The 72,089-nt window shown below is 34.5% G+C and overlaps 3 protein-coding genes across 3 annotated transcripts; 2 read left to right on the top strand and 1 right to left on the bottom strand.

The window, feature by feature from the left end:
* The first annotated feature begins 9,869 nt into the window (after positions 1 to 9,869).
* Positions 9,870 to 11,381, top strand: LOC131618380 (transcription factor TCP9-like). Its single transcript, XM_058889615.1, has one exon. It carries the CDS (start codon positions 10,056 to 10,058, stop codon positions 11,082 to 11,084), a length of 1,029 nt encoding a protein of 342 aa, XP_058745598.1. The 5' UTR covers positions 9,870 to 10,055; the 3' UTR covers positions 11,085 to 11,381.
* A 6,254-nt stretch (positions 11,382 to 17,635) lies between these two features.
* Positions 17,636 to 24,344, bottom strand: LOC131616685 (phospholipase D gamma 1-like). Its single transcript, XM_058888090.1, has 10 exons — positions 22,447 to 24,344; positions 21,976 to 22,092; positions 21,634 to 21,828; positions 21,283 to 21,531; positions 21,106 to 21,174; positions 20,858 to 21,005; positions 20,588 to 20,736; positions 20,319 to 20,498; positions 20,022 to 20,219; positions 17,636 to 18,261 (listed from the first exon to the last, which is right to left on the bottom strand). The coding sequence occupies exons 1-10, from the start codon at positions 23,962 to 23,964 to the stop codon at positions 17,968 to 17,970; spliced, it is 3,117 nt and encodes a 1,038-aa protein (XP_058744073.1). The 5' UTR covers positions 23,965 to 24,344; the 3' UTR covers positions 17,636 to 17,967.
* A 25,422-nt stretch (positions 24,345 to 49,766) lies between these two features.
* Positions 49,767 to 61,831, top strand: LOC131620061 (subtilisin-like protease SBT4.14). Its single transcript, XM_058891086.1, has 12 exons — positions 49,767 to 49,856; positions 50,930 to 51,016; positions 51,152 to 51,243; positions 51,343 to 51,440; positions 51,535 to 51,678; positions 56,781 to 56,886; positions 57,034 to 57,547; positions 57,624 to 57,721; positions 57,797 to 57,998; positions 61,176 to 61,399; positions 61,493 to 61,582; positions 61,720 to 61,831. Exons 1-12 carry the CDS (start codon positions 49,767 to 49,769, stop codon positions 61,829 to 61,831), a joined length of 1,857 nt encoding a protein of 618 aa, XP_058747069.1.
* Positions 61,832 to 72,089: the final 10,258 nt, after the last annotated feature.

Below are 72,089 nucleotides of genomic sequence, written 5' to 3' on the forward strand. Positions count from 1 at the left end.
GTGAGACCATTTTAAAAGATAAAGGAGTTATTTGAACTTTTTAAAAATTGAGGGACCAAAATGGACCCCGAGTCAAAGTTAAGGGACGAAAAAGGGTATTTTGCCTATTTAGTTTTATGTTAGTTTTTTTTATTGATTCACAATTTTAATTTTGATCAACTTGAATTTTTTGTAGAAAAAAATAGATCAAGTACTATGAAAGACAAAGAACAAGCTTTATAAGGTCTTTGTCAATATCACTGTGCACAAAATTAAATCAATTGTTAGTTCTAGATATGAAACTAATGGTGGCTAACAAATCCACACAATCATTGGCTCCCCTAAAAATATGAGTGACCAAAAAATTCATGTTAAGAGTAATACATACATAATTCGACCATCTAGATCTTATTTTTCAATGAACAAGTTTACAGTTGGTGAAAGCTTTCACCACAATTGTGGAATCGAATTCAATCCAAAGATTATCTGACTTTCTCTCCCAAGCATGCTTCACTACTACCATGGCCGCAGTAAGTTCCGCAAATAATGCATTGCCAACACCTAAGAAGTTCGCAAAGCTTCCCATGAGATCAACTGCCTCTTTTCTGAAGATTCCCCGACAAGAACAAGAAGAAGAAACACCTATAACAAAGTCTTCAATGTTGCATTTGATCCAAACCCATATTAGAACACTCTAACATAATATGTCATTTTTTGTTAGTTCACCAAACCTTTAAGTTATATTTGTTTACTTTAATTTTTAAAAGTGGCGATAAAATATTCCTAGGCACATGTCAGCATGTGAGCCTAATAAATAGAACTATACCAATTCACATTTTATTACAACTTAATCATAAAAGAGTTCAATTTGAATCAATCCATTTAAATTCAATGGTCTGTAATATGATAATAGGTTTGATATTTTTTATTCAAAATCAACTTTTCACACTCTTATTGACTTGTGTCTTGAATTGTTAACCTTATGAGTCACTCCCCTTTCCACCACATCAAAAGCTCAAAACCACATCAATAGACTATGAATCCATTCTCTTCGACTAAGTCTAGTCCCTACATAAAACAAGAATATATAATAAAACACATATGGATTAAACTATCTTTAATTCAATTTTAAAAACAACAAAAATCAATAACATTGTACATGTAAGAATTGGCGGGAACCTAATTGAAGGCTTAGGCTGGTAACGTAGTTGGATTAGCTCGACGACTTTATCCTTATGCATTTCACCCCTCCAAACCTCATACTTGAGGGACTGTGAACATCTCAGAAATAGTGGTTAAGAGAAATTGTGGCGGGTCGGGTTAGCTCGAGTCGGGTATGACCCTCATCACCAGGGCTATAAGCGGCATAGGCCACCGTAATGTCGCGATATCCTAGACAAGTCTTGATCGTCATTTATTGTGTGATGTAAGCATGTCCAAACATGTTTCTTAAATGCAATAATGATCAAATGATTGGATATTATGGCTCTTCATGAAAATTAGACACAAAAACAGAAACTTTAATTAAAGAAGAGTTTATATAAAGTCGATGAATGAAAAGTGAAATATATGATCTGAAATGAGAATGTGAAGTAAATGACATTAAAATAAGAATGTTCCAGTTAAGGAAACATAAATACAATGAAATAAAGAGACACAAACTCATACATGTTTCTCACAAACTGTTTCGCTCTTTGACTCGGGTACTCCAATTCTATAAAGAGATGTATGAATTTTTGCGACCTTGAATACAATGTATGAATTTTCTATTGATATTACTCTAAAGATAATTTTTGTAACACCCCAATTTACCCCCATCGAATATAAATAAAATCAAAGTATAAAAATCTCATTCAAAACAATACATCAAAACCAAGATGTCACTTTTCTTCATAATACCGATACATGCTCATAATTTAATAACAGATACATAACACATTTAAGTCGGGTGAACCGATAAAAATAATATACTCTTCAAAATATGTTTTATTACGCAGCAGAAATCATCAAGAATTCAATTAAAAACCAACAACAACTTAGTTTGACAATAGTCAACATCGTTACTCATAAAACTTCAACAACCAAATTAAATCCAACAAATAAAGCAAATAGCGTTCACCCCCTCTAGTGTTACATATCAGAGTGACGACGCCAACTCGAACTACTTGAAGGTAACTATCCTTCATTCCTGATTACCTGCACGTTACCAACATAGGGGTAACATTCAAATAGAAGGGGTGAGATATCATAACAATCTAAATAAGTGTATGATAACAAGTATATGAGAACAAAGTCATACACAATTCACCACTCCACAATACGTCAACATCATTTATTAATAAGTAGTATACAATTATTCCATATTACACAACTCATCATCACATAATCAATTATACAAGAATTCATCACCAATCAGTTCATCGTCACTCATCATCATGAAAAATGCAACTAAACTAGTGACTATGCAAATGCATGTGGTACCAATAAGGTATACACCCCCATCATAATTACCAATAAATAGAGGCAGCAACAAGGCATAAGCCTTCATCTTAGTTTTCCAATACAGGCCATCTTAATTTGCCAATCCAAGCCATCATGAATGCAATGTATGCTACACAACATGCAATACAATGACACCAATCATGCAACCACAAGGCATAAGCCTTCAACATATGCAAATATAGGTCATCACTTCATCATCATAACAACATCAATTCATCATGTTATTCATACCTCATCACAAACTTCATATTACACACATCATCTTAATAATGTCAAACATCATAGTACACAAGTCAAGTAACGACATGACACGGTTAATTCAACCTTATAATAAAATCATACTTATTGTTAATTCATCGTGGGGAATCGTTACCTCATCATAAGGAAGATACATATCGTCATCCCAATAACTGTATCATCATAAGGAAAAACACAATTCAAGTTGCACTATGACATGGTTACGTTAATTCATAACAAAGGGCTTACTTCCTATGTTAACACCACATAGTTCATCACTTAATCCTAATGCAAGCACTAGAAAATTACATCCTATGAATCATTTTATTCTATCATGATATAGTTCATTTCATTATCTTTCTAACGCTTCGAACAACGTATAAATCAGAGTTACGGTTTAAAAGTTATGGCCTTAACAAAATCTGTCAAAAATTGGATGTCGTTCGAGTTCGCTCAGGTCGACGCATGAGTCAACTCATGCTGAATTTTTGGTATGTGATGCACCAACGCATAGCCTCCTTAGGTCGATGCATAGTTGATTCTGTCCCCCTCGGGTATGCTCAGGTCGACCCTCCGGTGGATTCATACTGGGTGTTTTTCCTGCATGCGTCGACGCAAGGATTCTTCGAGTCGACGCATAGCTGTATTATGCAGAATTTTTCTGTGATTTCTTGACTCCAAAATCCACTTTTTCCTTTAGTTTAGACAATTTTAAGCCTTCTAATACATGCTTAAATTATTGTTATCAACTACATCACCCTAACATACTTCTTATTAATTTATAGGATCAAAACCCAAATCATCCTTTGATTCTTTTCACATCAATTCATCACAAAATACTAAAATCTTCATGTAATCACACATCACAAGATCATCATCATACCAATACAAAATCAACAACAACATTCTTATGTGAATGCTCGGTTAAGGCTAGTGCTCATTTTCCAATTCCACTATGTAGAATGGGTTTCAACAACATATGTTTGATAATATAAAAATGCAAATAAACAAACACATATGTTGATTTAATATAATACTTCAGTTTCGTACAAGAGAAATAGAAACAAAGGCACAACTTCTCTATCAAGCTATACCTAGTTTATACATCGTTCAACACTCGATTGAGATAAATAGGGAACCATTGTCAGACCCGCACAAAATCCACTATGTGGACCTAGATCCTCGTGGGACCCCCTCAAAATATATCTTGGGCCCCATGGAAGGGCTAAAAACTATCCACACATGATTCGAGGAATACCAAACTACTCACTTTCAGATGGCCAGAAGGTTCAATATGCAGGCGAACCTGAATAAATGCTCATTCGAGGTACATGCCAAAAAATTTACAGGCTTCTTGCTAACTAGGCGAGTAGGCGGGGAATAAAGGTCAATCTAGACAAGTTTCAGACGATTATAAACATGAGAATCCATACCTCAATAAAGGAGGTTCAACAATTGACAGAAAGGATAACATCACTCTCTAGATTCTTATCTTGTGTGGGCGACAAGTCCATCCACTTCTTTGCTACACTGAAAAAGGCAAAAAGTATTTAATGGACAAAGGAATGAGAGAAGGATTTTTAAGATTTGAAAAACCTAATGTACGCTCCACCATTCCTTACCTAATCTAAGAAAGGGATGCTATTGATACTATAACTATCCATCACGTTGAAAGCTTTAAGCTTAGTTCTGGTCCAGGAAGGCAGAGAGGAGAAATGGCGATCTATTTCATTTGCAAAGTATTAAAGGGGGTTGAGTTGCACTATCAAAAGATAAAACAATTGCCTTTGGTAATCATGATTATAGAGAGGGAATTAAGGACATTAGATCATTGTTAAAACCAATTATCCGATCAAGTAGGTATTGAAAATCCAGACCCGACTAGCAGAATATTGGCATGGTCAGTAGAGCCATCAGAGTATGATATAAAATTCTTACCCATTAGCAACATCAAATATCAAGCTCTGGGATACTTCTAGGTCAAGTTCAGAACCCCCATTGAGGCACAATCCCCACGTATCTAGTTCTTATTAGTTGATGGGTCATCGAACCTAAAAGGGAGCAGAGCATGGATCGTATCGGAAGGATCTGAGGAGGCATTATTGGAACAATCTATGTGTTTTCAACTTCAAGGGCAGTATTAATCAAAATAAGTGTGAAGCTCTTTTAGCGAGAATGAAATTAGCCCATGGAGTAGAAGCTACTCACCTCCGAGCCAAAAGTGACTCTTAGTTGGTCACCAACCAGGTACGAGGAGATTATTAGACAAAGGAGCCATTTCTTTCCAAATAACTACAAGATATACTCAAGATGTCAAAGGACTTCAAGACCTTCGAGATAGTGCATGTTCCCCGTGAATAAAATGTTTAGGATGGCCTATTGGCAAAGCTCGTCAATACTAAAAAGTTGAGATTAAACATAACAGTAATACACGATACTCTCAACAATCTAAGTACCGAAGCATCAGGGATATTGATGATTGAGAGTGGATAAAGCTAGATGACTCCCATCATCGAATACTTAACCAAAAAGTCTTTACCAGAAGAAGTGATGGAGGCTAGGAAAATATGAAGGCTCGTTAGTAGATATGTCACAGTGGCAGGAAGACTTTACAAAATGGAAAAAGCAATGCGCATGCTAAGATGTATCCCTAAGGAGGAAGTTAATATGGTTTTTTATGAGGTATACAGAGGTATATGTGGAAACCACATCGAAGAGAGATCTTTAGCAAGCAAACTTCTAAGGCCGAATACTACTGGCAATAGATTCTTAGAGACAATGTCAGGTTTGTTAATCAGTGCAACAAGTTCCAAAGGTATGCACCATTCATTCATACCTCTCCCGAGTTGCGGCACCCAATTATCTTGCCATAACCATTTTAAAAATGAGGAATGGAAATATTGGGTCCGTTTCCATTACACCGGGTCAGCTAAAGTCCATATTGACTGGGGTTGATTATTTTACTAAATGGGTGGAAGCGGAGGCAGGGTTCAAATTAACGGCATAAAGGGTAAGACATTTTTATTGGAGGAACATCATCTATCGTTTTGGCCTGCCCAAAACCATTGTTTTCAAAAATGGGACGCAGTTCCCCTGCTCGACTGTGATGGAGTTCTGTGAAAACTAGGGAATCCACATGAAGTTCATATTAGTCAAACATCCCTAAGAAAATGGACAAGCTAAAGCTGTTAATAAAGTCGTACTGTTGGGAATGAAGAAGAAGTTAGACAAAGCCAAGGGTTTGTGGGTTGAACATCTCTACAAAGTGTTGTGGTCTTTCTAGACAATCCTACATTCATTAATTAAAGATACCTCATTCATGATGGTTTGTAAATCCTATGCCATGCTTTCAGTAGAAATCAACGACTATATATGGAGACGAGAACATTTTAATGATGAGAACAACTAGCTCTAGTTGGAAAGTGCAACAGACCTAATCAAAGAAGTCCGAGAAATTTCTCACATCCAGAAATACATAGTAAAGTAAAAGGAAGAAAGGAGGTACACCAGAAAGTAAAGCCAAGGGTGTTCTAGTGTTGAAACAAGTGGTAGATCTAGCGATAAGAGGCAAAAAACTTCCCAACTGGGAGGGACCACACATGCACTTCAGAAGCTGTCACACGAGGTGTAGAAGCTGGAGAGCCTAGAAAGAAAGGAATTTCTACAGTCTTGGAACGCAACAAGCTTAAGGCACTATTTTAGTTAAGAAGATTTTCAATTATCGAGAATAAATTGTAAAAATGTACTTTTAGAATATTTGATAAATAGCGTCTTGTGGTAACAATTTTTTCCCTATAAAGGAAGGGATTTTTAATGAGGCACCCTTGGCGTTTAAGTGATTTTTGTAGGTATTAGTGAGACATGGGCCAAAACGCAGAAAACTCTTAGAGTATTTTAACCTAAGACATCCGCATGGGCATTAAACGAAACCTATTGGGCTCTTTAAGTCGTCTAACACGAGACTTCCAAAAGGGACATTAAGCGGAACCCATTGGGCTCTCCGATTAGTTTAACCTAAGATGTCCACAAGGGGAATTGACCGGAAACCACTGGGCTTTCCGAGTCGTCTAACCCAAGACCTCCATATGAGGAATTGACTGGAACCCAATGAGCTCTCAAAGTCTTCTAACCCAAGACCTCCACATGGGGCATTGACCAAACTCCACTAGGCTATCCAAGTCATTTAACCCATGACCTCCACGGGGGCATTGACCGGAACCCACTAAGCTCTCTGAGTCGTATTAACCCAATACCTCCATGGAGGGCATTGACCGAAACCCATTAGGCTCCCCGAGCCGTTTAACCCAAGACTTCAGCGGAGCATTAATCAGCAAATCAAGAAAAGGAGTAAAAAGTAAACATTTCTCAAATCAAGTATCATGAAAACAAGTGTTTGACAAAATATAAATTGAAGAAACAAAAGAAAAATCATTCTACAAATACTTGATTAAAATAACAAGATAGTACCATTACATCAAGTCCTTTAAGGGACCGATAAATTCATTAAACAAGAAAAAAAAAATATTCCTCATAGGCTGACACCACCGTTTTCTCGCCTCACTTCCTCTACATTACTCTTCTTGGGTTCCTGATTCTCAGTGACAAGCTTGACTTCAACAGAGGCATCTGACTCATTAGTCGGCTCTGAATCGACCTCGTCTACCAGGCGACCATCAACCACCACCTTGAAATAATCCAACCCGGATAAATCAAAGTCGGGATAGAAGCAGAGAACTTGATCTTTGTCTTTACTAAAACCTAGATCTTTGGAAATGAGGTCGTTCACGCGCTCTCCATAAGGTCTGTCTTAAGTCCTTCGACAAAGGTCTGCTAGATGTAACGCTAAAAACCTATTAGTAAGGGGCAATAATAACAACCAGGGTGTTGCGAGTCCCAATAAAAGCAATCATGAGACTTTGAGGCAATTTTCAATGCACAAAAGTCGAAGGGTCCAACGACGGACACATATCTCATTAGAAGTAACACGTCTCCCACGAGAACCACATGTGCAGAAAGCTAAAACAAAGGTTTTTTTGACATGTGTCCATTTTGTACCTAAGGTGTTCTCGGTGGGAAGAGAAGGAGGATTATAGAACATATCTCGATAACCTCGTAGTCTGATACCCTTTAAGAACAGGTTGGAACTTTATGCTGAGAAGGTTAACAATATAGAACTTTGTGTAATAACATGACAAATAAGATAATCACGACGATTGTACCCGTAGTTGGACTAAAGTAATGCAAGCAGATTAGCCCAAACGACACCACCCTTAATTGAAAGATTAGGAGGCTAATATAGTTAGATCGGCCTAACAAGTTTATCCTTAAGCACTTCACCTTTTCACACCTTGTGTTTGGGGGACTATGTACATCTAGGAATTATGGGGAACCTAATTAGAGGCTTGGGCGACTAACAATGTTGGATAAATTTGACAATTTTATCCTTAAGCACTTCACCCTTCTGGCCTAATGCTTGGAGGGTCGTGTACATCTAAGAATTGACAAAAACCTAACTAGAGGCTTGGGCGACTAATGTAGTTGGATCAATCCTAAAACTTTATCCTTAAGCATTCTGCCCTCTTCATACCTCATGCTTGAGGAACTGTGTACATTCTAAAAATGCTGGTTAAGAGCAAGGATGGTGGGCTGAGTTTGGACTCAAGTCAGGTATGACCCCATCACCAAGGCGATACGCGGTATAGGTCACCGTAATTATACCTCTGTTTAAAGTCACTAATTTTCAAAAAATATACGTTTCTACCGAAAATTTCGAAAAAATACTGAATTTTAAAAAAATTTCGTGAGTTTTTATCGGAAATTTCAAAAAAATACCATAAATTTTGGAAAATTTACCGGATTTTTCGAAATTTCCGATATTTTGTAAAAAAAAAAATTGTGATACCATAAATTTGAATATGTATCGGAAATTTCAAATTAACTAAAATTTTCGATATTTTTTTTTAAAAAAAAACTAATACCATAAATTTTAAATTCCTAATATGTACCATAAATTTAAAATTTCCAATATATTAAAAATTCTTTGTATCTTAAAATTGGATTAAAAAAATATGGTGTGCAAGTAAAAAAAATATGGCGGTAACTTAAATACACATGTACGCAACAAACGCTCTAGTAGTATTGACTTTTCGATTTCAAGTATTAGTCATTGCTGTCCTTCTCATTATACTATGGTCCGTTCTCTTTATTTTGTTTGTTTTCTTCCACTGAAATTATGTTGTTGTTTCTCATTAAACTTTCTTAGTCTAAAAGTGTAACAATTTCCTTCTCAATGCTCATTTTTTCATGATGTCATTTCTTATCTTAATATCCCACGGCAAAGGGAATTTTCCACATTGTATCTCTAGCCCCATCTAATAATTTCTTCTTCTTTTTTTCTTTTCATTTTTCATCATGGTTTTTAGTTTCTCATATTTTATACTCTCCATGTTTTGACTAAATGTGTATTTTTTTTTTGCGTGCTTTAACATCTTCTAAAAGCACCCTCAATACTATATTTTGATATGATTTTAATATTTATGGAACTTTTTTCTTCTAATTAAATCAAAATTACAAATTTAAATAAATTTTGTACATGTGGACATTCAATGTCTTACTTATTTTGTTTTGTTAAAGTAACTATTCTTTACACATAATAACTTTTTAACTCCATTTTGTCACATAAAATCTATTCCATTTTTTATTTTCCCCACATAAAAAGATCATCAAATAGATAGTATGAGGTCACAAAAAGAAACATATTTATCCAAATGAAAAGAATAAGTTTCCTTATCCTTCAAATAGTTCATGCCATCATCAATTAATCATGCAAGAAAGAATCTTATCGAGTTCCATACTCTTTTTTCTTTCTTTTTCTTCTTTTTCACCCTCTTCCTCATCTTCACTCTCTTTTTAACCTATTTTTTGTGTTGTTTGCCAAACAAGTGAATAACATTGACCAACAAAACCTTCCTAACACTAACCCCATAAGATGGGACCCATCCCATGGACTAGTCCTTATCATAGTAGGTCCAATAACGATCACCGTAGATTTTTTTCCATGTAATTTCATATGAGACGGTATCCTAAGGGACCCATCCTCTATATCACTAGTTACTACCTCCCTCTCTCTCTATTCCTATATTAAAAATAACCCTCTCACTCTTCTATCTCATAACTCATTCTCTCTTCTCTTGTGCTATATATATACTCACACAAACCTTCACTCTCGCATTCTAAGTTAAACACTAATAACAAAACATCTTCATAGTCACTTTCCCCATAAGTTATTGTTGTTGTTTTGGTCTTTGTGATCACGTTTCATTTCTATTTCTTGATTCATGGCTGAAGAAGATTCTAGAAACATTGATCTTACTCTCGGAGAACCCAAAGAGGAACCGGAAACCGAAGATGGGTCGGCGATAAAGCCTATACCGAAGGCTATTCCGGTGCAGGCGGGGTTACCTATGTCCATGCACGTGAACAAGACGTTATTCCAAGCTCAAACTCAGGCTCAATACCAAACCCAGGCCCAAGCCCAAGCCCAACTACCGGTTCAAAAAAGAGCATCCACTAAGGACCGTCACACCAAAGTAGAAGGTCGTGGCCGGAGGATTCGAATGCCTGCCACGTGTGCGGCTAGGATCTTCCAACTGACCCGAGAACTCGGACATAAATCAGACGGCGAAACAATCCGGTGGCTTCTCGAGCACGCTGAGCCCGCCATCATTGCCGCCACCGGAACCGGCACCGTCCCCGCCATAGCCATGTCCGTCAACGGAACTCTCAAAATCCCAACCACTTTCCCCAACAAAAACTCCGACCAGGAACAACAACAACAACAACAATCCGATGACTCACCAGAAAAAAAGAAACGTAAACGACCAGCGAACAGTGCTTACGTGGACATAAACGAGAGCGCCGTTTCAGTTTCAGCAGGTTTAATAACAACCTCCAACGTAAACACAAACATGAACATGAACAATAACACCGCGATAATTTCGCAACAAACTGCAATTCCGTTACCGCAAAACATGGTCCCGGTGTGGGCCATACCATCAAACGCCGTCGTTCCAACCGGAAACGCGTTCTTTGTGGTCCCAGCAAATCAGCCTCAGTTTTTCACCTTAGCTAGACCAATCTCCGGTTTCGTTTCTTCCATGGTAACACCCGTGGTCCAACTCCAACAAGCCTCCACTTTATCCATCCCATGTTCAACTTCCCCGTCATCAAAATCCCCGGCGAGAGCCACCGTCATAGCACCTAGCACCGCCGCAACAACCACCCCTCAAACGCTGAGAGACTTTTCATTGGAGATTTTCGATAGACAAGAGCTTCAGCTATTGTCGCGTTCTTCTTCCAAGCATTGAGAACACGAAAAAGCGAAGAGAGCTACAAGTACGACGTCGTTTGAGATAGGAGAAGACCACGTGCGCACGTGAGTGGATAAAAAAGAGTGGGGACCACGTGCGTTAACACGAAGAGTGGGGGAGGGTGGGACCCACTATGGTGGTGCTGACTCCGTGAACCGTGCAGTGGGGTAGTACTAGTACTGTTATTATTCCAATCTTCGTTTACTTTTTAGAAATATAACAAGAAAATTAATTAAAATTTTATAATATGAATAACTGTTATTCATGAAGATTTTTATTCTTGATTTTAAGTTTTAGTATCCAATTTATATTGTATGAAATATGAATGTACTTGAAATCAATTACGAAAATCCTTTATTGATTATTAATCTTGTTTTTTATATTTTAATTTTGAAAATGGATGTGGGTCCAGTTCATATTGGTGACATGTGAGGGTGGGTACGGGCCCCAAGGGGGAAATGGCCGAATGGGGTGGCCCTAAAACGGGACCGTTTTGGAACAGTTCCCGAGGGATGGTTTTTTCAAGGTGGTCCCTACTTGGGACATGTGACACGTGTCGAGTGGTTAAATGTGGACAGGTGGGGTACCACTTTACAGTTCGACACGTGGGGTTTTTTTTTGTGTGGGGCCATGTTGTAGGTTAAGAACCTTTCTATTGGCTTTGGTTTGCCTGGCCTGAAGAAAAGGTGAAGGGAGAAGAGAGAATAAACGGTATCGGATGCTTGCCATGCTGGTTAGTTACTTTTGTGGAGCTTTCTAGTAGTTGTAAGAAAATGAACACTTTTGTTGTTGGTGCAACTTATTCTTTAGTGGAGTGTTGTTGGTAGATATGTTGTATTATCTAGATTGTTTATTTTTTTTTCTCAATCTAAATCATTTAACTAATTCTATTTAAAAGAGTAACTAAAAGTAGTAAAGTGATTCATGAAAAAACCGTAGAAAATCTGTAATAAACTACTAGTATAACATGGAAAAAGATCACCTGCTGCCATTACTCTTATGCCATCCCTCCTGCCCTTTATCCAATGGCTGAGAATTAATTAAAAATAAATAAAAGAAAAAAATTGATTTTGAAAAGAGATAAATATATAGATGAATGGTAAAGATGAGAATAGAAGGGACAACAGCTCCAAAAGGGCTGGAGAGAATTCAGATCCAGTATAACATAATGTAACTAAGTATGTTTACTCAACACAACTTAGTTAAACTAATGTAATTAACTTTTACATTTTATAATTATCAAAAATAACATTTTACAATGATCAATTAACAGAGATGCAAATTTTCTCAATTATTCGATTTTTCTATTTTTAATATGGTAGTACGAGTTTGAAATGATTTTCAATCATGTTTGATAGTACTTCAATGCAAACTACGTTCAATATTAATTTGTTGAAAATTTTTAAGATGTTTGCACATCACACACAAATTAGATGAAGATAATTTTCTGATCCTAGAAACAAAGGTATTGTATCCTCACATAAACTCCATCGTTACCTGGTAAATCCAATTATTCCTTCGTAAATTTTTAGTGAAGAATATCGGAATATGGACGTCAAAAACCATGTGTGTCTCACGTGGGAACAACAAGATTCACTTCTCCTTAGACCATTTACAATGGGGTGTTGAAAAAATTATTTAATAGTTGAATAGATGCAATGAGGTGTTGAATAAAGAGTTGAAAATGATGTGGATTAATATGTGTTGAAAACATTCAACATGTTGAATGAGAAAGTGTGGGCCCACATATATTACTTTGCAACATTTTATTGGTTGTTGTGATTGTTTAAAATGGTGGGATTGGGTGTTGAATTTTATTAAACAAAATCATTATAGTGAGTAAAAATTAAATGAGTGTTGAATTATTATGTGGAAGAAAGAGAAGATGATGTGGAGAATAAAAAGTGAAAAAAGAGGGTGTTGAATATGCAAACCATTGTACATAGACCATTTATAATGGGGGTGTTGAAAAAATTATTCAATAGTTAAATAGGTGCAATGGGGTGTTGAATAAAGAGTTGAAAATGATGTGGATTAATATGTGTTGAAAACATTCAACATGTTGAATGAGAAAGTATGGGCCCACATATATTACTTTGCAAAATTTTATTGGTTGTTGTGATTGTTTAAAATGGTGGGATTGGGTGTTGAATTTTATTAAACAAAACCATTGTACTAAGTAAAAATTAAATGAGTGTTGAATTATTATGTGGAAGAAAGAGAAGATGATGTGGAGAATAAAAAGTAAAAAAAAGGGTGTTGAATATGCAAACCATTGTACATAACCTTATGTGGCTTATCATGACATTGTCCATCAACTTACTTCTTCGCGTTGTTAGATGTGTTCATTCGCATCAGGTGAGAAGTAAAATTCACAAAATTTATCTTTACTCACATAAATGTTAAATCCATGAAACTTATATAAGAATTGAAGTTGACCTCCAAAGGTGGGAAAGCGATTTTGAAGTATCTTTCTTGAATTCAAAAAATTGTTGATATTTTAAATTCAATTGATGATCCTAGGTCACATCGTGATGGATTAGAAATTTTTTTAGATGGATTATAAGTAGGGGTGACAAAATGGGTTATCCGCCCTGCTTTATGTCCGCTAAAAAAGAGTGGGGAGGACAAGTCTGCCAAGTGAAAATGGGCATAAAAGTCTAGCACGCCTTGCCAAGGTGGCGAGTTGGCGGGCGGCGGGCTTGGCCGTCTATTTAAATATTTATTTATTTTTTTAATAGATTAATATGTTTTTTTTACCTTTCATTTAAATTTTTCACTTGCTTTTCAGAACAATTTTTTATAAAATATTTTTAAACAAATTTTACTTAAAGAAATATTGCATATATTCACAAATAAATGTATAAAATAAAGCTATCAAGAATTGAAATTACTAGAATTAACTAAAAAATGACAGACTTAAGGTGGGACGGGTTAAACGAATAGGTGAGGCGGGCTTTGGCGGGCGGCGATTTTTTGCGGGGCAGACTTTGGTCGGTGGTGGGGCAAAAATTTCCAACCCAACCCGCCATTTTTTGGCGGGTGCGCGGCCCGACCCAACGGGCCACGACCCATTTTGCCACCCATAATTACAAGATGATAATTCATTAGCATCTATTATTCAATATTCAATAAGTGATATTATATTTTCGATCATTGAAGTTGAGTCAATGTTGCTCTTAGATGAGCACAAACTTAACAAGATAAAGACAATTTGGTTAATTAAGATAATCATATTTTACTGCAGTCAAATGCGTTACGAGGTACCTCACTAGCACACCACATATGAATTTATGGTACTTTAAAGAGACAAATTCCACTTTGGTTGGATACTCTGATTCAAATTTTGCAAGGTGTAAAATGGATCAGAAAAATACTAGTGGAATGTGTCATTTGCTAGGAAATTCACTTGAAGCAAAATATTAGTGGAATTAGTTTGTAAAATGAATCAGAAAAAGCAGGTGTCATGTTATCCACAATTGAAGCGGAATATGCCGTTGTAGTTGGTTGTTGTGTACAAATAATCTGAATGAAACAATAGTTAAGTGATTATAGTATATAATCTTGAAATTGTCCTGATTAAAAAGCGACAACACTAGCGTCATGAATCTAAAAAAAAAAGATGCTTTACTTTCAGACCAAACACATTAAGATTAGACATCATTTTACTATGGATCATGTTGAAAAAGAGATTGTTAAATTGAGTTTGTGAATTCATATAATCAACTCGTAGATATTTTTACCAAATCTCTTTCTAAAGATATCTTGTTTTTACACTAATTGGATTAAGAATATTGAATAAGTCATGCATTGAATAAATTGTTATGTGCTTCTTTACCTTACTTCTTATTTTCTATTTTTTGATAATGTCAAAGGGAAAAGTATGCTCGCTATATTTTTTAGGGGGAGTCAAAACTCCAATTCTCCTCATCTTAACCTTTCTTTTAAACTATATCATTGAAAGATGTTTTGTTATCATCAAAAAGAGGAAGAGTGTGGTTCTATGTGTATACAAATTTTGATGATGACATAACAAAGAACAAACATCGTGAACATCATCAAAGAATAAAGATGTATCAAAAGAGAAAAGTAATCTTTCTGATGATGAAGCAACAAAAATCAAACATCATGAACTTTATCAAGAAATAAACCTGACTGTTGAAAGCACACAATCTGATCTGAAGCTAAAGTTTTAATATTTGGTTAGGATCAATATGTAAATTAGGTGTCTTACTTTTCAGATACTAAAATTATACCTGCGCTCAAAATATTTTTCAAAACTTCATCTATTTTCAAACAACTTATAAAAAACACTTTGGAAATAGTAAAAGTATCCTTATGAACTAATTATAATTGATTATGATAGGTTTGGAATCAATTATGAAGTGAAATTCAGCATATAATCGATTATTATGGTAATGTAATTGATTATTAGATGTGTCTTGCTTAGTAATCGATACAGATAGCTCATAACTGATTATGGCCCAGATCTAGCAAAACTTTTCTTTTTTGCCTGTGCATGATCAATTATTGTTGTAGGATATTCAATTATGGACCATATTGAAATTTATTGGAGTTTTCTTTTTTTTCTTAAATTTTCTACTATAAAAGTATGCCTTGTGCTCATTCGAAAACACATAAGTATTTTGAAAAAGCCTTTTCTTCTACTCCTTCCTTGCTCTAAAAGATTCATATACACTTCATAAAGTCTTAGTGTTAAGAGAGTGATTGCTTACTAGTAACGTGTGTAATTTGTTGAAGTAACTTCTAGTTCTGTTATTGTAAAACTAGAAGAGGGATGTTTTTTTGAACTAATATAATATAAAGGTTGCAAGGTGAACTTGAGATAAAAGTTTGATGTAAGAGGTTATGGACTCAACTTGTGATAAAATTTTAGATGATAGTGGAATTCTCAAGGTATTATTCTTGGGGATTGAACGTAGGCTACATGATTTTGGGACAAATCAAGATAAAATTTGATGTGTTTCTTCCTTATCCCTTTACTCCTTTTTTCTCCGTTTATCCCTTTATTTGATATCTTCTTCTTCGTCGTCTAATCTCTTCTTAAAAATCATTTTATTTAATTAAATTTTTGAAAGTTTTTTATATCACAATTCACCCCATCTTGAGTTTGAAGTCACTTGATCAACATTTTTATGTGAATATTGCTCATTACACCCTATGTATTTTTCATAGACCCTATAAAACCCGAAGTTTCCCTTTCTAAGTTAACTTATAACAACAGCCTTATTTTTTTTCAATTGATTTTGTTTGCATGTGTTCGGAAGATAACTTTCAAACAATATCTAGAAGTTATCTTCTAGAAAAGCTCCTTTAACTTTTAGCGAATGAGACCAAATGAATAACAAAAGGTAATGAGTGTGCCCAAAAGATGATTTTTAGACACACTCTTTTAACTTTTATTGTGTGAGGTCAAGCGAACAATGTAATGTGTGCGTCCGGAGGATAACTTCTGGACAAATCCATTTTTCGAATTTTCAAAGAGTTTGTGAGAAATACATAGGGTGTAAATTTTGTATCCAAGCCTAAGCATAACAAGGGAAACTTTAAAAACAACGTCAGTCTTAAAGACTTTAGAAGGACCTCTACACCTTACAGAATTTGATATAAAAGCTAAAAAAACAGATCTATTTAGGCACATATTTCTAACCTAAAAACTTCAGAGTTACTATTGTCATTGATAACCCGTAAAGAAAAAGTCTTAATCCAGATCATTATTATACATGAAAGAAACAAACCTTCATGTTTTGCATGAACAAACTTATTTTACTTGAGTGATGTAGGATACCAACACGTTAAGTGTGAGCATCAGACACATATTTATGTGTATCTAACACAAACCGGCTAATACAGATTCAACAACCATCAGAAATAGATTTTGCATGGCTAATGGCTAACATACCACGTGCAAAAACACAAGATGATCCTTTAACTCAGAGAACCACAAAAGAAACCATAAAGTTAATATCCTCTTTCACAATATGGTGCCTATAGACTAACTGTGATGCCTTTTTTATGGGAAACAATGTCAGGGTGCAATGGTGGTGCTTATAAGAGACCACATGAAATGAAACTAATATGGTGTCTGAATTGTAGACAACCGTACCTTTAAAGGAGATAAGAGGATGAAAACCTCTGCAAAAATATTCTAAGGGGTAGCAAATCCTTAAGGAATATAGATGCAGTTATTGATGCAATATTGCATATGACAAATCTTGAGTTTGAAGATTGGTCTTATAAGTGGAGTTTTATAAAAAAAATGACAATCAATACTTGACATATATTCCGCCAAATCACGAAGATATGACATGACAGACTGATGGTTTTTTATTGAACGGCGGTGGTTTTTTTGAACGGCAGTCTAAAAGTCTAAAACTATTTTAGACTTTTATTGAACGGCGGTGGTTTTTTTGAACTATTTTAGACTATCAGCGCATTTCCATTAAACTCAAATCAGATTTTGAGGGAAATCTTGGTGATGACAAACATTGATTGATAATAGTGGTTTTCAAATCTACATGAATGAATGGGAAAAGAGTAACCTCAAATGATTTATTACTATACATGGAATATAGTGTTTCCTCAATCATCATACATACCAAAATTGTTTAACTTGAATTTTGTAATTTCAATTCAATCTATTCTAATGATTCTTCCGCTATAAGGTCGGGAACAAGCACCAAATACAATACTACCACTGATATACTAACACGATGAAAATGAAATGATTGAATGTAACCGCTTGTGTCAGATACCGGGTCGGATCCTGGACCTGCTATGGTAGAAGCTCTATATCACTAGCTTGTATCTTTCATCCTATTCTAATAATATAACCATCAATGGGAATGTAAAAAACTCATCAAATGGTTAGATTCTCTTGAATGGCAATGAATGATCCTATTATCTTTCCTCCAACATCAGGGAACTCTTCATGACCAGGAAGAGATCTAACCTTACCCTTTCTATCAACTTCTACAGGGTACTTTATTAAATGTCCTCTCATCTCAGTCAAATCATTGGATGCAAATTGATTCCAGTTCATTTCGGACATTGTTCTAACCCTTCTCACACATTCCAGGCTCTCTGGTTGTAAGAAACAGTCTTCGACGGTGCCCGTATGCTCTGCCCAAAGTGACATTCTGTATCCATGAACCTACATAGTATAGTTTCAGAAACAAATTGTTTTTAGTTCATAATACATGTTATGATTAAAAAAAGGTAGAAATAATATACTTAGAAAAACACCATGTATTGCAACTGATGCGGCGGTATCTATTGTTTTGTTTGACACATGACAAAAAAAATACATTGGTATTGTAACATTGCAGTATCTATTGTTTTGCTTGATTCATGACAAAAAATACACAAGTATTTTCACAGAACTAAAAAGCTAAATTTAGAACTCTTAAAACCTTAAAAATTATGTTGAAAACAATGTCATTCTTCTGCTATGTGAAATCGCAGATAGTGTTACAGGCAAAAAGCTGAAGCCAAATAGCAGTCAATCATAGTCGAATAGCTATGTGAAATAGCTATGATTGAGTGTTCTCATTTCTCATTCTCATTTCTCACAGCTATGTCAAATGACTATAATTGATTATTCTCATCTCTAACAGTAACAAAGGGTTCTGTTCTCACCTGAATCACTTGTTATAGCCAAACTAGAATAGCTTACACTATTGTCCTTATAGCGAAACTACGATTGTGTCGCAATTTTTTATAGCCAAAATTCGCTATGTTATAGAGCAGCTATTTGACAACACTGGTTTCCTCTATATTGTTGATTAGAACCCCAAAACGAAGAAAGCATAGTAAAGGAAATAACTTAGTTTTTTTACTTGGATTTCCATTATGTATAGGAAAGCCATCAGATGTCTAAAACAACAGATAAAAAGTTTGAATACCATAACTGAAACCTAAATTTGGTATTTAAACAATGTCTTATTAAGAAAATATGAGAAGCCAATAACTATAAAATATATACTTGTCAGTATGGATAAGACTCTTTTCTCGCCCATGTATATTAAGGTTGCTAATTCTACATGCTAAAAGTACAATACGTCGTGACAACCCCTTGTAGTTAAGGGTTATCAGAAGTTTTTAGGGTTATTGTGGTGTTAGAGCAAGCTCACAGGGAAGGTGAAAAGTTCTGTCTTATGATATTTTTCGAAGAGAATTCAATGTCCCTCTCAAACTTAGGGTTGAGATATTTATAAGAACCTCTTGGGCCTGAATCTTAGAATCCAAGAAACGTGTAACAGCCCTTTTCCTCCTTCAGGAGCGTGGGAAATTGGCAGTTATTTTCCCTATAATGTTGGAGAACGTGGCCCTTTTCGTTGACTGCCATTCTAGTACCGTTATTGAATAGGGGTACTTCATTCCCACGTCTTCATAAATGGGCAGGCATTTCGATGAATGGGCGACCGATATAGATAACGGGCAATGTAACCCGAAAATGGGCGTGCATTGCAATAAATGGGCGCACACACACAGTAGGTGGGCAGCTAGCACCTCCTTTTTGGGCAACGGGCGCTATCGCCCTCTTTTGGTGAATCCTATGCCACCTCTTGTGCATCCTTTGCAAATATACCCATACAAAATCCAAAAGGAAGAAAGGAAAATAAAGGAAGTAACTTTGTGTCCGTTTACTTCCCATATCTTCTATTTTCATTGGATTTCAACTAATAAACATGATAGAATATAAATTCAATACATGTCTCGCCATTTTCTTTAACAATTTTCAGAAACAGATTTAAATGTCAACATTATTTTCATTGTTTCTGAACGCCATAAGAAGTCCAAAACAACCTAGAGTAAAAGCTCAAATGCCATTACTGAAACTTAAATTTGGTATGTAAACAAAGTCTTCTTCAGCAAATATGAGAAGCCAATAATAGCTTATAAGTTATATACCTGTCCACGTGGATAACACTGATTTTTCGCCCAGGTATATTGAGGTTGGTAAGCTCCAATTGCAATCTCAGTGTCCCTTGTTCCTTCCATGGAACGCTGATTAATGTTTGCTGACCCCAATATCACATATTCATCATCAACAATCATGCCTTTTGAATGAACATAAATCATGAACCGTCGGTTATTTCGACTATTTACCTGGAAAAACAACACAAACATGAAACACAATTGCATTTTTAAATACCACAACAATTATTAAGACACTTCAACAAAGGGAGGGGAACATGGAGTTCATACTTGTGGAGTATTTGGAGGGGGAGGAATTCCAGAAACAACAATATTCTCATGCATATCTATGGCTTCTCGATTTCCAAGACAGAAAAAGTTCAAATAGTCTTGTGGAGAGAACGCTGCTTCAAGCCCAACTTCGATCAAAGCCTTGTAAACTGTCTCGTACATCATTTGCATTGTTTTATGCTGCAAAAAAAAATTGATAAGAAAGGCAAGACAAGAATTAAGAACTCGTATTAGTCTCAATAACTATCGTATTGTGAGTTGAATCATACCTGCCAAAATAGAATCCTTTGAGTGGCAGCACCTGTTGGGTTACCCTCTGGCCACATTGGAATAACTATGTATACTGCAAACCTCTCATTTGCCTTTATTTTTTCAGCGATCTTCAGGGCAATCTCCATTGGAATTAAATTATTAGCACCTGCAAAAACATAAAGTCATTTTAACATCAAAAGAGATGTTTAATCAGTAAAATATAACATGCGCCTTTATTCTTTAAGGCAAGCAACAATACAACATGTGTTTAGAAAGAAGTTCCTTACCAATGTCTTTATTTTGGCTCCAATTGTATGAAGAACCAATGAAATATTGATTCTCTATATAAATGTAATGCTGCGCAGCGCGAATGGCCTTCACATATGCTGTATGTATGCTCATGTCAATCAGCACATTCTTCCCGCATACAAGATTCTGTAAAAACAATTATGTTTAACACTTCCCGTTACAAATATGGTGGCGAAAAAATGGTGAATTGAAATCAAGAAAGATAATGGAAACTCTTTCCATTCACCTTTTCTGATGCATCTTTTGGCTCCTTTGGAAATCCCTTGACAGAGCTTGAATCAATTGAACGAAATATCTGCATTCCATGGTATACACAATCATTAGTTTCCTTGAAGTAGTGCAAATGAGAAAAATAATCACTTACAGAAAATCTAAATATATTCCATACTAATTGACTAAATACCTGAGCATGCCAAGCTTCAGGATTATCATCACCGTCACTAGGAGCGTCAGACATAGGGATAATATCTGAAATTCTTTCTATCTTGAGCAACGCATCGTCATACGAACTCCTAAACTTTTTTATCCCTGTAGGTTTCGCAGCTCTTAACCAGCGCTCCTCAAAATTGGTCAAAATATCGTAAGCTGCTGGACCATCAATTTTAGAATGCAAGTCGTGCCATGGTTCCCGCGGACAGCCACCAGTACTACCCTGTTATGAAGCCGCCCCATCATTAGTTGCTTTTTAAAATGTTTGATAAGAAAATCTAGCGATGATCACGTAAACAAATAGGGGTCTAAATTAATATATTACCGTGAAAGTAGGGTTGTGATAATCATCCTTATGCAGTGTATGCAGTGACCTAAAGAGGGGATGGTGGGGAGTATCATATCGGCCGTCACACAAATCAAGTCCGCCAATAAATGCTACAATTTTTCTTTTGTTATTTCCAGCATCAGCGTCCACAATTATAGTCTTCTGATGATGTGTATATATTGTTTCAACTTCCTGATAATTGAAAGAAACTTAATGCGAAATTCTCGAAACCGAACGAATATGTAAAAACATATAGAATCTTAATAAAAAGAGCAAACAAAGAATGATGTAAAACAAATATTTTCAATTATGTCATTCTGTTATTGTCAAACCAAAAACCTTTTGCTTGGCCCAGCTATGTCGTTTTCCAGCAATGCGAGGACAAAGTAACACTTGCACAGAAGAATGCTTGAAAAATCGTCGAGTTTCCTCATCATGAGTTGCCATGACACCATCCTGAATGTAAAGCAGATTTTTTATATAATTAAAACAAATGGCCAAATCCTAACCCTATACAGTAAGGAATGTATAAAAATGTCCCAAGAGTCTTAATCAAACTTAAAATAAATTATGCTTCATAGATCATTCCGGAAAGCGCGACACATTAAATAATCAAAAATAACCATTTAGATAAGGGAACTAAGAAGTTAATATGACAGATAATAAGCAGAGAATACTGGATGGAAATATTTACACGCCAAGAAACAAAAAGTCCCTAATCCAATTGTAAGCAAATTTCATTTGTAGAAAACTCGGATTTGTATAGGGCGAAACAATAACAGGTGACATATGATAAATTGCATTGCTTACTGTCTTATAACCAAGAATGCTTCTTGAGGTAGGGTCATCCCAAACAAGGAGAAGCACTCTTACTCCTTCGGAAGACTTGGACCTCAAAAGATCACCAAGGGTAAAATCCGTTTCTTGAGAATGACCGGCATCCCTTAGCAACCTAACTTTGTGCCACACCGACCATCCCGTGATGTAAACCAAACGCTTTGCTTGCTGTATCGCATCAAAGATGTCAGCCCAACACTTTCCATTAGCATAATGCATTCCATTATCAAGCATGACATTAGGGAGGCATCCATCCGGAACATGAGCGTCTTGATATAGAGTAACATTTCCGCCTTTCCTCAACGGAAAATACGTTCCCGGCACACCGATAAAGTCAGGCCCCGCTCCAAGTCCTTGATGATAAATGGACAGCTTGTCCATTGGAATGAATTGAATGGAAATACTCAACACAGCACCTTGCTTACAAGGCTTCCCGCTGTTATTTAGGATAGGATAAGTCCCTTGTATCTTTTCACCCGTATATATCTGCTCCACCGGAATCGCCACAACACCAATAAGTTGTGAACCAACCACATCACTATCCTTAACAACAAAATGCACTTCAGCAGCATCATGTGCAACAGGAACATAAAAGTGTTGCTCCCAAACAGGATTTTCACTATTGCTAATCACAAAAGTTCTACCAATTACAGCATTCAACACAGAAATCGACACATAAGGATCACTAGTAATCTTCCTACTCATTGTCCCCTCAATCTTATTCCCCACATTACCAGGAAATTTGCCAAACATATCATCTAAAGTCTTATGAAACATATCCATATTCGGAAGATTCTTAGCACCATGAATACATATATCTAAATTACCATGCAGAAGCAAAAACTTCAGAGACCCTTTATTCTGAACCGGAACAATCTGCAAACTCTGGTTAAACACCGAGTCATCCGATGAAGCAGCTGAAAGTTTGGGAGAACCCCCCAAATCATAGTAGGAATTTTCAAAACCTGAAAAGGAATTACGACTAGAATGACCACAAAAGTCTTCTTGTCTCTCTTCAGTTGAAACTGAATTGGAATGTGTCAATAAAGGAGGTGTATTAGGTCTGTTATCAGATAGCTGAACATTGTTCATAAGATCATTCAAAGTAGGGTAAGGAGCACTATGAGGAGAGCTTGGTTTTGGTTCATCTTTGATTGGAAGGGCTTGGTAAGGATAGGGATAAGGGTAGGAAGAGTAAGGGTAAGGGTAAGGATAAGCATGAGATTGTTGAGGAGGAGGATACTCTGAAGGGTTGGTTGGAGGAGGTGGTGGATAGGAGTAGTTGTAGTTGAAGGGGTATGAAGAATTTGGTGGATATGGTGAATAAGGAGTGGTTGCAGGTGGAGGTTGATGTGGATCAGAAGGATCTTGAGATTGAGATTGAGATTGAGGAGGAGGTGGATATGATGAATATGGATATGGATAGGGGTAAGGAGGGTATGCATATGGGTTTGGATATCCATATGGACGAGGAGGGCCATGATTATCCATGAATCAAAGCTCAAAATTGAATGATGATTATGCAGAAGAACAATTTTCAATTCAAAATTTGATCTTTGTTGCATATGCATACAAGGGTCATGGAAGATCCTATCAAAGCTTTGACCTTTGATGCATATGCACAAAAGGGTAATCGAAATCGAAGGTACCCTGAAACGGATCAATGGTGGGTGAAAACTGAACCTAGCTGAAACTGAAAAGGGGAGATTTTGATGAAAGTTTGTGGATTTTTGAAGATTTTGTGATTGGAAGATTTGAAAGAGAAGAAAGTTTATTGAGTTTCTCTGGTTTTTCTCATGCAAAACCAGGTCAGCTTGGTCCCACCATTGACGATGTGTACAAAGCTCACACGCGGCAAACCGGTTCTTACAGGTTAAAGGGGAAAGGGAAAGGAAGAAATGTTACTTTTTGTTTTTTTTATAACATGTAACTTTTTTTAAAAATTTATTGAACAATAAATTTTCTCATAAAATATATTAATTATATGATAAATTACAAAAATAAAATGTTTATTATTTAAAAAACTAGAGGTTCTATAACTTAGATATTAAGATATCTTGTAAAAAAGATTAGAGATGGTATAGTTAGGTATTGAGATATGTTTATTTGATGGTTTTAATATTTTTATTTAATTAATTATTTTAGAGAATGTTATTTCTATAAGTTTATTTGATAAATTTTTAGATATTCTATAAACATTTTTTAAATACATTATTTAGTTAATAACATAAAATAAAAATATTTTTTTATGTTTTAATATGAAAATAATATAGAAGAGAGATATTCTATTCTAGAAGTAAGTTTGGTAAATAATTAAAAAGTTTATAAATAATACAAAATAACTTAACTCTTAGAAAAATAATTTAATTTAAAAACAATATTTTTTTACTATTGTGAATTATGTTTTAATAACTTTTTAAAATGTTTTAACACAATATGATTAATTGTTTTTAAGTATTACAATATTATAATACTTCTTAAACAATATTGTAATATTTTTCTTTTAAATTAATGTTTTTAAAACAATATTGTAATGTTTTAATAATTTCTTTAAATATTTTAACATAACATAACTAATTTCTTTAAATGTTTTAACACAATAAAAACATAATTGTTTTTCTATTTTAAACAAAAAAATTATATTAAACAAAATTAAAATAGAACATGACAAAGAAAATATGTCTACACGATATTTAAATTAAAACAAATATGACTAAAAATATTAAAACACAATATTTATTTAGTTATTTGCAAGTTCAAATTTTTTTAGTTTTGTAGGTTCTATTATTATAGTAATTTTAAATTATTACACAATATGACTAATAAGATATGTCATATGATTAAGAAAACATTGTGTTTTAATTTAAAATTGTCATAATAGTAGAACTTGCAAAATTAAAATAATTATGAACATGAAAACAAATAAATAAATTAAATTAAATTAAATTATAAATAATAATTTTACATTTTTTAATATTTTTAATTAAAAAAATAAAACCCCTAAGTTAATAATGTGTTATATATATAAAATTATATAAAAAAATAAAATTATACTGAAGAGTGTAATCAAATCGGTTTGGACCGGTTTTATTTTGGATTTTTTCTTTGAGTCTTGAAAAATATATATAGTTTAGATAAAAAAAATTAAATAAAAATACTCAACACATTTGAACATGCAAACAAATAAATAAATTAAATTAAATTATAAATAATAATTTTACATTTTTTAATATTTTTAATTAAAAAAATAAAACCCCTAAGTTAATAATGTGTTATATATATAAAATTATATAAAAAATAAAATTATACTGAAGAGTGTAATTTGATCGGTTTGGACCGGTTTTATTTTAGATTTTTTCTTTGAGTCTTGAAAAATATATATAGTTTAGATAAAAAAAATTAAATAAAAATACTCAACACATTTGATTTATATTTTATATTATATTATAGCAAAATAGTAAGTATATTGGTAACAAATATTTTGTTAATATTTGAATAATCAAATAAAAATATTTTTGGTAACAATATATTTTTATTAAATATTTAAATGCTAAGTGTAATAGAAAAAGAATTCAATAAGGTACTATTTATATGTAATTTTTAAATCTTAAACATTAATTAAATCTACGATTGATGTTGATAGTTCTCGTTTCTCACAAAAGATATCAGTTTTCATCGAATACGCTCCACTATATATATATATATATATATATATATATATATATATATATATATATATATATATATATATATATATATATATATATATATATATATATATATATATAAAAAGAGATCAGAAATATATTTCATCGTTTGTAGTTTTTGGTTATCTCTCTCACTATATCAATTTTTTGTAATATATTTCATTTAGAGTTTAACTAATGGCCGAAGCCTCGACAACATATGAAAAAAAGATTATCTATTCTCTAAACATTCCATATGAACTCGCTTTATGTATACTCTCCAAATTGCCTCTTAAATCTCTAAAATGATTCACACGTGTTCAGAAATTATGGTGGTTTTTATTTCAAAATCTTATTTTCATTGACATGTTCTGCAACAATTTTATGTCCAAATATGACGAAGACTATGAAAACACGGGTCTCCTTTTAAAGGAAACAAAAAATTATGAATGAATTTCATGACATAGTGTTTTCCCTTTTCGGCGATAGGTTTGAGGACATTGTTAAATTATATTGGCCACCTCCTTTTCAAGCTGATGACAACCCATATATTCGCAGCTTAGGCTTTTCTAATGTTAATGATATTGTTTATCTCTACAATGCTTTGACTACTATAATATAACAATTGTGTTATGGAACCCTGCCACTGGAAAATTCAAAACCATTCCTCCTAGTCTTCAACCATATGAAAACATTGAGTTTAACCTTAGTCCTATTGCATTTGTTTATGACTCTATTAGAGACGACTATAAAGTGATTCATATGATTCAATATCCCGAAGACATTGAAGATAATTGGGTTTTTGTGTGCGATAAGGCTAGTGGTTTTTGGGAGTTTGATGGATTGGTGGATGACGATGATGATTTTTGGGACGAGTTTTTTCAGTAAGGGACAACAAGTACCGATGTATGACCCTTTTTGGGAGATATATAACTTTAAAAGTAACTCTTGGAGGAAACTTGATGGGGTCAATATTCCTTTTCATTGGACATGTAGTGCTCAGGTGAACTTAAATAAATTGAGACATTGGGTGGGATCTACCACTCAAATGGCGTCGTTTGACTTTAGCAACGAGAATTTTTTTACAACAACTTTACCCTCATTTTCAAATCCAGATGTAAAAGATAAAGGGATCAGAAAGAACCTGATGATGTTAAATGGGTATGTTGCTTTAGCTTGTAATTATGGTTATATGAATTATTTTCATATATGGATTTTGGGCGAACTTATAGTGTAAGAGAATCATGGATTAAAGTCTTTGTTTCCGGACCCTTAACTTGTGTTAACTTTCCTATCGGTGCAGGGAAGAAGAACGACATATACTTCAAAAACAAATATGTGAATGTTATGAACTATGCATGAATAAGAGGAAATATATATTTATTGATGGAATAAAGCAAGTACAGTAATAACAATGGAAGGTAAAAGCAACCATTGAAATTTTGTTAAAGGAAGAATAAAATTCTAGAGGATCCAAGAGAGAAAGAAGCTTCACACATTCCACACTTTACTCCTAGTGATCTACCGCTATATATTGTATTTATGATTTGGTTTTCTCTCTCTGCTGCTCTTTCTCAATCCCACGTATTGTGGATCCTCAGCCACGCGTTTCCCATTCTATTTGCATGGTCCATTATTCCCACTCATCATTACCTCATCATTGCTTATCATTGGTGTGTTGTTCCGCTCATTCCTTACACGTCTTCCCTCATTGACATCAACCTTGTCCTCAAGGTAAAAATTAAGAGAAGTATCAAGCATGTCATTGTGATCTTCCCACGTTGCCAAGGATGCATCCAAGTTTTGCCATTTCACTAGTACTTGAGGCACATCGATATGACCCTTCAATATGGTGCGCTTCTTTAAAATTTACTCCAGCATCATTATGGGACCCTATTCTGAAGTCGTACTTGGAAATGGAGAATAAGAGAAAGTGTCAGCAGCCAGAAATTTCTTGAGTTGGGAAATGTGAAAAGCTGGATGGATGCGTGCAGTGGGAGTAAGACTAGCTTGTAAGCCACAAAACTAATCTTGACAATTACTTTTAAGGGACCAAAATACTCAAGGCTCAATTTATGATTCTGTCTAAAGCTAACACTTACTTATTAATAGGGTTGCAGCTTAACCAAGGCATGGTCTCCAATACTAATGTGACATGTTTTCTCTTCTTCTCAGCTTGATTCTTCATTAACTGTTGAGCCTTATGTAGATTATGTTGTAACTGAATCAAAATATTTTCTCTTGTTATAAGCTGAGCATTGACCGCATTATTGACACCTTCAGTATTTGCAATGGATCTAGTAAGGAATGGAGGATTTTTGCCATATAAAGCCTTAAAAGGTGTCATGGTAGCACTAGTTTGAAAAGTAGTGTTGAACCAATACTCAGCTAAGTGTAAGACCTTCGACCAAATTTTGGAATTGTTAAATGTCAGACATCTAGGGTACATCTCAAGGCATTTGTTAAAAGCTTCGGTGTGGCCATCACTCTGAGGGTGATAAGCTGAACTCATGGCCAATATGGTCCCCAGATACTTAAATAAGTGTTGCCAAAATTTGCTTGTAAAAACCTTATCCTTGTCCGAGACTATGGACTTTGGCATGCCATGTAATTTTACGACATTCTTGATAAAAATGTCCGCCACCACCTTATTATTTAGTCAGTCTTTAAGGGAAAGAAATGGAAAAATTTGGTAAGTCTGTCTACAACAACGAAAATGACAATAAAGCCACCTGAGTTTGGCGATCTTGTTATAAAGTCCATGGAAATATCCTCCCAAACCTGAGTTGGAATAATTAATGGGCTCAGTTACCCGGTTGGAAATGAAGTTGAGTGTTTGGCATATTGACATATGGTACATAGTTTCAGATATTTAGTGATGTCATGTTTCATTCTTGGCCAATAAAACTAACTGCAAATGCGAGCTATAGTTCCCGTAATTCCCTCATGGTCGCCCACAAAGGAATTATGGTATTCCTGCAAAACATGTGGAATTAAAGAACTCTTAGGTGGAATAACAAGCCTATCATTCAATACAACAAACTATCCTTCACAACATAACTCGGGTGAGGCGTTTGATCAGTCAAACATGCTTGAAAAATTGGGCCAAAGTAAGGACAATTTCGTATGGCGGTTCTGAGCTCTTGTAAGAATAATTGATGTGGTTTAGACCATGCCAGTATAAGCATACGAGAAAGTGAGTTAGCAACAATATTCTCTTTGTCTTGCTTATATTCAATGGCGAAGTCAAATCCCTAGAGCTTGTGCAACAAAGTTTGTTTCCCTGGTGTTTGTAAGGACTGGTCCAACATGGCCCTCAAACTCTTCTGATCGGTGCGAATGATGAATTTATGGCCTAGCAAATAATGTCAGAACTTAGCCATAGCTTTAGTGATGGCACATAGTTCCCTAAGATAAGTTGATTGTTTCTGCATAAGGATGACAAAAATATCCATACCTGCGGATTTTCGCTGATAAAATTCGTCACAGGTAAAATAAATGGATATTTAAAACCCATTTATTAATGGATATGGATACAATTTTAATGTTACCCGTACCTGCGGATATCCGTATCCGTTAATAAATTAAAAATACTTAAATAATATTATTAGTTTACTATACTCTATCTTTTCATCTTCTAAAAAACTAAAAAACTAGTCTCCTCATATATATTTTTATTGAAGTTTTCTTTGAAGTAAACTTTTATATTCTGTACAAATCTTATTGGTCATTTCAGATTTAAGCTTCTTCTATACTCCATACATCACTTCAACAATTTTACCGTTCAACCAATCAATACCGCTCTTTTTCCGTCCAACCAGTATCATCCATTCTACTCCTCCGTCGTTCGCTCTTCCACCATAATTCACAATCACAATATCATTCTTTTTTTTAATAAAAATAAAATGTATGAGATATTATGCTTTGGTAAAAATGAAAGATATTAATTTGATAAAATTTTGTTGTTAAAATAAGAGAGATTTGTATAAATGTTATGTCATTATAATGTTTTGTGTCTTTAAAAGAAACTAAAAATATTTTTTTCAAAACATAATTTTAGAATAGTTTTAGAAAAATAGTGTTATCCATGGATATCTGTAAATATTCGCGGATACCTTAAAACCCACAGATTACCCGTTTACCAGATATCCGCATAGATATGCGGCTGAAATGGATATCATATTTATCCAACAGGGCGGACACAGATATCATACTATCCGTCCTCATGGATATCCATTTTGATCCCTATTTCTGCACATTTGGCCCTAGCTTCTGTTGGGCTTTCCCTCATATTTGGAGAGACCCAATTAGACATGGGTTAGTGACCCATGTGTGTGTAAGCCTTTGTTATCACCCAATAAAGAGCATTAGGTTACTCATTCATTGTGTGAGAGAGATTGAAAAAGAAATAGTAGAGAGAATAGTGAAATTCTACAGCCCTATTTCAGCACAGAGCAGTTCCACTAAATCGGAGCCTATGCAAAATCCAACAGTCGAATCGCCCTGAAATTTTGAAACAATGTTCATAAATAATAGGAGCATATTGTGAATGATTTTCATTGGATTCGAAGTTTTATAAGTTAGTCTGTCGAGTCCATCTTTGAGGTCAGAATTTATTGGTGTTTTTTGGGGTTGTTTTGTCTCTCTTAATTCTTTTGTATTCCAAGATTAATTGCAAATCTTGATGATGTTTATGTATGCCTCTAACTAGTGTTAGAGAGAACCTTGCTTGTACCCATTGTTGATTATAATGGAGATTTAAAGTGGCCTATGGGTCCCGTGGTTTTTTACTCCTAGTTAACAGAGGTTTTTCCACGCTAAAATTGTATTGTGTTGTTTAATGTGTTTTTTATTGATTGTCTCTAAGTTACATATGATATTTGGGAGGGTTGGTGTTGTTGAATTATTCCGTTGCGCTTGTGATTTCCTCCCAACAAGTGGCATCTAGAGTTGTGGTTTGATTTGTGTAACAATGGAGATGAACGCATCTCGGATGGTGATTTGAATGGTTCAAACTATAATGTTTGGAAAGAAAAAATGGAAGATTTGCTTTATGTTACCGGTTTTCTCTAATTAAAAATCCGATGGAAAAAATGATGAAGAATGTACTTTGTTGCATAGACAAGTTTGTGGTTATGTTCGCCAATGGGTGGATGATAATGTTCTGAATCATGTGAGCTCGGTGACTCATGCTCGCTCTGTTTAGACAAAACTTGAGGAGTTGTATGCAAGAAAGACGGGAAACAATAAGTTGTTCTTGTTCAAGCAATTGATATCATTGAGGTATAATGATGGTTCACCAATGACCGATCACTTGAACACTTTTCAAGGGATTCTAAATTAATTGTCGGGGATGAATCTTACTTTTGATGATGAAATTCAAGGTTTGTGGCTTCTTGGTACTTTGCCTAATTCTTGGGAGACTTTTAGGACATCCTTATCTAACTTCGCTCCAAATGGTATCATCTCGATGGACTTGGCTAAAAGTAGTGTGTTGAATGAGGAGTTGAGGCATAAATCACAAGGCTCTTCTTCACATTTCGAGGTGATGGTTACCGAATCAAGGGGGAGACATCAAAGTAGAGGTTCAAGTAATCGCGATACTTCACGTGGTAAATCATAAGAAGTCTGTAATAGATTCTCTCATATTGAGTGTCATCGTTGTGGGGAAAAGGGACACATAAAGAGGTATTGTCGTAAGTTAAAAGGGAAAATAAGAAGAAGAACTACAACGACGACAAAAAGGAAGGTAACAATAATGAAGATGTTGCTATTTTTGATGATTTCTTTATTGTTTGTAATAGTTGTGTAGAGAATGTCAATCTATCATGTGATGAAATGAATATGGTGGAAACCTTGTTGTAAGTGTTTAATTGTTTAAGGTCTTGCTTTTAATTAAAAAAGTGTTAATTCACCAATGCATACAGTTAGGTACATTCAGAGGACTTGGAGATTCCCATAGGTTTGGAAGATGGTTCTTTATAAATAATTTACCAACTGTAACACGGTGGGAGAACTGACTTTTAAAATGTTGCGGATAGCAAGAGTCACCACCGACTTTTATTTTGTCCAATTTTAGGAAAGGTATAAAAGTACAGGAAAGACCTTTAAGAAAAGAGATTTGGGTTGGGGGAGGGGTAAGTTATAAAAAGGGAAGGTGTTAGCATCCTTTTCATCCGTAGTTATCTACGGGCTCTTAATTTACTTAGCTTATTTTTGTTTTGTTTGAAAAGCTTGAAAGCGTAGTGTGTATGTGTATTTTGAAAAAAAGAGGTGCCAATAGTAAGGCAAGATTTCGCAATGATCCTTGTGTCAGTCCTCAAGGATGTATGCGAAGTGTTTTGAAATTTTGTTTAAAAAAACAAGTGGTGTGAAAAGCATTTTTATTTTTTATTGTTGAGCATGCAATTTAGGAGTAACTTACCCTGATTATTTGGTTTTTCCTATACTTTCTTACTTTCCTTAGGGGATAAGACTAACCATACCATTCGTGGGTAGGTAGTCTTATCTATTGGATGTTTAAGAGACAAACGAAGGGTCATCTATGGTCATTGAAGGCAACATGGTAGAGATACTTTAGCAATTTTTAAAGGGACTATCATCATTTTCCGAAGGGACTCCGAAGGACAAGATCATTTTATTTGTAGGCAACATCAAAGGGACTATGATCTTTCTATGATGATATATTCGAGGGTCATCGTTTGCTAAAGTACCTCTACATACGAGGGACATGACCATTTAATCGAAGGCAACAAGAGAGGGTTACCCTAAAGGTGAGTGTGTGAACAAGTAAAAAAAAGTGTTAGATTCAGTTATTTAATCTTGAGGTTAGTGGGCTACGTCCAATTATTATCTTTCCATACAATCCTATTAGCATACATCTAAGCAGTTTATAGGTGCGGAAAGTAAATGCGAAAAATAAATTCTACCTATTACAAGGCTTTAGGATGGGGGGTACATAGCCAAAAAATGTTGATGAAAAGTAAAATGCGAAAAGTAAAAGTCTTAATTAATCTATTACATCCCATGAGCAGATACATAAATTGTATAAAAAAATACGAGAAATAAATAGCGGAAATAAAATATAAATAAAAAATAGTCCAAGTGTTCAAAGATGATAGTACCTCGCATAAACAAAAAAAATGTTAGTACGGATATAAATAAAATGATAATGAGAAATGATAAAAATATAAACAACTATTAATTAAAAGAAAAATTTAAAATAGTCCTATTAAATTGTAAAAGTAAATTAAAATTAAACAAAACTATTTTTTTGTGTATATATATATATATATATATATATATATATATATATATATATATATATATATATATATATATATATATATATATATATATATATATATATATATATATATATATGAGGAGAGATATTCTTACTCCAAGAGTAAATTATCACGACTTATTCCTCATCATGACCATTGATTCTTCTCAATCTAATGGTTAAAATTAATGAGTATTATTTTTCTCTCTTCATATTTAATTACTTATTACTTTTAACCATTAGATTGAGTCTCAAGAGTAAATTATCACGACTTACTCCTCATCATGATCATTGGGACTCAAAACTAACCAAGAACTACTATTTTAATTTTTTGATATTTTGTGAAGGAAATTGTAAATTAAATGACAAATGATATTTTTGAAAAGTACTAAACAAACGAAAATTAATAATTAAATAACTAAAAAACACTTTCTTTTTTTAATGATTTTTGGCAATATAAATGAAGATAAAATTAGTAATGAATAAAAGTGAGAAAAAAAGTCAAAATGTGAGAAAGGTGGGATTTAAACCTGAGACCCTCGGTTGCAAGTCTTACTTCCTTACCAATTGTGCTATGTTATTTGTTTGAAATAAAAAGTCAATTTGAAAGTATATGAAGCATAGACAAACATTTAAGAGTACAACAACAATAATAAAACAATGCACATAGAACAACAATAACAACAGTAATGGAGAACAACAAGAACAACAGTATTGGAGAACAACAAGAACATACCGCAGAGCTCCTTGGAAAAGAAGTGTTCTTTCGTTGGTTAAGCTCCTTGGAGAAGAAGTGTTCATTCGTTAGTGTTAATGCTCTGTATTATATGATTGGCTTTGATGTTTGGCTAAAATGTAGTAGCAGCAATATGTAATAGGATGTATAGAATTAGCAAATATAAACATGTACAAAATAGGTACACCAGCAAGATGTTCTATGGAATGTTAAGACATGCTCTGTGACAACATGTCTTATGAGATGTCATATGCAAAATCTCATGACATTGCGCATGGTAAGCTGAAATATGAAGATTCTAGATGTAATCAATAGATGCAAAATATTCTATAGAATATTATGTAATCCTATGTGGCGCAGATTTAAATGTCAAAAGAATCAAGTCAGAATATTGAAGATTATGTAGTTTCTAATTATGGAGTCAATTTAGGAAACTTATAATTAAAGACCTTTCTTTCAGCAGAAGTTTTCTGCTGATTTGTAACAGTATATAAAGCTGTGAATGAAGGGCCAAGTCCAGTTTGGAATAGGTTATAAATAGGAAGCTTTGTAACCTAGTTTTTTTAAGCAAGCCAAGTATTGAAAACATGTAAACATTAGGGTTTGTTAAGGTAGATCATCCGAGTTGTGGGATGGCTGTCATGTCCTTCTCAAAACCTGTAGGTAAAAGAAGTATTGTCCTTACTCGAATCTTGTAGGTAAGAATTGAGTGATTTGTTTCTTGATCAAAGCTGTTGAGCAAGATCGAGTTGTTTGTCTTGAAGTGTGTCTTCAGTTTATTAGTTGATGTTATCACTGATTGTGATTGAAGGGATTTGAGGGGGGCCTCATACCTAGGTGAGTCTTAGGTAGAAGTATATTACGGGTAGTATTAAGTTATTAAATCGTAAACTGGTGGTTTTCTAAGGGTCTATGAATTGATTCTATTTAGTGGACTTATCCCTGGCTTGGTAGCCCCCAGAGTAGGATTGTGAATCCGAACTGGGTAAACAATTCATTATGTTATTTATTTTCTGCACTGATTTATTAATCTGTTCAGTAAGGGATGTCATAACATCGTATATGACTTCAGGGATTACTTCCAAAGATTGTGGTTGTATTGAACCACCTCAGATTAAAGCTTGCATGCGATACATGTGTTATCATTATGCTTAAATGGTTCCAGAAATCTTATGATCTGTTAGCATTCAAGTGTTGAACCTAAATTGAAGTTGATCCTATTTTATTATTAGCCTTTATAATAGACTAGATGTCACGACATTCTATATGACATCCAGGTTCTGTCATATCAGAATTTCAGGTAGAGCTTGAAAATTGAATTAGATGGACACGAGAGTCAAAATTAAAAGAAACTTTATCTCGATAAACTTAAAAAATCGAGGTAGATTAGCCGACGTAAAATATATATAAAAAATGCACCTTTTTGATCGTCAAAAGAATAAAAAATTAGGGAGTATTTATCTCGGTTTTCAGGAAAACCAATGTAACATATCTGACGTAAAATCTAGAAAACATAATGGCGCCTTTTTGGTTCTATATAAAACATTAAATATCAGAAGTTGGGAATCGAACCTCAAACCCTTAGCATATATTTATTTCAGATTTATAAATATCTGAGGTAACAATTTTATTAATATTTTTTTAAATAAAATAATTCGCTCCGTTCACATGTACCTGCAATTTTGTTTCGTTCGTTGTGAAAGCTTCATCATGAAAAGTGTTATTTGTTGTAGTGTGGCATTACTAGAAATTTCTTGCATTCATCCAGTTTTCACGTTTCGAAGCTAAAAAATTACTATGACGGTCCACCTGTGACCAATCATACTCTGGACCCATCAGTCACAATTACCCGGGTTGTCATCCGACCTGCTTAGGTTCTTAGAGCTCGTTAGGCGCAAACACCTACATAATATGTAAATAGTTGTTAATTCATGGGTGAGACCACCTGTTGCTGAAGCCACTTGGGAAGAGGTATCATATGCTCCAAAAAACTTATCCGGAGTTCAACCTTGAGGACAAGGTTGCCGTGGAAGAACATGGTAATGATATGTGCTCAGAGCCCCCTTCAAACCAAATTTCTACTATTGAGCCTAATGAGGATGGAAGCCCAATTTTTAGAAAGAGTCAAAGGGCTAGAAAGCCACCTATTTGGGTGCAAGACTTTGACTAAGTGAAGTCACTACAGTGGCGAACTGCCACTACTTGCTATTTTAATTTTTAATTATGTAATGGAAGCTTTCATGTGATCCAAAAATTTAGGAGGTTTTTTAGAATGATTTTTTATCTTTCGCATAATCATTTTTGACATAAATAAAAGACATACAATTGTCTCCCAATTTTACATTCATTTCTAACTTCTTCCTTCTTTTTGAAGTTGCACTAACTTGAATAGAGTTGATACGTTAACAACAGTTCGTATATGATAAATATATAAGGGCAAAAAGATAAAAGCAATTAAAAAAAGGGTTAATAAATCTTTTGTCACTTGCCATTTAGGCGAGTTTTGAAAACCTTATAAAAAAGTTTGAATTTCTCCTCTACAATATGAAGATTCTCTTGTTTTGGCCGTTCAAAAAATTTAACCATCAATATCCTATTAAATGTCATATAAAATATCTCATTAACAATCCACTTAAACTTCGTTAAAAATATCCAATCCAATCCATCCATTGAGAATAAAATACATTCAATCCATCCATTTAGATTATTTTAATGGATAGATATCCATCCAAAAACTTAATTTAAATATATTAATTTTTTAAAAAAATATTTTTAATAGAATATTTGTTTTACGTTTACAGAAATTGTCAGCATCCAGAAATTTCGTTCGTTGTGAAAGCTTCATCATGAAAAGTGTTATTTGTTGTAGTGTGGCATTACTAGAAATTTCTTGCATTCTTTCAACTTTCACGTTTCGAAGCTAAAAAATTACTATGACGGTCCACCTTTGACCAATCATACTCTGGACCCATCAGTCACAATTACCCGGGTTGTCATCCGACCTGCTTAGGTTCTTAGAGCTCGTTAGGCGCAAACACCTACATAATATGTAAATAGTTTTTAATTCATGGGTGAGACCACCTGTTGCTGAAGCCACTTGAGAAGAGGTATCAGATGCTCCAAAAAACTTATCCGGAGTTCAACCTTGAGGACAAGGTTGCCGTGGAAGAACATGGTAATGATATGTGCTCAGAGCCCCCTTCAAACCAAATTTCTACTATTGAGCCTAATGAGGATGGAAGTCCAATGTTTAGAAAGAGTCAAAGGGCTAGAAAGCCACCTATTTGGGTGCAAGACTCTGACTAAGTGAAGTCACTACAGTGGCGAACTGCCACTACTTGCTATTTTAATTTTTAATTATGTAATGGAAGCTTTCATGTGATCCAAAAATTTAGGAAGTTTTTTAGAACTATTTTTTATCTTTCGTATAATCATTTTTGACATAAATGAAAGACATACAATTGTCTCCCAATTTTACATTCATTTCTAACTTCTTCCTTCTTTTTGAAGTTGCACTAACTTGAATAGAGTTGATACGTTAACAACAGTTCGTATATGATAAATATATAAGGGCAAAAGGATAAAAGCAATTAAAAAAAGGGTTAATAAATCTTTTGTCACTTGCCATTTAGGCGAGTTTTGAAAACCCTATAAAAAAGTTTGAATTTCTCCTCTACAATATGAAGATTCTCTTGTTTTTCCCGTTCAAAAAATTTAACCATCAATATCCTATTAAATGTCATATAAAATATCTCATTAACAATCCACTTAAACTTCGTTAAAAATATCCAATCCAATCCATCCATTAAGAATAAAATACATTCAATCCATCCATTTAGATTATTTTAATGGATAGATATCCATCCAAAAACTTAATTTAAATATATTAATTTTTAAAAAAAAATATTTTTAATAGAATATTTGTTTTACGTTTACAGAAATTGTCAGCATCCAGAAATTTCGTTCGTTGTGAAAGCTTCATCATGAAAAGTGTTACTTGTTGTAGTGTGGCATTACTAGAAATTTATTGCATTCATCCAACTTTCACGTTTCGAAGCTAAAAAATTACTATGATGGTCCACCTTTGACCAATCATACTCTGGACCCATCAGTCACAATTACCCGGGTTGTCATCCGACCTGCTTAGGTTCTTAGAGCTCGTTAGGCGCAAACACCTACATAATATGTAAATAGTTGTTAATTCATGGGTGAGACCACCTGTTGCTGAAGCCACTTGGGAAGAGGTATCATATGCTCCAAAAAACTTATCCGTAGTTCAACCTTGAGGACAAGGTTGCCGTGGAAGAACATGGTAATGATATGTGCTCAGAGCCCCCTTCAAACCAAATTTCTACTATTGAGCCTAATGAGGATGGAAGCACAATGTTTAGAAAGAGTCAAAGGGCTAGAAAGCCACCTATTTGGGTGCAAGACTTTGACTAAGTGAAGTCACTACAGTGGCGAACTGCCACTACTTGCTATTTTAACTTTTAATTATGTAATGGAAGCTTTCATGTGATCCAAAAATCTAGGAAGTTTTTTAGAATGATTTTTTATATTTTGTATAATCGTTTTTGACATAAATGAAAGACATACAATTGTCTCCCAATTTTACATTCATTTCTAACTTCTTCCTTCTATTTGAAGTTGCACTAACTTGAATAGAGTTGATACGTTAACAGTAGTTCGTATATGATAAATATATAAGGGCAAAAAGATAAAAGCAATTAAAAAAAGGGTTAATAAATCTTTTGTCACTTGCCATTTAGGCGAGTTTTGAAAACCTTATAAAAAAGTTTGAATTTCTCCTCTACAATATGAAGATTCTCTTGTTTTGCCCGTTCAAAAAATTTAACCATCAATATCCTATTAAATGTCATATAAAATATCTCATTAACAATCCATTTAAACTTCGTTAAAAATATCCAATCCAATCCATCCATTGAGAATAAAATACATTCAATCCATCCATTTAGATTATTTTAATGGATAGATATCCATCCAAAAACTTAATTTAAATATATTAATTTTTTTAAAAAATATTATTAATAGCATATTTGTTTTACGTTTACAGAAATTGTCAGCATCCAGAAATTTCGTTCGTTGTGAAAGCTTCATCATGAAAAGTATTATTTGTTGTAGTGTGGCATTACTAGAAATTTCTTGCATTCTTCCAACTTTCACGTTTCGAAGCTAAAAAATTACTATGACGGTCCACCTTTGACCAATCATACTCTGGACCCATCAGTCACAATTACCCGGGTTGTCATCCGACCTGCTTAGGTTCTTAGAGCTCGTTAGGCGCAAACACCTACATAATATGTAAATAGTTGTTAATTCATGGGTGAGACCACCTGTTGCTGAAGCCACTTGGGAAGAGGTATCATATGCTCCAAAAAACTTATCCGGAGTTCAACCTTGAGGACAAGGTTGCCGTGGAAGAACATGGTAATGATATGTGCTCAGAGCCCCCTTCAAACCAAATTTCTACTATTGAGCCTAATGAGGATGGAAGTCCAATGTTTAGAAAGAATCAAAGGGCTAGAAAGCCACCTATTTGGGTGCAAGACTCTGACTAAGTGAAGTCACTACAGTGGCGAACTGCCACTACTTGCTATTTTAATTTTTAATTATGTAATGGAAGCTTTCATGTGATCCAAAAATTTAGGAAGTTTTTTAGAACTATTTTTTATCTTTCGTATAATCATTTTTGACATAAATGAAAGACATACAATTGTCTCCCAATTTTACATTCATTTCTAACTTCTTCCTTCTTTTTGAAGTTGCACTAACTTGAATAGAGTTGATACGTTAACAACAGTTCGTATATGATAAATATATAAGGGCAAAAGGATAAAAGCAATTAAAAAAAGGGTTAATAAATCTTTTGTCACTTGCCATTTAGGCGAGTTTTGAAAACCCTATAAAAAAGTTTGAATTTCTCCTCTACAATATGAAGATTCTCTTGTTTTGCCCGTTCAAAAAATTTAACCATCAATATCCTATTAAATGTCATATAAAATATCTCATTAACAATCCATTTAAACTTCGTTAAAAATATCCAATCCAATCCATCCATTGAGAATAAAATACATTCAATCCATCCATTTAGATTATTTTAATGGATAGATATCCATCCAAAAACTTAATTTAAATATATTAATTTTTTTAAAAAATATTATTAATAGCATATTTGTTTTACGTTTACAGAAATTGTCAGCATCCAGAAATTTCGTTCGTTGTGAAAGCTTCATCATGAAAAGTATTATTTGTTGTAGTGTGGCATTACTAGAAATTTCTTGCATTCTTCCAACTTTCACGTTTCGAAGCTAAAAAATTACTATGACGGTCCACCTTTGACCAATCATACTCTGGACCCATCAGTCACAATTACCCGGGTTGTCATCCGACCTGCTTAGGTTCTTAGAGCTCGTTAGGCGCAAACACCTACATAATATGTAAATAGTTGTTAATTCATGGGTGAGACCACCTGTTGCTGAAGCCACTTGGGAAGAGGTATCATATGCTCCAAAAAACTTATCCGGAGTTCAACCTTGAGGACAAGGTTGCCGTGGAAGAACATGGTAATGATATGTGCTCAGAGCCCCCTTCAAACCAAATTTCTACTATTGAGCCTAATGAGGATGGAAGTCCAATGTTTAGAAAGAATCAAAGGGCTAGAAAGCCACCTATTTGGGTGCAAGACTCTGACTAAGTGAAGTCACTACATTGGCGAACTGCCACTACTTGCTATTTTAATTTTTAATTATGTAATGGAAGCTTTCATGTGATCCAAAAATTTAGGAAGTTTTTTAGAACGATTTTTTATCTTTCGTATAATCATTTTTGACATAAATGAAAGACATACAATTGTCTCCCAATTTTACATTCATTTCTAACTTCTTCCTTCTTTTTGAAGTTGCACTAACTTGAATAGAGTTGATACGTTAACAACAGTTCGTATATGATAAATATATAAGGGCAAAAAGATAAAAGCAATTAAAAAAAGGGTTAATAAATCTTTTGTCACTTGCCATTTAGGCGAGTTTTGAAAACCCTATAAAAAAGTTTGAATTTCTCCTCTACAATATGAAGATTCTCTTGTTTTGCCCGTTCAAAAAATTTAACCATCAATATCCTAATAAATGTCATATAAAATATCTCATTAACAATCCACTTAAACTTCGTTAAAAATATCCAATCCAATCCATCCATTGAGAATAAAATACATTCAATCCATCCATTTAGATTATTTTAATGGATAGATATCCATCCAAAAACTTAATTTAAATATATTAATTTTTAAAAAAAATATTTTTAATAGAATATTTGTTTTACGTTTACAGAAATTGTCAGCATCCAGAAATTTCGTTCGTTGTGAAAGCTTCATCATGAAAAGTGTTACTTGTTGTAGTGTGGCATTACTAGAAATTTCTTGCATTCATCCAACTTTCACGTTTCGAAGCTAAAAAATTACTATGATGGTCCACCTTTGACCAATCATACTCTGGACCCATCAGTCACAATTACCCGGGTTGTCATCCGACCTGCTTAGGTTCTTAGAGCTCGTTAGGCGCAAACACCTACATAATATGTAAATAGTTGTTAATTCATGGGTGAGACCACCTGTTGCTGAAGCCACTTGGGAAGAGGTATCATATGCTCCAAAAAACTTATCCGTAGTTCAACCTTGAGGACAAGGTTGCCGTGGAAGAACATGGTAATGATATGTGCTCAGAGCCCCCTTCAAACCAAATTTCTACTATTGAACCTAATGAGGATGGAAGCACAATGTTTAGAAAGAGTCAAAGGGCTAGAAAGCCACCTATTTGGGTGCAAGACTTTGACTAAGTGAAGTCACTACAGTGGCGAACTGCCACTACTTGCTATTTTAACTTTTAATTATGTAATGGAAGCTTTCATGTGATCCAAAAATCTAGGAAGTTTTTTAGAATGATTTTTTATCTTTTGTATAATCGTTTTTGACATAAATGAAAGACATACAATTGTCTCCCAATTTTACATTCATTTCTAACTTCTTCCTTCTATTTGAAGTTGCACTAACTTGAATAGAGTTGATACGTTAACAGCAGTTCGTATATGATAAATATATAAGGGCAAAAAGATAAAAGCAATTAAAAAAAGGGTTAATAAATCTTTTGTCACTTGCCATTTAGGCGAGTTTTGAAAACCTTATAAAAAAGTTTGAATTTCTCCTCTACAATATGAAGATTCTCTTGTTTTGCCCGTTCAAAAAATTTAACCATCAATATCCTATTAAATGTCATATAAAATATCTCATTAACAATCCATTTAAACTTCGTTAAAAATATCCAATCCAATCCATCCATTGAGAATAAAATACATTCAATCCATCCATTTAGATTATTTTAATGGATAGATATCCATCCAAAAACTTAATTTAAATATATTAATTTTTAAAAAAAATATTTTTAATAGAATATTTGTTTTACGTTTACAGAAATTGTCAGCATCCAGAAATTTCGTTCGTTGTGAAAGCTTCATCATGAAAAGTGTTACTTGTTGTAGTGTGGCATTACTAGAAATTTCTTGCATTCATCCAACTTTCACGTTTCGAAGCTAAAAAATTACTATGATGGTCCACCTTTGACCAATCATACTCTGGACCCATCAGTCACAATTACCCGGGTTGTCATCCGACCTGCTTAGGTTCTTAGAGCTCGTTAGGCGCAAACACCTACATAATATGTAAATAGTTGTTAATTCATGGGTGAGACCACCTGTTGCTGAAGCCACTTGGGAAGAGGTATCATATGCTCCAAAAAACTTATCCGTAGTTCAACCTTGAGGACAAGGTTGCCGTGGAAGAACATGGTAATGATATGTGCTCAGAGCCCCCTTCAAACCAAATTTCTACTATTGAGCCTAATGAGGATGGAAGCACAATGTTTAGAAAGAGTCAAAGGGCTAGAAAGCCACCTATTTGGGTGCAAGACTTTGACTAAGTGAAGTCACTACAGTGGCGAACTGCCACTACTTGCTATTTTAACTTTTAATTATGTAATGGAAGCTTTCATGTGATCCAAAAATCTAGGAAGTTTTTTAGAATGATTTTTTATCTTTTGTATAATCGTTTTTGACATAAATGAAAGACATACAATTGTCTCCCAATTTTACATTCATTTCTAACTTCTTCCTTCTATTTGAAGTTGCACTAACTTGAATAGAGTTGATACGTTAACAGCAGTTCGTATATGATAAATATATAAGGGCAAAAAGATAAAAGCAATTAAAAAAAGGGTTAATAAATCTTTTGTCACTTGCCATTTAGGCGAGTTTTGAAAACCTTATAAAAAAGTTTGAATTTCTCCTCTACAATATGAAGATTCTCTTGTTTTGCCCGTTCAAAAAATTTAACCATCAATATCCTATTAAATGTCATATAAAATATCTCATTAACAATCCATTTAAACTTCGTTAAAAATATCCAATCCAATCCATCCATTGAGAATAAAATACATTCAATCCATCCATTTAGATTATTTTAATGGATAGATATCCATCCAAAAACTTAATTTAAATATATTAATTTTTAAAAAAAATATTTTTAATAGAATATTTGTTTTACGTTTACAGAAATTGTCAGCATCCAGAAATTTCGTTCGTTGTGAAAGCTTCATCATGAAAAGTGTTACTTGTTGTAGTGTGGCATTACTAGAAATTTCTTGCATTCATCCAACTTTCACGTTTCGAAGCTAAAAAATTACTATGATGGTCCACCTTTGACCAATCATACTCTGGACCCATCAGTCACAATTACCCGGGTTGTCATCCGACCTGCTTAGGTTCTTAGAGCTCGTTAGGCGCAAACACCTACATAATATGTAAATAGTTGTTAATTCATGGGTGAGACCACCTGTTGCTGAAGCCACTTGGGAAGAGGTATCATATGCTCCAAAAAACTTATCCGTAGTTCAACCTTGAGGACAAGGTTGCCGTGGAAGAACATGGTAATGATATGTGCTCAGAGCCCCCTTCAAACCAAATTTCTACTATTGAGCCTAATGAGGATGGAAGCACAATGTTTAGAAAGAGTCAAAGGGCTAGAAAGCCACCTATTTGGGTGCAAGACTTTGACTAAGTGAAGTCACTACAGTGGCGAACTGCCACTACTTGCTATTTTAACTTTTAATTATGTAATGGAAGCTTTCATGTGATCCAAAAATCTAGGAAGTTTTTTAGAATGATTTTTTATCTTTTGTATAATCGTTTTTGACATAAATGAAAGACATACAATTGTCTCCCAATTTTACATTCATTTCTAACTTCTTCCTTCTATTTGAAGTTGCACTAACTTGAATAGAGTTGATACGTTAACAGCAGTTCGTATATGATAAATATATAAGGGCAAGAAGATAAAAGCAATTAAAAAAAGGGTTAATAAATCTTTTGTCACTTGCCATTTAGGCGAGTTTTGAAAACCTTATAAAAAAGTTTGAATTTCTCCTCTACAATATGAAGATTCTCTTGTTTTGCCCGTTCAAAAAATTTAACCATCAATATCCTATTAAATGTCATATAAAATATCTCATTAACAAGCCATTTAAACTTCGTTAAAAATATCCTATCCAATCCATCCATTGAGAATAAAATACATTCAATCCATCGATTTAGATTATTTTAATGGATAGATATCCATCCAAAAACTTAATTTAAATATATTAATTTTTAAAAAAAATATTTTTAATAGAATATTTGTTTTACGTTTACAGAAATTGTCAGCATCCAGAAATTTCGTTCGTTGTGAAAGCTTCATCATGAAAAGTGTTACTTGTTGTAGTGTGGCATTACTAGAAATTTCTTGCATTCATCCAACTTTCACGTTTCGAAGCTAAAAAATTACTATGACGGTCCACCTTTGACCAATCATACTCTGGACCCATCAGTCACAATTACCCGGGTTGTCATCCGACCTGCTTAGGTTCTTAGAGCTCGTTAGGCGCAAACACCTACATAATATGTAAATAGTTGTTAATTCATGGGTGAGACCACCTGTTGGTGAAGCCACTTGGGAAGACATACAATTGTCTCCCAATTTTACATTCATTTCTAACTTCTTCCTTCTTTTTGAAGTTGCACTAACTTGAATAGAGTTGATAGGTTAACAACAGTTCGTATATGATAAATATATGAGGGCAAAAAGATAAAAGCAATTAAAAAAAGGGTTAATAAATCTTTTGTCACTTGCCATTTAGGCGAGTTTTGAAAACCCTATAAAAAAGTTTGAATTTCTCCTCTACAATATGAAGATTCTCTTGTTTTGCCCGTTCAAAAAATTTAACCATCAATATCCTATTAAATGTCATATAAAATATCTCATTAACAATCCACTTAAACTTCGTTAAAAATATCCAATCCAATCCATCCATTGAGAATAAAATACATTCAATCCATCCATTTAGATTATTTTAATGGATAGATATCCATCCAAAAACTTAATTTAAATATATTAATTTTTAAAAAAAATATTTTTAATAGAATATTTGTTTTACGTTTACAGAAATTGTCAGCATCCAGAAATTTCGTTCGTTGTGAAAGCTTCATCATGAAAAGTGTTATTTGTTGTAGTGTGGCATTACTAGAAATTTCTTGCATTCATCCTGTTTTCAAGTTTCGAAGCTAAAAAATTACTATCACGGTCCACCTTTGACCAATCATACTCTGGACCCATCAGTCACAATTACTCGGGTTAAATACGTTTTTAGTCACTATAAATATACGACCTTGCAATTTTAGTCCCTCTAAAATTTTTCTTCAATAAATGGTCCTCGCAAATTTTTCTGTCTCCAATATGGTCCCTCCCGTTAATTTCCACTAACAGAGGCTGACTTGGCACGCCACGTGGAAAACATTTTGACAGAAATCTAAAAACGTTTGAAATTGCAAGGGTTTTTAACCTCCTCTAAACTAACCCAAGAAAAACACAAAAAAATTGGTTCTGAACTTTTCTCAAACACATTGCAAGCAAGTTTGACAACACATAAGTTCTGGACTTTTCTTGAAGAAATCCCATTTGGCTTACTGCAGACAAATTTTAAGATTTACAATGTTACATTTAATCAAGATACTTTGCCAGGGTGGGTTATGACTATTGCTTGGCTTATGTATTCAATGTGGTTGTAGATCTCTTTTGTGGAACCTTCTCGTGAATTTGATGAGGACCATATAATAAAGAAATTTGAGAAAACTAATGCTGGTACCTCTACTAATGACTGGTAAAGGGGGGTTACGAGAGCGCTTTTTGAAAGCGCTGGTATAGCTAATTTTATAATTAAATTTTATTTCTCATTTGAATCCCATTACTAGTACTCTCTCTCTCATTTTATTTCTCAAATCAACTCTCTATCCTCTCTTAATCTCTCACCAAACCTATTATGAACAAACGACGGTGCTCACGGTGGCGCCACCGTGTAGGTTCCAGAATTAGGATTTTTTACACCAATGCGTTCGTCTGATCCTTCTCAACACGAATCCGAAGGTAGTTTCTGTAAAACAACCACTGAAAAGCGCAGATCTACAAAGAAAGATTCGAAAACCTAAGCTCAAAAGGTGATTCACTATTTTGTGATTAACTGATTATTTACTATGTTTGTTCGTGTTTTACAGAGATTGAAGCAGATTTGAGAAAGGGGCTAAAAACCCTAGATTCAAAATCGATGCAATATCGTGATGTCAAGACAAGAAAATGGAGAAAGTAAGATAGAAAGAAAGAGAGACTGGAGAAACGGCCTAAGTTTGTTTTACCCTCGGGTGAGATCTTTCCGATCTGGTTCTTTGCTCTTCGTCTCCTTTTGCTCTCTCTGTCTTTCATCCTTGTCTTTGAATGTCTATGAGGTTATCCCTTTTTTATTCTGAAGGATTTTCGTAAAAGGGAAAATGATGATTTTTTTTATTAGGGTTTGCTTGCCGCTGCTGCGTTTTTTCGTGAACAATGGTTCTCTCCTTGATAATTGTGCTAATGATTAGTTAAATAATGATGTAAGCTAGGGTTTTCTTGTATTGGACTGATATTTCCTTTCTGAAAACAGGCCTAACTTGACTCTTCTTATAACTCGTATTGGGCTTTTTGTTTATTAATTTTGTTTGCTCTTGATGGATAATCTGTACAGCAGTGAAAATGTTGTTTATTTTGGCTGAAATGAATTACTTTTGTCCCTTTTTACCACTGAGTTACTGTGATATTCTTTTGAATTCTTTGTAGTAACTCTTTTTTTGTGAATTGCAATTTTACCCTTTCACTGTGAACCAAATAAACTTTGTGATTTGTAGTGAAAGAAATAATTTGGCCTGTGATTGTTGTATGAATTTTGTAAATAGAAATGATATGAGGCCCATTCCCTTAGGCTTGAATTCAATGAAGCACAATTACTTAAACTGATTCCTTTTTGAAAATCCTAATGATGAGTTGTGAAAAGTCTCTTGAGAACCTTTTGTTTTTATTCAAATGCTTGCTAATTGTTTGCTAATAGATGTAACTTAGGCCAAATAGTTGCAATGGAGAATCAATTGGAACTAAACAACTGAGATCAACCACCAGATATGCAGCGGTCACTACTTCTATTTTGTAAGTCCGAAAACAAAACATTTTATGATTATATTAGTGTTTCTTAATACTGATTATTTCAAAAACACAGCATTTTATGATTATATTAGTGTCACATGATATTACGAATTTTATCATGCCATTTTCCAGAATGTCTGTAATTCCGTCTTCTCCCGTTGTATTGAAGTTGTTGTTGAATTTTTGTGATGAATTGTTCATAATTCAGGTTTGAACACAAGAACCTCATTGCCAAGATCATGGATGCTTTCCCTCTATCTCTAAGAGTCTCGACTAGAGCTGGAAAGGACTATGAATTGCAGCAGCAACATTTTTTTGAATCTGCAGGGCTGGCCAGAGCTTCTACTTCCTCTCTACATCAGTGCCTCTATTGTAGTGCTTAGTGTTGTAGTCTTTGTTGTTGAAGTTGCTTGCTATTTGTAGGATTTAGAAATAGGTGGAGAGCTGAATCTATAGGTGGAGAGCTGAACCAATGTGGTATTATCTAAAGTAAAGGATGGATACTTATTTGGTTGTAATTTAGGGAGTAAGAAGATTGAGTATTATGTAGTTTTTCTTTTACAAAAAATCGAAGATTGATATTTATTATTTGTCCAAGTTTGGGGTATTGGTTTTAGAACATTTATGTATTTTATTGATATATTAATTATTTGCATTCTCAAGTAAAGAAAAATAATGAAAGTTTGAGAATTCTTTTTTTACATATTTATAATATATAGCGGAGGTCAAAACCCCCCACAAATTGGCTAAAAAACCCTGCAAATCAGCCACATTTTTTGTAGTGAAAGTGCTTTTCTGAAAAAAGCGCTGCTATAAGGGGTGCTACGAGAGCGCTTTTCTAGAAAAAGCGCTGCTATAGGGGGTGCTACGAGAGCGCTTTTCTGAAAAAAGCGTTGCTATAGGGGAGGCTACGAGAGCGTTTTTGGCTAAAAAAGCGTTGTGAAGACATACGGCAGCGCCACCTACGGCAGCACTTTTAAGCGCTGTGAAAGGCCAAAAAAAAAGCGTTGTGAAAGCCCTTGTACGGCGTAGTGTACAAAGTGCTTCGGAATGTTTTGTTTTTACCTGAAGACTCTCCGTATGCATTTTCTGAAGGTCTGTGGTTGTTTTTGCCTAAGAAGGATAGTCCTCTTTGGGAGCTTTTAATGGATGACGATCACATGTTTTGGTCGGCGGTATATATTGACCCCCACCCTTTCTGGGAGATATATAGCCTAAAAAATAATAATTGGAGAAAACTCAATCACATTGATACGCCATTGCCTTTGACATGTCGTTCTCTGGTGAACTTAAATGAATTGTGCCATTTTTTGGACGGTGGGGATAAAATGTTTTCGTTTGACTTTAGTAATGAGAAGTTCATTCAAACAGTTTTACCCTCAGATTCAAATTTCAAGTATCATTCTGAGCACCAACACCTTATGATATTAAATGAGTCGGTTGCTTTCGCTTGTTATGATTGGAAAAATAATTTTCATATATGAATTTTGGGTAAACTCGGTGTAAAAGAATCATGGACTAAAGTCTTAACAATAGGACCTGAAAATGACTTTAGATATCCTATTATTGGAGCATGAAAGAGCCACATATTATTCTCAGTTTATCCTAAGATAGCGCGGTATAATTTAAGTACCCGAAAATTGTAGGAATTTGACTTTTACATATGGAAAGTTATAATTTACAAGGAAGTTCTTAGTTCTATGGAAAGAATGAAAAACTGAATGTTGTTGTAGTCTTATATCAAGGCATTCAACCAAGAGGTTTAGGGACATGATTACCAGATTTTGGATTTTATGAATGCTATCAAAATTGGGTTGTTAGTTTCCCAATTTTAATTGATTATCAAATATTGGTATTATTGTTTTGGTTTATATTTGAAATATCTTATTATTAGTCATATCCTATCCTGCCAAACATTTTTGTATTTAGGTTATGCTTATTTTATGCTTTTAATCAATTTTATCAGCTTGGCTAGGCTAAGAAATGAGTAATTTGCATGATGCAAAAGGTTGCAAGCTAGCTATGAATTTTATTGACATGCAGGAACTCATTAACTTGGTTTTTATGATTTCGGTAATTTGATTTCATACATTTGTACTTGATGTTATGTTGGTTAAGTTAATTTTGTTTTTGGATAGATTTTGGAAAATTATATGTTTCTGGTAATGATGTTATATGCTTCTGATACGTACTTGTTTGTTGATCAATTTGATTTTGGTATCAAATGTTCTTGTCTTGTTATTAGCTTTATTAGTTATACAATGTGTGCTAGGAATAGGATTGATTGTTAAATCAAGTCTATTAGGATAGCATGTTTTGATAATGGTACAGTGAAATGAAATGGAGTAGGTTTGATACATTTCAACAAATGTGTGATCTGGTTCCATTTCACTCTCTTTCACGTTATACAGATTACTGAGTGTATTTGTTGAGTTTAGTTTTCTTTCTGCTTCTTTTTGATCTTGCATGTGTGGTTCATGCCGCATTTTAACAATGACAAAGAGTAACTACTGTCATGTTTAATTGTGTTGTATTATATATTTTCCGGTTGACAATTCCGAAGATACATCTCTAGAATTGTCACCAGTTAAATAAGGGTGGCTCATTTGCCACACCCTTAAAGTGTGTATAGAAATATCATACATTGTTGATTCCGGAGATACATCTTTGAATTATTTTTTGGTATAAATGGGGTTTGGCTCACTTGGCCCACCCTTCATGTGAATATAAAGTGCATCCGGAGATACTTCTTCAGAATGTGGAAAGACAAATTCAAGTTTTCAGTTTGTTCACTCTAACTGCATGTTGGTAAACCATCTGCGTCTTAAACATTGTTATTTTATAAGACAAAGAGAAAATGTATAATTAAAAATAATGAAAACATCACGTATTCAAGGCAATATGAGGCTTGCATTGGAATTCAAGGAATAGGAGAGTCCTAATTCAAAGGGTTCTTTAGTTTTAAGCAATATATATCTACTGCACTTAAAAGTGATGTGCATGCCTTACAAACTCTAAACAAACTAGTTGAAACTTGAAACATGCTTTCTTCTTATCCTTTCTTTTCTATATATATAAACCTATGGTTAGAGACTCTATACACTGTTTATAAGTCTAGCATGTCAATGCTAAATATGTTTTTTCAGAAACTTACCAACTCATATTCTCTTCTTTGGCTTCCATTATTGCTGATTCTACTCAGCAATGTTTCAGTTTACGGTGTTGAACAAAAGGCAATCAATTTTTTTCTTCTTCTTCTTCGTACCTTACATTTAGTCTTTGTTATATTGAGCTATCTCATAACATGTTAGTTTTCTATTTGTTTTATTCTCTATTAATAACTTAGGCACCATTTCTCTGGTATGCAGGACTTTTACATTGTTTTCCTAGAAGCTCACCCTGTTAGTAGAGAAAAAGCAGTTGAGACTCATTTAAATATTCTCTCAGCTGTTAAGCAAAGGTAGCCACAGCTCAAGCCTAAAGTCACATACAAGTGAACATTGTAGCTTATGTTCAATCAAATACGATGTCGGTGTTTTAATCTTTGTTTACTTAGCAGCCATGTTGAAGCCAAAGAATCCATAGTATACAGCTATACAAAAAGCTTTAATGCATTTGCTGCTAAACTCTCTGAGGATGAAGCCAACAAGTTATCAGGCATGAGATCATTTTTCTATATGTAGTCCTTTCATATATCTATGAATTGAATTCTAAATATTTAATCTTTTTTTTATTTATTTTTATTGTGCAGCCATGAATGAAGTGGTCTCAGTATTTCCGAATCAGTACCGCAAGCTACACACAACAAGATCATGGAATTTTATTGGATTACCTTTGACAGCTAAGAGAAAACTGAAGTCTGAGAGTGACACAATTGTGGCTCTTTTGGATACGGGTTTTGTGAGATATTGGATCGAACTCTAGTATTGTCGAAGGGTAGCTTCTTGGTTCGACAGTTCGACAGAGTTAAGCATGAAGTCGAAGGATTGTTCACATGCTGGTGTCGAAGTGTGCATGCTGTAGTCAAAGATGGGTTTAGCATGCAGGTGGAGAAGATGCTAGGGTTGTTAGCATGTTAAATTAGGTTTTAGTGTTTAAACCCTAATTTGTTAAGTTAGCTTGTTTATTAAGTTGGCTTGTGTAATGGGCCTTGCTGAAAAAGCCCATTAGTTAGTATGTTAGGTTTTATTATAAATAGCATACTAGTCTCTCATCATTGCTAAGCTGCAAATCCTAATCTAGGGTGAGAGAGGTTATTTGTTATTCTTGTAAACTTGTAATCTTGTTTTAAGAGAAAGTAAAAGAATAGCAGTTATAACCAATTCTTGTGTTCTTATTCTCTTCCCTAATTTCCTATTATAATTTGTTCTTGGTATCGTTTTTCACAACAAATTGGTGCGGTGAGCGTGGAGAAGATGCCTTCAACAAAGTATGAGATTGAAAAGTTCACCGGAGTGAATGATTTCGGTCTGTGGCGCTTGAAGATGAAAGCCCTACTGGTTCAGCAGGGTTGTTTGGAAGCGTTGAAGGGAGAGGCAGCCATGAATGCAGAATTGACGGCAGCGGAGAAGACAAATATGATCGAGAAAGCACACAGCGCAATTTTGTTGAGCCTTGGTGATAAGGTTCTCCGGCAGGTATCAAAGGAGACGACGGCATCAGGGTTATGGGTGAAACTTGAAAGTTTGTATATGACCAAATCGCTGGTAAATCGACTCTACCTGAAGCAAGCTTTGTATTCATTCAAGATGATTGAAGACAAAGTATTGGCTGAGCAGTTGGATATGTTCAACAAGCTGATTCTTGATCTTGAAAATATTGATGTGAAGATCGATGATGAAGATCAAGCGCTGTTACTATTGTGTCCTTTGCCTCGATCACATGCTCACTTCAAAGAAACTCTCTTGTATTGAAGGGAGTCCCTGACGTTTGAAGAAGTTCAATCAGCCTTGTACTCTAAGGACTTGAATGAACGAAAGGAGCATAAACCTTCGACTGTTGGCGAAGGTTTGGCCGTTAAAGGAAAACTCTTACGAAAGGATGGTAAGTTCGACAAGAAGAAAGGCAAAAGCCAGTCGAAGACTTACAGTGGCGAAGCATCTGGCATTTGATGCTACCATTGTAAGAAGGAGGGTCACACAAGAAAGGTGTGCCCTGAACGCTTGAAATATCATGGAGGTAAGGATAATGGCAACGCTGCCATTGTTCAAGATGATTTCGAATCATCTGATGTTCTTGTGGTTTCAAGCAATGACTCTAAGAAGGAGTGGATTATGGATTCAGGTTGCACTTGGCACATGACTCCAAACAAAGACTTGTTCGAGGAATTATGTGATCAAGATGGTGGATCAGTATTGCTGGGAAACAACAAGACTTGCAAGATTGCAGGTGTTGGATCTGTGAGATTCAAGCTCCATGATGAGTCAATAAGGTTGTTGACTGAAGTCAGGTATGTTCCTGATTTGAAGAGAAATCTGCTTTCTCTTGGTGAATTCGACAAGAAAGGATATGTTTTCCAAGGAGAGAAAAGTATCCTAAGAGTCATGAAGGGTTCGAAGGAAGTCTTGAGAGGCGTGAAGAAACAAGGCTTGTATACCCTTGAGGCTGAAGTTGTAAGTGGTTCGACAAATGTTGCATCCACGAAACCTTTGTCGAAAACAGAAATCTGGCACATGAGATTGGGCCATGTCAGTGAAAGAGGTCTGGTCGAATTAGGGAAACAAAATCTGCTTGGTGGAGACAAAATCGAAAAGCTGAAGTTTTGTGAACCCTGTGTACTTGGAAAATCTTGCAGAGTGAAGTTCAACAAAGGCAAACAAAGAACACATGGATCCCTTGATTACATCCATGCTGATCTTTGGGGGCCTGCAAGGTGTCCATCACATTCAGGAGCAAGGTATTTTCTATCCATAGTAGATGATTATTCCAGAAAATTATGGGTATTCATCCAGAAGACTAAGGATGAAACTTTTGAGAATTTCAAAAGTTGGAAGACTCTGGTTGAAAATCAGACTAGCAGAAAGGTCAAAAGGTTGAGAACCGACAATGGCCTTGAATTTTGCAATGAGGCATTCGACAGTTTTTGTGCTGCCTCTGGTATTGCAAGGCATAGAACTACTGCAGGTACTCCACAACAAAATGGTTTGGCTGAAAGGTTTAATCGAACTATTTTGGAGAGAGTCAGATGCATGTTGACTAGTGCGGGGTTAACAAAGGTGTTCTGGGCTGAGGCTGTTTCGACAGCAACATATCTGATAAACAGATGTCCTTCGACAGCGTTAGATATGAAGACACCTGAAGAAGTTTGGTCGGGACATCCACCAGATCTCGACAAACTGAGAGTATTTGGCTGCGTAGCCTATGCTCACATTAGGCAAGACAAGGTCGAACCTAGAGCTCTGAAATGCATGTTCATGGGATACCCTGAAGGAGTCAAAGCTTATAGGCTATGGTGCCTAGAGCCAGGTCACAGGAGGTGTATCACCAGTCGAGATGTAGTTTTCAATGAAGCTGAAATGGATTTTAAGAAAACTGATGATGTTGGTCGAAGTACAGAAACATCTGACGAAGAGCTGGAACAGGTAGAGATTCCTGTTGAGGTGGAGCATGTTGATGCTGAATTGCATATCCCAGATGAAGTCGAAGAAGAAGCAGAAGATGCTGAAGTTGAGGAAACTGACGATGACTACCTATTGTCGAGAGATAGGTCGAGAAGAGTCATCAAGCCACCTCAAAGACTTGGATATGCAGATCTTATAGCTTATGCCTTAATCTCTGCAAGTGAGGTTCTAGACGAAGAACCCAGAGACTATAAGGAAGTTATGAGGAGTCGAAATAAGACTGAATGGCTGAAGGCCATGGATGATGAGATAAAATCTCTTCATGATAATCATACTTGGGAACTGATCAATAAACCTGTTGGGGCAAGGTTAGTCAGCTGTAAATGGATTTTCAAAGTTAAGGAAGGAATTGAAGGAGTGACGTCGAAAAGATACAAGGCAAGGTTAGTTGCAAGGGGTTTCACTCAGAAAGAAGGTGTCGACTTCAATGATGTGTTTTCTCCTGTTGTGAAGCATAGGTCCATTCGAATGTTGTTTGCCATGGTGGCACAGTTCGATCTTGAACTGGAACAGATGGATGTGAAGACTGCGTTCTTGTATGGTGATCTAGATGAAACGATCCTGATGAGGCAACCTGAAGGGTATGTCGAAAAGGGGAAGGAAGATTATGTATGCAAGTTAAAGAGATCTTTGTATGGGCTGAAACAATCTCCTCGACAGTGGAATAGGAGATTCGACAAGTTCATGGCACGCATAAGTTTCATTAGAAGTCAGTTCGACCATTGCGTTTACTTCAGATTTCGACCTGGTAATTCATTTGTTATTTTGTTGCTTTATGTGGATGATATTCTCATAGCTAGCAACAGTGTTGAAGATGTGATGAGGGTGAAGGCTGAACTCAATAAGGAGTTCGATATGAAGGATCTGGGAGCTGCTTCCAGGATTCTTGGAATTGACATTCGAAGAGATAGAAAGAAGTCGAAGTTATGCCTATCTCAAGAGGCATATCTACGGAAGATTCTTGAAAAGTTTGGTATGTCGAATTCGAAGCCAGTTGTGACTCCAACAAACCCTCAATTCAAGCTGAGTGTTGATCAGTGTCCCAGTACTGATGTCGAAAGAGCCTATATGAATAACATCCCATATGCTAATATAGTTGGTTCTTTGATGTATGCTATGGTCTGTACTAGACCCGACATAGCATACGCAGTAAGTCTTGTAAGCAGGTACATGGCGAATCCTGGAAAGGCTCACTGGCAAGCATTGAAGTGGATTTTAAGGTACATAAATGGATCTCTAAACAGAGTCTTAATTTATGGTGGAGCCTTGGGTGAAGATAGTAAAGCAGCAATAGAAGGATATGTCGACTCTGATTATGCAGGTTGTATGGATTCTAGAAAGTCTATTTCTGGATATGTTTTCACTATGTTTGGCACAGCAATTAGTTGGAAAGCAACTCTTCAGAAGGTTGTTGCTCTATCAACCACTGAAGCGGAATATATTGCTCTCACTGAAGCTGTGAAAGAAGCATTGTGGCTTGAAGGTTTTGCGAAGGAGCTGAAACTTCAAGGTCGAGGTATCACTGTTAAATGTGATAGTCAAAGTGCAATACACCTGTCAAAGAATTCAGCCTATCATGAGCGAACTAAGCACATTGATGTGAGGCTGCATTTCGTCAGAGGAGTAATCGAGCGTGGAGAAGTCCAAGTGCTGAAGGTTTCGACTGAAGACAATGCTGCTGATATGATCACCAAGACATTGCCGAGTTGCAAGTTTTTCCACTGTATGCAGTTGATAAAGCTGCATGAAGAAAGCTAGTCTGTTCCTTGACGTTGTAGAGTTAGGTCCAAGGTGGAGATTTGTGAGATATTGGATCGAACTCTAGTATTGTCGAAGGGTAGCTTCTTGGTTCGACAGTTCGACAGAGTTAAGCATGAAGTCGAAGGATTGTTCACATGCTGGTGTCGAAGTGTGCATGCTGTAGTCAAAGATGGGTTTAGCATGCAGATGTCGAAGATGCTAGGGTTGTTAGCATGTTAAATTAGGTTTTAGTGTTTAAACCCTAATTTGTTAAGTTAGCTTGTTTATTAAGTTGGCTTGTGTAATGGGCCTTGCTGAAAAAGCCCATTAGTTAGTATGTTAGGTTTTATTATAAATAGCATACTAGTCTCTCATCATTGCTAAGCTGCAAATCCTAATTTAGGGTGAGAGAGGTTATTTGTTATTCTTGTAAACTTGTAATCTTGTTTTAAGAGAAAGTAAAAGAATAGCAGTTATAACCAATTCTTGTGTTCTTATTCTCTTCCCTAATTCCCTATTATAATTTGTTCTTGGTATCGTTTTTCACAACAGGTTTCTTATACATACCTTTCAACTCATTTTCATTTTTTGTTTGTTCTTTATGATAGATTATATGTAATTGTAATTCATGATGTACGGATCACTCCTGAGTTTCAAAGCTTCAAGGATGATGGATTTGGCCCTCCACCTGCTAAATGGAAAGGAACTTGTCATAAATTTGTTAATTTCTCAGGCTGCAATAAGTAACATCCCTAACCTTTATTAAGCGCATATAGCATAAACGTTTATCATACAAGTTCTTATCAGAAAAACTATTTAGCGTAACTTAGTTAAGCTAACATTAAGTATTACAATTTCCTTGGCATCTACACTTGATGGAAAACTTGAAGCAAGATAATTGGAGCCAGATACTTCAAGCTTGACGGAAGATCTGATCCGTCTGATATATTATCTCCCATAGATGTGGAAGGGCATGGAACTCATACTGCATCAACAGCCGCAGGAAATGTTGTTCCAAATGCAAGTCTCTTTGGATTAGCAAAAGGAACAGCTCGTGGGGCGGTGCCTTCAGCCAGGTTGGCAATTTACAAAGTGTGCTGGACAGAAGATGGATGTGCTGATATGGACATACTTGCAGCATTTGAGGCTGCCATACATGACGGCGTGGATGTAATTTCGGTTTCGTTAGGCGGAGGAAATGCAAATTATGTGCGGGACTGTATAGCGATTGGCGCATTTCATGCCATGAGGAAAGGTATAATCACGGTCGCTTCAGCTGGAAATGGTGGTCCAACTGTGGCAACTGTCGTAAATAATGCGCCGTGGATTGTCACAGTAGCTGCTAGTGGCATTGATAGGGACTTCCAGAGCATTATAGAGATGGGAAGTAGAAAAAATGTTTCTGTAAGCACTTTCAGTCCAACCCAAAAGTAGTTATATTTACCTAATGTGTTCATACCTAACATTGAGAATTATGCAGGGAGAAGGAGTAAGCACTTTCAGTCCAAAACAAAAGCAGTACCCTCTTGTTAATGGAATGGACGCAGCGCGAGACTCTTCAAGCAAGGAAAATGCTAAGTAATTTCCGCTTTTATTTTCAACAATATGCGATTAAGTTTCTTAAATAACAAGGAAACTTGAATACTTTGGCAGGTATTGTGATGATGCCGACTCCTTAGATCCGAAAAAAGTGAAAGGAAAGATTGTTTACTGCCGATTTAGAACATGGGGCACTGATGCTCTTGTGAAAGCAATAGGTGGCATTGGTACTATAGTTGAAAATGATCAATTTGTAGATGTTGCTCAAATATTCAGTGCTCCTGCTACCTTTTACCAATTATATACAATTTACAAGGTAAAACATTCATTGCAATTTATAGAAGATTAATGCATTAATGTGGCTTTTATCTTCTCTCTCTTGATGAATCCAATAGTTGATATATATATATATATATATATATATATATATATATATATATATATATATATATATATATATATATATATATATATATATATATATATATATTCGTTTGGTTCTAAATGCAATTTAGTAATCTCATTGTATACTTAATTTTTCATATTATCAATGTCTATATGTCAATATTATTTAATCCTATGTTTTTCTTTTGTGATTGGTTAGTTTCTTAGAATCCTCTAAGAACCTTGTCTATAATTTACTCGAGTGTGTATACACATATGAGCGATATGGATAGTTATATTTTCTCCATTGGAGATGATGGAAAAACAACACTTTTGCATTAATAATAATATTTTGCATAGTTATAATTTTTTATGTTTTAACTTTGATCTCCCGAGAAAACAAAATCAATTTTTCATATGTTCAACACACAATGCTCAAAGGCATTAGCTCCTCTAAAGATACTACTTGTAAGTGTAATGAACCTATGGACTTAATAAGTTTGAATAATTCTAAAAATGTTTTATTTTTAGGTACTGATCAAATATCTTATATCATATTTAATGATTTAACCATTAGTCCTTGTTTAGTTTAGAATAAGTTAAATTGCAACACAAACTTAGCTAGTATTGACACTCTTTATAAAAGTGTTTTAAATTTAAGTCTCTTTTCACCTAGTTCTAAGGACCTTCTTGAATTTTGGCTTTTTTACCACTTGAATTTAGAAATGAGTAATACCCTATTGTGAAAAATCACAATATTTTGACATAGTTAAACTCTCGTCTTAAAGAATCCCTTACTTAATTTATGACATGGATTCGAGAAAAACATCATTCAAACAATTGAAACTTTTTCGCAAGTATGCCTTAGAAAGCTACAAACATTTCTTAAAATTTCATAAAGTGTATATGATAACTTTTTCGCATGTTAAAAATTTACCGACAGTTTATGCAAATACAAGAGAACAAATAAAGTCATAAATATTAATATGAAAGGGGTACACAAATTTAAGCTATTAAGATTTATAATATTAGATTGAATCTCTTTTTAAATCGTATGTTTTGATGCAGTGCCAACAAATTTTAGAAACAAGTTTGACCTCTTCAAATCCACTCTGTGACGTTTGGTTGATGTTATGTAATAAAAATTTGTTTTATAATAATAATATTTTATAAATTATATTTTTGTTAAAAATATCTTATCTCATCCCATAGTTTCTCGCATATCACGTGGGTTGCTAAATTTGTCATTCTATTTTTTGAGGTGTCTCTTCAAAAGTATTTTTTAATTGAATTATTAAAGAGTTTTCCTAAATGTTCTCCAATTTAAAATACTTCCGTAAATACATCTCTGAAAAAATTTAAATTTACAAAAAAAAAAATACTTTCAAAGATGAAGAACAAAACGCGTTCATCCAAGGGAGTTTGATAACTGATAATGGTCTCATTAACATGGAATGCTTCCACTGGCTCAAGAAGAAAACAAAAGGAAAACGGGGCCATATGGCTATTAAACTTGACATGTCGAAGGCCTTCGATAGAATCGAGTGGGACTTTGTGAAAATCATGCTTTCTTCTATGGGTTTTCCTGAAAACTTTGTGGCGACTATCATAAGGTGCGTTTCTACGGCTTCCTATCAGATCCTTGTTAATGGTCATCTTCTAGGGGTTTCTCTCCAGGAAGAGGGTTGTGACAAGGGAACCCTTTGTCCCCTTACCTTTTCATCTTATGTGCAAACGCCCTGTCTGGTTTGATGAAGCAGAAAGCTATATTGAACAACATCTACGGGCTTAAAGTTACAATAAGTGCCACGACCATCTCCCACTTATTTTTTCCAGACGATAGTATTCTCTTCCCTAGGGCCAATGTTAAGGAAAATGAGGTGTCGTTGAATATCCTTCAGAAGTATCAAGTGGGTTATGGGAAGCTGGTTAATTTCGACAAATCGGAGATCTCGTTCAGCTGAAATATGGAGGAAAGTTGTAGGGATCTAATTTCTGAAAATATGGGAATCAAGAAGGTGACAAATGACTCTAGGTATTTGGGTCTTCCAGTTATCTTTGGGAGATCAAAAAGGAGATTTTTCCTTTGTCGTTGAGAGGGTTTGGAAGAAGCTAAAGGGATGGAAGCAAAAAGCTCTTTTGGGTGCAGGCAGAGAAGTGCTTCATTGGAGAAAATGATAGCGAATTTTTGGTGGGGAGCGAAAGATGGCCAAAGGAAGCTTCATTGGTTACGGTGGGATAGGCTGGCTACTATTAAAAGTAAAGGAGGTATGGGATTTTACTGATTTCAATAGCGCTTTACACCGCTTTACTGGGCAAACAAGGATGGAGATTGTTAGAGGGTGAGAGCATTCCCTTGGCAAGGTTTTCAAAGCTCATCATTTCCCGAAGTACGGCTTTCTCGAGGCTAAGGTGGGATTCTCTCCAATCTATGCTTGGCGTAGTATCCTGAGTGCGAGAGAAACGTTAAAGCGTGGTTGCAAGTGGTTGATTGGCAATGGGCAGAAGGTGAGGATTTAGAAGGACAAGTGGTTGCCTTCATCTCCTAAGTCCTAGTTTCGTTGATACCAGAATTAACAATAGTGTGGGTGGTGATGCTCTAGTGGCTGATATTTTTTATGATGACCTAAAGGCTTGGAATGAAAGCTTGAGACAGGTTTTCTTTTATGAGTTCAATGCTCAACAGGTCCGTAACATCCCAATTGCTAGAAGTCTTTCGGAGGATAGACTCGTTTGGTCCTTAAAAAAAGATGAGGAGTATTCAGTAAAGTCTGCCTACCAATGTATTGGTTCTGATAAGAGAAGACTTCTTGCTAGCTCTTCGGTGTATAATGATTGTTTACTTTGGAAGGGGATTTGGAAAATCAGACGTCTCAATGCGATTATAAGTTTCCTTTGGCGTCTCATGAAAGGTGTTCTCCCAACTAGGACCAACCTGAACAAAAGAGGTACGTCTGTTGATTCTGTGTGCCCTCTCTGTTTCTCTGAACCTGGGTCTGAGGAACACTTGTTCCTTAGATTCCATATGTTTAAGTTGTTATGGTTTGCTTCTCCCTTGGGTTTATGCATTCCAAATGGCATTGATCTTCGATGTTGGCTTGTGAGTTAGCTAAAATGCAAGGATGACAAGGGCACTATGCTGGTTTGCACTTCCCTGTGGAAAATTTGGCAAAGCAAGAATTTGATGATGTTCAATAACAAGGCCTTCATTCATGTGGAAGTGGTGCGCGATACTGGTGCTGCGATAGAGGAATTTTCAAGAGCAGATGATTTACCATTAGGATGCCTGAGTGTTGTGGATAATCTTGGAATGGTAAATCCTACTGGAATTAGGTCTGTAGTTTCAGTGGATGTATGATGCTTTGACGATGGTTTCACAACCTGGGGCTGCATGGTTAAGATTGCTGATGGTCACACTTGTTTCAGTGCTTGCAAGCGCCAACTTATGTCCATTTCTCCGCTGGTTGCTGAAGCTTTAGGGGTGCATTGGGGGTTGGAGCTGGTTCAAGCTTTCAAGTGGGAGAACGTCGTCATCTTCGTTAAAAATCTCTCTGTGGCGAACTGCATCCTTGGCATTTGGCTTTGGCTGATATTGCCTTTGTTGTTGAGGATTGTATTAATCTCATTTCTTCTTTAATTAATGTTTATGTTAGTTTTGTTAGTTGCAATTGTAATGAGGAAGTTCATAGCTTAGTTGGGTTTGTTAAGGCCTTTGGGTCTAGAACCTGGTTTGATTGTATGGCTGCTTTGCTTCCTTCTATTTGAATGAATTTCTATTTCCATAAAAAAAAACTCTTTATAAATCAACCAAGTATTCGTTCAATGGTTTTTTAATGATAAAACAAGTGTTTTTCTAAGACTATGTTTGCGAGTTTGGAGGGGAGGGGAAGGGAAGGCTTCCAAAAACGAAATTTTAAAAAAATATAGGAAAATATTTGACATTTTTTTAAAAAATGATTTTGTTTAGAATGATAAAAGAGTCATAATCATTACTAAATTTTTAATTTTCAACATACTATAACAACCTAAAAGATATTTGGAAAATTTATGTAAGCCCTTCAAAACCCTCCAAAACCCTCCTTCAATACAATTTTTGAGTTCCCCCATTTTATGGGGTTTTTGGTGTTATGAATAAACTCAAACCCTCCAAAACCCTCCTACCCAAAATCTTTTTATCCTTTTCACCCAATTCTTCCTATTTTTCAAAGTCCTCCCCTCCCTTTCCCTCCAAACTCCCAAACATAGCCTAAGTGTTTTTCTACGTGTTTTTACATTTACAATCATACAATGTTCAATTTTATATGTATCTTAGTGAATTTGAATTTATTTAGCATATGCAAGATCATATTGAAGGGAAATCATTAATAATAATAATAATGAGTAAACACAACAATTTAATATTTAATTTCCCTTTGTTTTGTCGTTTAACAACCAATGGTTCAAGTGTGACCTGCAATCTAGTTTCATTTGTTGAGGTCCATGTTGATTTGGTTGGCTTCCTTTGTAACTTCTTTGCTATTGATGAACACCTTGTTGACCTCTTCATCTGGCCTAGTTTAAGTGTTTGCATAAGGGTTACCTTGTTGGCAACCGATTCGTTATTGATGACAATCCAACAAGTGTACCAATTCAATGAAAGTAATATCGTGGTGAAAGAAACTAAGTATTGAAGATTGAAATTAATAAAGCTTAACATTGGAGAAGTTGAACAAATAGGTTTTTGAATTGGTTGAAAGATATAACACTAAAAACTATGATTTATAAAACTATTGATTACCCAAATGTCATGGAGAACTCATTACTCAAAAAATATATTTAGCTATTCATGATGCAATTACACATTATAACAAGGTTTGAGAAAACTTACAAAAACCATACGAGATAATTGAGTTCCAATTGTGAAAAAGGCAGAAACTAGAAAATTTTGTTCAATTCAAATTCAGAACTCCTTCCTTATAAAAGAGGTGTTTGGCTATTCATGATTCATTTACACATAATAACAACATTTGAGAAATATTACAAGAATCATACAAGAAGATAAGTGAATTCTAATATTGATAGACTCTCCATTGGCTTCAAAAAGACTACGCAAATATTGCTCTTCAATTCAAATTCAAATCACCTAGTTTTTGCCATAAGTTTAACATACTTGCTAACAATTCTTCATTAAGTTAACATGTCATAACTAAGTGATTCACAAACTGTATCACGATCAAATCCAATCATGATAATTCTAGTTAGTCGCTTATTTATATAGGTTCAATTTTCATGGTAAATTTGTATTCAATCATGTAGATTTAGTAAATCAAGTTGTATTCAATCTTGTGGGTCGGATGTGTAAAATTAAGTCTTTGTTTTGTTCTCGGTGCATGAACTTGGATGCAAGAAAACAACTTTGCCGCCAAGTAATCATTACATCACCTCTCTCCCCTCCCCATATTATCAGTACTAACCGGCTTTCCTATAAACTGCACTTCTTTGCTTCCGGGGATCAGCCATGACGCTATCAACTATCCTAGCATGCAGTTAAGTGTGAAAAGCAAGACAGATAGAACAATAGGAGTTTTCAGGAGAAGAGTTACCGATGTAGGTCCTGGACCAACCATCTATAACGCGACCGTTAAATCTCCGAAAGGTGTTGAAATCATAGTGAAGCCAACTAGTCTTATTTTCTCTCACACCCTGCAAAAGAAGAGCTTCAAGGTAGTAGTGAAAGTGAAATCTATGGCAAGCATGAAAATTTTATCAGGTTCACTTATTTGGAGAAGCCCTCGCTACATTGTTAGAAGCCCTATTGTTATCTACAGTCCATAATCAAACTAGTAGCATTTCCTACTATCATGTGTAACACTTATTTCATGTAATTCATCTGCTTAATGTTTACATTTTGTTCTTCACAGTGGATTCTAGGAGAATACAGAAATAGAGTTAAATAAATATGGCAATCTATATATCAATAAATTATATCTCACATGTTATCAACCTCACATAGTGGAATAAAATTTAATTGTTGTTGTCTTAGATTAGCATTTAAATTTTCTACACCCATATTTAAGCTCTTTGGACTAACTAAGGAATCCAAAACTAGGGACAAAGTTCACTAAATGAATCAATATTGACAGCTATCAACCGATATTTGATTATTTTTAAATATTTAAGAGAACATTAATTACAACCAATATCACTAAAAAATTTCACTCACCAAGTTACTATGTTAACAAAAGTTATTTGAAGAATAATAATTTTTATTTTTAATTTTAATAATAATAAGATATAAGAGAACAATTTTATATTTTACACATATATAAAGCTATTGAAAAGATTCTAAAAAAATCTATACTATGAGAATATCTTACAAATATTATATTCTAAGGTTAAACTACTCAAAATAGGGTTTTAGACCTCAAAAATTCGGGACTAAAAAAGGCCTCAAATTTATTTGATTTAGTTATAAAAATATATAATGACGCTTGAGTTATATATTATATATATTATTGTAGTTGAATTGATAAAATATAAGCTTTTTTTTTATGTCTTGGGTTCAACTCTTAACAACTTCTAAATTAATATTTTAAAATACATTTTAAAAATCTCATTTTAAAATTTACTTTAGGCCTTTAAACGGGTTGGATCATCGACTAGACTTAAAAATTTTTTTGTTAAATGTTTGATGAGTTTTGCTTTATATCACACATCCTATTTATTTTATTTTTTATTAATTAATATTTTTATTATTTAAGATTAAAATGTGTAAATCTTAATATAAACGTGACTTTTGCTTAGTGGGTGATATAAAATTAAACTCAAGATCAACAAATCACATTCATTTAATTTAAGAGTTGAATTACTCCATCTCACTTGTTGTTTACTAAATAGAGTTGAATTATACTCCCACAATTTGAGGAATCAATATTCAGTATTCAAGGTGAGAATTTCAGAAAATGATGAGTCAAATGGAGGAAATATAAAGGGAAAAACATTACTCCTATTATCACTAATTTTTATTTCTTTTGACGGATTATACGTTGGAACATGATGTAACCACGTGCCCTGTGCAGGGTGTCACGCATGTCGACAATGCGCATTGCTCTGTCCCTTCTGTCCATTTTCACTTCTGTCGAAAAGTGCATCCAAGTAGTAGGAAGTACACTTGTCTTTAGATCCGTGGTGAATTTTATAACATTTATATATGCCATTGCTACCCGCAACTGTGACACAAAATATCCTCATTAAAATTCCTCCATCTATTCAACTTTTATGAGAAATGCTAAGACTTTAATATATATCAGCAAGGCTGTGTAGATTTATCATGGTCCAACCATGACAAAATAATTAGAGGTTCTATTTAACCTCATTTTAACAATAACTAAGATTTATGAGGTTTTATTTAGTTATAATTTAATTGTAAAAAAAATTGATGCCCTGTGCGGTAACTCGTCTTGCACGTCCTCAAAGACAGTCCAGTATATCAGTTCGCTTTTACAGATTTTATATTTGATGAAATATGAACTATATTTTTTCCCCTTGATTTTATCTGAAGATCCTTTATGATCCCTTAATTTATAAAAGGATCAATTTGATCCTTTATGTCTTTAAATAGTGTCACGTTAGTCAAAGTTAAAATAAATAATTGATTGACTTACACTTGGTGCTGATGTGGCATATGCTCATCATTAATGTCATCAAAATTTCAAGAAAAGTTCCAAAATTTTGTTTTCTCCATGGATATGTTGGTTGTTGGACAAGATACTTTACGATTTGGCCACTTCACCTATATAGACAGGGTCAAATGACACCAAGGTGTCAAACTTAGTAACATGACATTTCCGATAACTTTTTGACGCATATCCGTATAACAAAATCCACTGTTGGATTGAAAGCTAACATCATATAGATCATGTCTATAAAATTTAACATCAATCAAAAATCATTTGATATGTTAAAGAGAATGATCAAAATTAACAGTTTTGTTGAAGTTTTGTTAGACGTTTGTTTGTCTGCATCTCATTGACATCTCAAATGATTTCTGATTGATGTTAAATTTTATAGACATGATCTATATCATAATAGCTTTCAATCTAACAGTGAATTTTGTTATACGCATATGTGGTAAAGAGTTATCAGAGGTGTCATATTACTTAATTTGACACCTTGGTGTCATTTGATCTTGTCTCACACACACCCACAAATATATGGGGGCACTACTCAATTTTTCTTTCAAATCATTAAAAGCTAACATACAAGCATCATTCAAAACCTTGCTTGCATAATGAATTGCATGAAAAACTTTGTTCTTTCTTTGGCCTAAAATGGCTCCCACCGTATAATCAAACATAAGTTCAAAGTCAAGAGACCTATTTGGTGCAATGATAATGGGTGCACTACTCGATTTTTCTTTCAAATCATTAAAAGCTACTCCCTCCGTCTCATAATAAGTGTCTTATTTGAGCATTGCGCGGTTTTTAAGAAAATGATTAGAAGTATTGGTTTTAATGAAAAAATTAATATCATTTAGTAAAATACTCTTATTATTATAGATAGTGGAGTAGTTGAAAAACACGAAAGTTAATAACTAGGTGTATAGTAGTGAAAAAATAATAAATGTTGTATTGGTATTTATTTTGAGACATAGAAAAAAATGCAAATGAGACACTTATTATGAGACGGAGGGAGTAACATACAAGCATCATCGAAAATAAAAGACTTATCTTTGTTAAGCAAGTTGCTTAAAGGCTTTGCAATTTTGGAGAAGTCTTTGATGAATCTTCGATAAAAGCCGGCATGTCCCAAAAATCTTCAAATCCCCTTCATATTCAAATGAGGAGGCAACTTCTCGATAACTTCAACTTTGGCTTGATCTACCTCAAGGCCTTTAGAAGAAACCTTAAGGCCTAGAATAATTCCTTCTGTCACCATAAAATTGCACTTTTCCCAATTTAGGATCAAATTCGATTCCACACACCTTCTTAGAACGGTATCAAGACGTTTCAAGCACAATTCAAATGAAGGATAAAAAACGGAGAAGTCATCCATGGAAACTTCAATGAACTTCTCAATTAAGTTAGAAAAGATCGCTGGTGTATGGAATGTTGTCGGTGCATTACATAACCTGAAAGGCATTTTACGATATGCAAAAATACCAAAAGGGCATGTAAAAGTCGTCTTCTCGTGATCTTCCAGATTTGAAACTCTTTAATTGTACCTTGAATAACCGTCTAAGATGCAATAAAATTGTTAACTGGATAATCTTTCGAGCATTTGATCCATAAACGATAAAGGAAAATGATATTTTCTCGTAGCTTAATTAAGCCTACGCTAGTCAATACACATTCTCCACCCCTTTACAATTCTAGTCGAAATTAGCTCGTTCCTATCATTTTGAAACACCGTCATTCCACCTTTATTAGGAACCATTTGAATGGGGCTAACCCAAGCACTATCCGAAATTGGATAAATCATTCTGGCCTCTAACATCTTAACCATTTCTTTTCTCACAACTTGCTTCATTACCAGATTCAAACGTCTTTGTGGTTGTCACCAGTTTGAAATCGTCATCCAATAAAATCTTGTGCATACAAAAGGATGGACTTATTCCTTTGAGATCGAAAAGAGTCCAACCCATTGTATCTTGATTTTTTTCTAAAGCAATAATTAATTTCTCTTCTTCACCCTTAGAAAGGGCATTGCTTATGATAACCGGTTTGTTTCCATTTTCTCAAGAAACACATGCTTCAAATGCGAAGGAAGCATTTCCAACTCTAGCTTGCATTCATTCACAATCGTTTTTTTTTTCAAAACTTCAACTTCATCATCACAAGGAGGAATTTCTTCTAAAGCTTCCAATTTTTTTAAACACTCTTCAATTTCTTTCTCTTCATCCTCATTGAGGACTTTGAGATCATTTCTGAGATCTTTCTCAAGAGGAGTAGACACATGAACTTGCTTCTTCACTTCCATAATTGCTTCATTAGTAGCATTAATGGAGAAATAATGATTCTTATCTTTAGCATGTTTCATGGCCTCAAATAAGTTAAAGCAAACCTCCTTATCTTGAACTTGCACCTTCATAAGACCATCATCGATATCCATCACCATTCTTGCGGTCTTCATGAACGACATTCAAAGAATCAAGGGATCATCATCATCCTCTTCCATATCAATTAGAACAAAATCAATTGGAAACAATAATTTGTCAACTTTGATTATAACATCTTCCGCTACTCCATGAGGATGAGTAGTGGATTTGTCCACTAATTGCAAAGTCATCCTTGTTGCTATCAATTCAATATTTCCCAAACTCTTCACCACGAGCAACGGTATCAAATTAATACTAGACCCTAAGTCAATCAAAACCTTGCCAATGTAGATATTGCCTATGGTCACCGGTAGTGTAACTCGTCCTGAATCACTTTCTTTCCTCGGGAGAGTTCTTTGGATGATCGCACTACAACTTGCATCTAGTGTGATTGTCTCTTGATCCATATATCATCTCTTTTTTGTAAGAACATCCTTCATGAACTTTACATAGGTGGGAATTTGCTCAATCACCTCGAAAAATGGAATATTAATTTGCAATTGATTGAATATGTCCATAAACCGGACATAATGCCTAGCATTGTCCTTTTTAGAATGAGCATGAGGGTATGGTAAATGTTGAATGAGAATTGAATTCACTTTCACTTTTCCTATTTCTTTCTCTCTCAATTTCTTTTTCTCTTCCACATTAATATTTTCTTTTTCCACTAATTCTTTCTCTTTTCTCTCTTTTTCAACTAAATGTCCCTCAATATTTTTTCTACTTCAATCTCATCATTTTTCTTTTCTTTTTCAACCACACCATCATCTTTCTCAACTTCCTTAGCAACTCCAATATCAATTGTTCTACCACTACGAGTTAGAGTAGACTTACATTGCTCTCTCAGATTTTCTTGAATATTCATCGGAAAAACTCCTTTATGTTGGTCGGCTAATTGCTTTGACAATTGACCAACTTGCGTTTCATGATTTTTGATGGCCGCATCGATACTCTTTTGATTAGCAATAGACAATTTCATGAATTGACTAAGAGTGTCTTCCATTGTAAGCTTTTCACCTTGAGGTTGAGAAGGTTGATTGTAACCACCTTGATAAGGATTTTGATGATTTGAAGTTCCGACATCTTGTCTCCAAACTTGTTGATAAACTTGGTTATTTCCCCTTTGTTGGTAACCTTGGTTATATTGATAAGGTTATTGTCTTCCTCCATAGCCTTGATTAGGATTAATCGCATAATTTGCTTCTTCTCCAATCGGAGGATAATAACTAGTTTGATGATCTCCTCTACACAACTCATAACACAAACAACTTGTTGATTGTTGTTAGGAATCTCATGCATCTCTTTAATTTATTGTGGAAGTTTTGACATTTGTTGAGTGAGCAACTCCACGTGTTGAGTCAATAACTTGTTTTGAGCAAGTACTACATCATTAGTACCTAACTCAATGACTGCTGGTTTTCTTTGAGAAGTACTTCGGTTGTGTTTTACTTGATGATCGTTGAGAGTCATTCTATAAATAATAGCTATTGCTTCTGTCGCACTCTTCGACATTAAAGAACCACCCGCGGTAGCATCCAAAAGAGTTTAGGTAGTGGTTGAAGTCCATGCCTAAAATATGAATTTGTGTAAGCTCATCAAAACCATGACCTTTGCATTTCCTTACCATTGACTTGAACCTCTCCCAAGCTTCATTGAATGACTCACTTTACCCTTGGGAGAAAACAAAAAATAGAAGTTTTCGCTTCCATGAACCTATTGCGAGGAAAGAATCTTTCAAGAAATTTTCCTCCAATTCTTTCCAATCTGTCATGATGTTATTAGGCTGATAAATATACCACTCCTTTACCTTTCCTATCAAAGAATGAGGGAATAGTCTCTTGAACGTTTGTTCCTCTTCCGGAGCACCGATTGTTCCGGCAATATCGTAGAGCTTAGTAAGATGAGTGTATAGATCCTCGTGATCAAGCCCCATGAAGGGATTTGCATACAACAGTTGAAGTAACCCCGTTTTCATCTCGAAATTTCTTCCATTGTTTGCATCTCTCGCAAACTGAGCATTCAAACAAGGACTATTAGTGCAAGTCCCTTTAACTGCCATATCTTCTTCAACCAGATGTTGAATAGGAGTTGAAGAAGTAGAAGCTTCTTGTCTTAGTCTCCTTTCCTTGGTTAGTTGTCTTCGCTTCTGGTTTTGCTATTAAGTCTACAAGTAGTCCTTTCAATCTCAAAATAAAAAAAGGAGTTGATCTGCAGGTACACTTCCTTGCATTAACTAAATTCTGAAACACTAACCAAGCAAATAAAAAAACACAAGGAATAAGATTTGAGATAAAAAGGCTTAATAATAAAACTCAAAACAGAATAAACTATTGCAATGCTTGCAATATCTAAACAACAATCCCCAACAAAGACTCCATTTTGTTGAAAGTATATTTGGAGTATTTTTTTAATTATCGTTTCCACAGGGACTGATGAGATATTACCTTCGTTCTACAGTTTATAGTGTCGTGAGTTAGAGTTTACTTTAGGTTTGGTTTTGTCAAAGTTCATTCACAAATTTATAGTAGCAAAAAGTAAATTTCAGAAAGTTTTAAGGTTTTGAAAACATAGCAAGACTTGATTTCATCAACCTAAATTATATGTCTTCCAATAATCATGCATATGAACTTATTACTAATCAATATTATCATGTATCGTTCGTCTATACTGTCAATATCCGAAACGGTATAGCAAGTTGTACCATATTGTTCAACCAACGATTTATCAACTGATTAAACAACACAAATAACATTTATAAACCGATACAAAGTGAATATCAAACATTAATTCCATGTCTAGACTTAGTCTTTGATATATGATAAAGTTAGGTCAAGATACAAAAGTTGTATTTCACAAACATTTAAACCATAAATATCCAAGAAATGCAAATATTACCATCTATATTGATTAATAACTTGTTCATACATAATAATCCAAAGGAAAACATACAAAGGAAAGGAATATTATATCTTGTCTTGATACAAAAGAGGTTTAGCTAGTCATAGTCATGATAGCTTCAACAACAAGCAACAAAAGAAGATTCACTAGTATCAAAGATCAAAGATGAAGATGGATGATGCTTGAAAATCTTGATGAAAATCTCCAAATATATTTTTCTCTCCTCTTTATTTTTGTCCTAGAAAAAGTTATGAAGAAAGTTGGTGGAAAAAGATTAAGATAAGATCACACGAAAATATCTCCAAGTGCCTAACTCAAGTGCCTAAAAGTGAATTCTCGCTTAGTCAGCTAGGCGCGCTAAGCGAGCTTGCAAAAATATCTTGGTCTTTCAAAGAGGACCTCTCTAAGCGAGGTGGCCGAGCTAACCGAACCCAAAAATGTGGCTCCTCTCTGTTTCTCCCTCTCTAAGCGCGCTGCATCCGCACTAAGTGAGCTTGAAAAAAATTTCTTTGATCTTTTAGACTTCTTGACTCTTCTAAGCACCCCTCTAGCAATTTTGAAGTTCCAAAACTTGCTATCTTCTAAAAAAAACCTACAAAATGCAAAAGAAAAGTAAATAAACCAACATATATACAAACATAAACTTTATTTATTTACATGAATTGAAAACTTAAACACTAAAAAACCATACTATAAGTTGCAAAAGACCTCAAAAATATGAACAAATGTATCAACAAATTGGCCTCTAACAGTACATCACCTTAACCCACTTGAGCAATTTTTATACATGCTTAAGGTTTATAAACCCTGATATAATTTGTTAAAAAAATGATGTGGGACTTAGTGCTAGTTAGTATTAGAGAAGCTTTTTCATTTTGCTGCATGTTCCTTGAGAACCACCACAACCACCATTACATTAGCCAATTTGCCCCTTTCTAGTTTTCTTCATTTTTTTTTTGTGATAATTTGAAGAAGAATTAGTGATAAGGAGCTTGATCGATTGAGATTTAAAGAACTGCAACATCAAAAAAATTAACTATGTGAAGGAAT

This window comes from Vicia villosa, linkage group LG7 (assembly GCF_029867415.1).
Source record: "Vicia villosa cultivar HV-30 ecotype Madison, WI linkage group LG7, Vvil1.0, whole genome shotgun sequence".
Taxonomy (NCBI): Eukaryota; Viridiplantae; Streptophyta; class Magnoliopsida; order Fabales; family Fabaceae; genus Vicia; species Vicia villosa.

What these genes read in the sequence shown, in the direction of transcription:
- LOC131618380 (XM_058889615.1), top strand. Translation starts at nt 10,056, where the DNA reads ATGGCTGAAGAAGATTCTAGAAACATTGATCTTACTCTCGGAGAACCC.
- LOC131616685 (XM_058888090.1), bottom strand. Translation starts at nt 23,964, where the DNA reads ATGGATAATCATGGCCCTCCTCGTCCATATGGATATCCAAACCCATAT. An exon ending in ATCACAACCCTACTTTCACG is followed by an intron (nt 21,532 to 21,633) that starts GTAATATATTAA and finishes GCTTCATAACAG; the next exon opens with GGTAGTACTGGTGGCTGTCC. An exon ending in GAGCCAAAATAAAGACATTG is followed by an intron (nt 20,737 to 20,857) that starts GTAAGGAACTTC and finishes ATGTTTTTGCAG; the next exon opens with GTGCTAATAATTTAATTCCA.
- LOC131620061 (XM_058891086.1), top strand. Translation starts at nt 49,767, where the DNA reads ATGAGTAATTTGCATGATGCAAAAGGTTGCAAGCTAGCTATGAATTTT. An exon ending in AATTTCTCAGGCTGCAATAA is followed by an intron (nt 56,887 to 57,033) that starts GTAACATCCCTA and finishes GAAAACTTGAAG; the next exon opens with CAAGATAATTGGAGCCAGAT. An exon ending in GAGCTGGTTCAAGCTTTCAA is followed by an intron (nt 61,583 to 61,719) that starts GTGGGAGAACGT and finishes TGTTTATGTTAG; the next exon opens with TTTTGTTAGTTGCAATTGTA.